The sequence below is a fragment of the Ruditapes philippinarum genome, unplaced genomic scaffold (genome assembly GCF_026571515.1).
Source record: "Ruditapes philippinarum isolate M1 unplaced genomic scaffold, ASM2657151v2 ctg2314_1_1_1_1, whole genome shotgun sequence".
Classification (NCBI taxonomy): Eukaryota; Metazoa; Mollusca; class Bivalvia; order Venerida; family Veneridae; genus Ruditapes; species Ruditapes philippinarum.
This window is the reverse complement of record NW_026858538.1, coordinates 1-53,631: the sequence shown is the minus strand read 5'-3', so window position 1 is coordinate 53,631 and position 53,631 is coordinate 1. Positions and strand designations below refer to the sequence as shown.

The 53,631-nt window shown below is 32.0% G+C and overlaps 3 protein-coding genes across 3 annotated transcripts; 1 reads left to right on the top strand and 2 right to left on the bottom strand.

Moving 5' to 3' along the window:
* Positions 1-1,050: 1,050 nt before the first annotated feature.
* Positions 1,051-1,527, bottom strand: LOC132753538 (uncharacterized). Its single transcript, XM_060744015.1, has one exon. The coding sequence runs from the start codon at positions 1,525-1,527 to the stop codon at positions 1,051-1,053; it is 477 nt and encodes a 158-aa protein (XP_060599998.1).
* A 14,251-nt stretch (positions 1,528-15,778) lies between these two features.
* Positions 15,779-42,987, top strand: LOC132753525 (pre-mRNA-processing factor 17-like). The gene is made up of 14 exons (XM_060744006.1): positions 15,779-16,018; positions 22,205-22,291; positions 23,545-23,674; positions 24,410-24,496; positions 26,685-26,827; positions 29,907-30,003; positions 31,080-31,294; positions 37,861-38,008; positions 38,761-38,876; positions 39,676-39,809; positions 40,567-40,643; positions 41,471-41,571; positions 41,975-42,018; positions 42,451-42,987. The coding sequence occupies exons 1-14, from the start codon at positions 15,854-15,856 to the stop codon at positions 42,626-42,628; spliced, it is 1,722 nt and encodes a 573-aa protein (XP_060599989.1). The 5' UTR covers positions 15,779-15,853; the 3' UTR covers positions 42,629-42,987.
* Positions 42,988-43,728: 741 nt separating this feature from the next.
* Positions 43,729-49,574, bottom strand: LOC132753526 (sodium/potassium-transporting ATPase subunit beta-1-like). The gene is made up of 2 exons (XM_060744007.1): positions 49,461-49,574; positions 43,729-48,077 (listed from the first exon to the last, which is right to left on the bottom strand). The coding sequence occupies exons 1-2, from the start codon at positions 49,566-49,568 to the stop codon at positions 47,814-47,816; spliced, it is 372 nt and encodes a 123-aa protein (XP_060599990.1). The 5' UTR covers positions 49,569-49,574; the 3' UTR covers positions 43,729-47,813.
* Between the last annotated feature and the right edge of the window lie 4,057 nt (positions 49,575-53,631).

Genomic DNA, 53,631 nt, shown 5'->3' with positions numbered 1-53,631 from the left:
TTAAAATTTCGTCATCAGATATTGGCAAGTCCAACAACTCATTATTACATTGTCGATTTAAATCGGTATCAAAGTCCTTCAAATTCCGTGCAAATTCTTGATCATCACACAGAACATCCCCCCAAAAGATTTCTAAAGTAGTCATTAAACTCTTGATTAGATATATTTTCCTCACATTTACTGGTTTCATTTTGTTTAAACATTTTTCAGAATTCCCTGGGAGATGTTCTTCGTATTTGGTTCATTTTTCGGCCGCGTTCATAATTAAAAGAATTTTTGGATTTTCGGCATTGGTATATATAATCCATTTTTGCGTTATACATTGAAACCCTATCCGCACCAGACAACGTTAGGTTAAATTGCGTAACTGCTTTTTTATATGTGTCATATTTACTCCGACATACATGATCAAACCATTCTTCATTCTTTTTACGTACTTGATAACAGATATTTGACGTTTCGTGAGATGATCTTTTAAAATACTTGTCACCGTGCGTACACAGAAAGTTCGTAAACATAGAAGTAAGCGTATCAACATCTCCGTCACCGCTTATTTCTGTATTTAAAATATTTAATAAAGACTGTATGTTATTAGTTAAATCGAGTGTAAACAATTCCCTGTATCTATCATCAAACTTATAGTATGACTTCTCCTTATACCTACAGCGGCGAAGATTCCGGAGCAATATAAGTAAAACATATATAATAATCGTCTTCAATATTGAAAAAAAACTTATCTAACTTTAGCCAGATAATACAGTCTATTGTATTTTGTATTAATGTGACACCGTTTCGGATATTGTTCTTAATGTAAACAATTAAACCACCACTCGATCTTTTTGCTCGCCTATGTTGAATTTTTCGATAAGAATGAATAGGATTTGAGTAACCGTGAATATCAATATTGGAGTTCTTATTTGTCCATGATTCACTTAGACATATTATTTCATACTCACACACAATATTCAAAAATTCTTGTGATGTTGTTTTCTCATAGGTTAGTCCTTCTATGTTCCACGAAAGACACTTAAGTACATTCTCACAAGAGTCCTATGTAGATCCGCGATATAGCTGATTGTTTATATATAGCTTGTCAACTTTAAGGTAAGCCTCTTTGCCATCCTTCCTAGCTTGTAGCATGATAGGTATAAGCTTCCTTCGCTGCTCCACGATCTCCTTAGGGAACTGCTCTGAAATCCCGAAGTTTGATCCTTTCAGTTCTTTCGCTGCTCGTCGGACTTTTTCACGATCGTGAAACTCCGTGAACTTGGCCACTATCGGTCGACTCTTGCCCGCCTTAAAGGGACCTACCCGGTGAGCCCTCTGTAGCCGTATCGTATCAATGGCGTTATCGATCTTCAATTTATCTTGGATGAAATGCTTTATTTTTTCCTCGCAGTTTTCGTCTTTCTCTTCCGGTAGCTTATGAAACAGTAAATTGTCGCGCATACTGCGGGATTTAAGGTCTATTATTTCTGCCTTTAATGCGTTTTCCATTTCTTTATGATCTTTTTCGAACTTTTCCATTTTTTTCATGTAAGTATCCAAACCTTTCTGTTCTTGATCTATCTAAAATCTCTGAAATTGAATTAATGCTTGATAAAGTATTAGAAAAAAGCATAGTTGTACAGAACGACTTAGATGAAATAGTTTCTGACATTTCCACTCTGTTTACTAATTGTTCTAAACAGTCATTTGGAGAGATAACTCAGAAAAATCAAAACAAAAATGTTAATATAAAAAATTATTTCCCATGGTTTGACAATTCATGTAAAAATATGCGTGATAAATATCACAAAACTAGAAAAGCTTACAACAAATATAAAACCCCCTATTTCAAAGAATTATTAAGGTCAATTAGTAAACAGTATAAAAACACTTTACGCCAAGCGAATAATGATTTTAATGAGAGAAAAATTGAAAAATTACGTATGTTAAAACACGCTGATCCAAAACAATACTGGCAAACTATTAATGGAAAAAACACTAAACAAGAAAACATGGCTTCATTAGATAGTTTTTACGAGTATTTTAAAACATTGAATGAAGATGTAAACTCAAATGAAGAGTATCAATATAACGGTATAAGAAACTCTTTTACTGAAAATGAGGACATAAATGGCCCAATTACAGAAAAGGAAATATTAGATAATGTTAAAAATCTAAAAACAAATAAATCACCAGGTGTAGATGAAATTGTTAATGAACAAATAAAAAATTCAATTAACTTAATGTTAAGTATATATAAAAAATTATTCAATATTGTTTTTGACAAAGGAGTAATTCCAGAAAGCTGGACAATAGGAACTATAAAACCCATATACAAAAACAAAGGAAATCCAAAATTACCAGAAAATTATCGTCCCATATCTCTTTTGAGTTGTCTCGGAAAACTTTTTACAAGCATAATAAATAATAGGTTAAATAAATTTGCAAATGACTCAAATCTTATACATGAGACACAAGCTGGTTTTCGTAAGAAACATTCGACAGTTGATAATATATTCATTCTAAAGTCCTTAATCGATATTGTCCAGTCAAGCAGACGAAAACTTTTTTGTTGTTTTGTAGACTTTAAGCAAGCATTTGACTCTGTATGGAGAATAGGACTATGGCAAAAATTAAGACAAGAAAATATTAATGGAAAATGCTTTAACGTTATAAAAAAGTTTGTATGAAAATATTAAGTCTCGAGTAAGCACAAATGAAGGAAGCACCCCCTTTTTCGATTGTTTAATTGGGGTACGACAAGGGGAAAATTTATCGCCATTTTTATTTTCTATATTTTTGAATGACTTGGAATACTTTTTTACAAAGCAACGATATTAACGGAGTTTCAAGAGATACAATTATTGAAGGCGTACATGTCTATCTTAAACTTTTTATTTTGCTTTATGCCGACGATACACGTGATCTTCAGTGAAAATGAAATTGATCTTCAAAAGGCTTTAGATCAGTTTAAATTATATTGTGAAACGTGGAAATAAAATATTAATGTAAATAAAACCAAAGTTATGATATTTAGTAAAGGGCGTCCAAACATAAATAATGTTTTTAAAAATTGGGCAACATGTCTTGGAAATTGTAAATGAATATAAATATTTAGGGATATATTTCAATAAAAGTGGTTCGTTTTATAAATCTAAAATACAAATAGCTGAGCAAGCTAATTAGGCACTATTTACATTACTGAGGGAAATTTAAACTTTGACTTTACCATTTGACCTACAAATTAAATTATTTGAAAAAACTATCAAGCTTATTTTACTGTACGGAAGCGAAATTTGGGGATATGGAAATGTTAATGTTTTAGAGAAAATTCAGCTGAATTTCTCGAATATATATTTAAATTTAAAAAGTCAACCCTGTCTTATATGATATATGGTGAAACAGGTACTCTACCATTCAGTGTGCACATCAAACACAGAGTAATTACATTTTGGGCAAGACTTATTGAAAATATCAATAGTGATGAACCAACAAAATTATCTTCAAAGGTATATATTTTCTTACGTAAATTACATATAGATAATAAAGTTAAATCACTGTGGATAGAAAATGTAAAACAATATTTATGTGAAACTGGTTTTTCTGGGATTTGGTACATAGAAAGTTTTAGCAATAGTAAGTGGTTGATAAAAACAACATTTCAAAAGTTAAAAGATATTTACTCGCAAAATTGGCGTTCTGAACTAAATAACACTTCTGATACAAACGTTTACAAATATATCAAAAAGGATTTTTCTAGAAGCTGTTACATAGATAAACTACCAAGCAATTTAGCTAATAAATTATTACTATTTTTGACAAGAAATCATCGCCTTCCAATTGAAATAGGACGATGGCAGAATATACCTATTCAAGACCGTAAATGTAATACATGTAACGATATTGGCGATGAATTTCATTATCTTTTTGTATGTCCAGAATTTGAAAATTATAGAAAAATATACATAGATAATTTTTACATAAATAGGCCAAGTATGTTTAAATTTGTAAAATATGATAAACAAGATCAACAAGGAAAGGCGGCGTTCAATGAAAGCCTGGTCACATCGGAAAATACAAATAAACTAAAGAATCTTAGTATTTTTTGTATGAAAATAATGCAACATTTTATTAGAACTTGATGTGTTTTACTATACAATTTTAAATCATGTCTTAAATTACTATATGCGAAAGATAACTTATGACCTTTTTTCTTTTTGTGTGTCTTTGATGATTGAATTTTGTAATAATTACTCTTTTCACTTACATATATATACCCAGCTGAATTGTATGGTTTAAATAAATATGAATGTGTTAGGCTCTGTTATTGGAAATCTCAATATCCGTTTTCTACTACATTATGTTATGTGATTCTATGTTTGTATGTATGCATTTATGTATGTCACAATTTGCTTATGTTTCCCGCTATTGTGGGACTTTTGCATATATTGAAAATAAAATCTGAAATCTGAAAATCTGTTGTTTATTTATTTCTGAAAATGTTTGGCTGTCGAATTCTCGACTTCTCTCAATATCGAGAACTTTTCTTTCGAGATCGTTTATTTTTTTATCCATGTTTTGAATGCGTAAATTCAGTGAGTTCACACTTGTTTGTATAGTTTCTAATTTGGCTAATTTACTGTCCATGCTGTCTAATCTTTGCAAGAGAACTGAAACTATATCACTACTTATTGCCCCCAAAGGGCTGGACGGTGTCTGTGGTGTTTGGGTCAGTCCCGGATTTATCAATCCCCAGGTCTGATATGGGCCAGCTGCTATGTTCATGCTTGGTGAATTCATATACCCCACACCTGTATTACCATACTGTGAGGTGTGCGGAGAATTTATCTCACTTTTTGAGCTATCTGAGCATAATTTCTGACCTTTATCGTTATCCATGTTGTCCTTTGTTTGCCTTTGTTTATTTTCGCGCCGTTTGTTAGAAGTATTTAGTTTTTCTTCTCCAGGCGATGTTTTCGACTTTTTGCGTTTTCTTGTCATCAAAGTTAATTTATATGACCCACTTCAACACTAATAGATCCAAAATATCCACTTTAGTCACTTATAAACTTATAAACTTGAAATAAATATCCATTTTTCTTAGCTAGACAAAATTTGACCACCATTTCTTACGCATGCGCATACCTATATAGATATAGAAGGAAAACGCTGACGAAATAAATGTATAGAACGGGAGAATAGAAAACTGTTATGAATAAAAAAAACATCTGGCTTCTACCATGTATATAATTAATTTTTTATCAATTAACTTTCTTTAATTCATAATATTTTTTAGTTCTATTTATATTTTATCCATTAAGTAAATAAAAGAAACTTTCTGATATAAATACCAATCAACTAATTAAAGTATCCACGTGTCACCTGTGTATTTGACTTAATCACGCACCGACACTTGTATATTTCAATTAATCATACATCTCACCGTGGCTACAGAAAATGCGGACAATATAGACATATAGTGAAAAAGCGGACGATATAGATATAGAAGGAAAACGCTGACGAAATAAATGTATAGAACGGGAGAATAGAAAACTGTTATGAATAAAAAAACATCTGACTTCTACCATGTATATAATTAATTTTTTATCAATTAACTTTCTTTAATTCATAATATTTTTATGTTTTATTTATATTTTATCCATTAAGTTAATAAAAGAAACTTTCTGATATATATACCAATCAACTAATTAAAGTATCCACGTGTCACCTGTGTATTTGACTTAATCACGCACCGACACTTGTATATTTCAATTAATCATACATCTCACCCTTGTACAATTAATAAAGTGGCTACAGAAAATGCGGACAATATAGACATATAGTGAAAAAGCGGACGATATAGATATAGAAGGAAAACGCTGACGAAATAAATGTATAGAACGGGAGAATAGAAAACTGTAATGAATAAAAAAATATCTGACTTCTACCATGTATCACGGATTTATATTACATGCATGGTAATCAATATACTCGGAAGTAATTGATAAAATTAATAAGCATTAGACATTTTACTTTAAGATAAACTACAATAAAAACAAATTATCATGATATCAGACTCACAAACTGCAACCTATTACCGAGTCCTTTGGCTGGAAACCAAGACGTAAATATAAAATGAGGAAATGAGAATTTAAAATTACTATTACTTAGACTAAAAGAAATGCATCATTGCATATTGGATAAATAACGTAAATCACTAAATGACTAAATTAACTTGACGAAATCCGCGGTAAATTTACATTTTTTATGTAAAAAGCAGGTATTTGAAATTTATTATTACGGAACCATAATACTTTCAGTTTCAAAATAAAAAAGAAGCCGATGTAAGTTATTCACAGATGATCAAAGATGCAATATTTAAGATTTATTGGGTTATGTAGTCAAATTTATTAACGCACAATTGTTTTACGGGTAATGTATTGCGGCCTTTACACGTGAAGAAAATTAATTCATTTTCTAGTACAAAATATTGCCGAGATTGTCAATATTGCCATATACATAGAATATTTAAATTTCATTCATCATTTATATCATTATTATTTTTTGTAAATCTGTTTTCAAATGTCGGTGCAGTGAAGTAGACAATCATCGTAACAGTAAAGTTCTCTCGTGTGGCTGTCTCGATTCCGGCCTCTTTAATGTCACTCGTATATTTTAATCCGTATATTTTAATTATTCTTTTTATTTGAATGCCTGTAGAAAGATATTTATGATACTTTTTAATGTAACGCTAGAAAAACAATAAAAATCTTTACAGTTTGAGTCAGTATTTTGCGAAATAAAAGTAACTGTTGATTATTTTTTACACATCGCTTAAATTTCTTTCAAGTTTAATTACTTTTGAAGGAGGATATAAGTGATAATTAAAAAAACTTTATTTCCAAACTTTCATTACCAGGTTACATGTGATAATTGCAACACTCAATCTTCAAAAACAATAAGAATTTGAATGTAGATTTTGTATATGCGCGGTCTTTGACTACAGTCCATGGCATATATGTGTTAAGAAAATGATTCTGAAGAGGATATATATAAATACAATGTAAATATATTTTCTTTATTAACATTTATAAATGAAATTGAAAATATACAACTAAATTTGTATAGTCCTTTCTCTGAAAAATAATGAAAATAAACATGTGATAAATAAATCATATGACGTGAATTGTTAAGGATAACCATGAAAAAATTATGTTTCAAAATAAAAAATAATATTATAAAACAGCTGTTCTCTATGCCAATAAAAGTTTCTTCCTTGCCAATCTAATGAATTCATCTATAGAAATGCTTGTCTAGAATGGTCTGAAAATATATTTAATACACTTATTAGTAGAATATTAACTATATTTATACTAATATACAGGTAATCAAATAAAAAATGTACAAATCATTTGGAAATAATTCACAGAAATAAAGACACATTTCAAACATGAATTTCTTTAAAAGTTTTTTAGCAATCAAGAAACATTTTTTTGCAATGCCATCATTAAACCATGTAAAAAATAATTATCTTATTCTGAATCGCGGTAATAATTCGTGCTTGAAGTAAAAGGGCGGCGAAGTGTAGAGAGTATGCCTAAACAATAGGCGAATATTTTTTTTAATTAGGTACTTTTTAACTAAGCGTTGCAGCGTTCTATCAGCATATTTTCATATATTAATACTTTAGCGACACAAAATAATACTGCATCAATACATTCATATGTGTATAATTTTTCACAAAGCTGCAATAACACCACATACTTCGGTGAAAATCTGTCATATTTCGTACTCCGCGCGTTCCGCCATCTCATTCTGTCCACCTTTACCCGATTCCGCGCATGCGCGCGACGGGACTTTAAGCTAAACGAAAGTGTCCGATCCTTGTAATATAAATCCGTGCATGTATATAATTAAGGGATAGTTCTTGTTCCTGAAATGGGAGCGTTTATGGTTCGAGGCAACAAAGATAATAAATATTCAGTGACACTTTTTCCTAAGGAGTCGTGTTCATGTCCAGCAACTTCAAGATGTTATCATATTCTTGCTGCAATGATAGCAATCGGAATGCCTATTCCGGACGATAAAAAAGTGTTTAACTTAACACAATTACGCAAAAAACTGTAGACCAAAACATTCCAAAAAGTGTGGTACAAAAAAAGGAAGATTTGGAGACAATGATGCCGACATTGAAATTAATCCCGCGCCAGACTCTGTTTCTAAAAAAACACTTGTGAAAAAGTAAATGCGACTCCAAAAAGCAAAATTATGACACCAAAAAACAGTGCAATACGAAAAAACTTAAAATTTGATATTTCAACTCCAAAATTAGACAACACACCAACAGGCAAAAAATTAAATAAACGTAAAATAGAGTGTACCGATGAACTGAGCTATAAATTACCAAAGTTGGAAAACGATTTATCTGTAATCAAAGAAGAAAGTGAAATTAACAATTATGAAATAAGAGACAATAGCACCGAATCAAATAGAACAGCATATTGAATACTGGGACAGAGATTGGGCCTCACGGAAAATGACATAATTGACTTAAAAAATAATAAGAAACTTAATTCAAACCATATGGAGGCTGTAAATATAATGTTGCGACAACAAACTATGGGCGAAATAGGTGGGTTGCAGCTAACCGAGAAAGTGCCCGCTTTTAATGAACTAGAAAAAAGATGGTGTTGTAAATTTCCACTCGAACCTGCACAGTCACCGGCCTGCCAAATACACCACAATCATCATGACCACTGGGTAGCATCGTTTAATATAGATAATAAAATTCATTTAATGGACAGTTTAGGCAATGATAGACCAAATGACAGAATAATACCAAACGGCTTGAAAATTCAATTATCCCAGCTTTATGGATCAAATAAATCATCAATAGCAGTTAATGTACCAAATGTTATCAAACAAAATAATAGTGTAGATTGTGGATTGTATGCAATTGCTTTTATTACTTCTTTTTGTTTACGTAAACGTCTTTGCACAGATCTTATATACGATTCCAATAAAATCCGTGAACATTTGTTAAATTGTTTTGAACGAAAAGAAATGACGGAATTTCCATTAACTAAGAAAACTTTAAGTAAAAGGAAACACTATAGTGATACAATTATTATTATTTATAATTATTGTCTATGTAATTTACCTGAATGCCTTGATGATATGGTTTTATGTGATAAATGTAATAAATGGTTCCATAAAAATTGTATTAATGCCCCCATTGATGTGTCGTCCATTGATAATGACTTTGATTGTGGTTTATGTTCTTAAAGGAAAAACGAACTTTTTTATAATATATTTTACATTTAATAAAATTCACTTTAAGATCAATGTTATTTGCAGTCTGAAAAAATACAATTTTTGATTATATAATTTTTAATTAAAAAAAATATTAATTTAATTATAGTTATAATTTTAAAACAATACTTATTATAAATTAAATGTAATATATTTTTGGACAGCATTTTTTCCGCTTTGTATATATATTGCCATCGTTTTTCCTATAAACGTTTAATACATTGTCTATTTAATATTGTTGTCTTAAGTAAGGGATTTTGTTAAAATATGTGATTGTTATATTCTTTATAGCTATATACATATATAGAGTTGTTACATTGATATTATTATTTGTATGTGTAAAATAAATTCATGTACCGAATGTGTTATATTGCTTAAATAAAATTGCAATGATGTTCATTCTTTATCTTCGTTTTTATTACTTCACAATATTACTATACATTATCATTATCTATTTTATTATAATTTTATCTCACACATCATTCTACACTATATCTATAGCGCCCGCTTTTTTCCTCTATATCTATATCGTCCGCTTTTTCTCTATTTATTTATATTGTCCGCAAAAATAGGGCAAAGAGCGAGCATGTTCAATCAGGTAGCATGTTGTTGACACTTAATTGTCGTTAATTTGCAACACGTGTCCGTCACAAGAGTATACGTCTACTCTAAATTTCTATATCGTCCGCTTTTTTCTTCTATATCTATATCGTCAGCGTTTTCCCTATATATCTATATTGTCCGCAAAATGCGTATCATGTTATCTCTAGCTAAGTGCCGACACGATTAATCAGTAGCGTGTTGTTCACACTTATATAATTACCGTTAATTTGCAGCACGCTTCTGCTCATATTGTATCAATAAAAAACAACAGCCCGTCATTACTTATTTATATCAATAATTTATGATTAAAAATTACTCTTACAAACTTTTGATTTTGAAAAATCAAGGCTTTTTTTATTTTGCGAACAAACATTTTGTCCGCCTACTGCACATAAAGGCATACAATCATAAATTACTTTAATATTTCTCCCAATTTGCTAATTTATTATATTTTTTTATATATTAAAGTATAAATCCAATTACACGTCATTTTTAAAAACTTCATCAATGCCCAAAATCATCACCAATTAGTCTACACTATATATCTATTTCCTCTTTGTCTTTATTGTCAGCGTTTTCCCTATATGTTTATATTGTCCGCTTAAGGCGTCCGCGTTTTAGACAGGCCCGGTGTTGGGTACGTTCCGCCAAGTTGCTATTGGCTAGCAATCAAATCGCAACTACTCGGTCCTTTCCGTCAGTCTTCGGATAATTATTGAGCGCATTCGGTATACCTACCCGTGTAATCCGTGGTTGTTTACCCAGTGTAACTCGACTAGTAGTCTTTGGCTGGTTTACTTGGTTACTGGTATAGATGGATAAGCTATTTTCGCGAAAATATGATCGCGGCTACGAAAATAAGATTTTTTTTTTTAAAATATTGCATTAATTTTATCTGGTTGAAAAATTATGTTAATTATATATTTATGCATTCTTTGAATGATTGAACAGCAGATAATATTTTAAAAAGTGAAGTTTGAGCCGAAAATACCATCATACGCAAATATAGCTCAAATTGGTTACTGAAATGAAAGAAATAGGATATTTAGATCCCAAGGGATCAAGTTTTTGGCTTCTCGACAACTAAACAAGACGCTCCGAGAAATAAATTAGCAAATATTTAAATCATCTCCCTTTACAAAATCAGAACTTACACTGAAAAGGTAAAGCAATAAATTGTTTTGTATTTACCTTGGTAAAACTATTTTAATCACGGAAATTTATTGACATCTATGAAATTCTCTCACTGATTATGTCTAAATTTAATGAAAGAATAAAAAAAACTATAGAATAGAGAAAGTATGTATACCTAAAGAAAGGCTGCGGCGATAAAATAGAGAAAATAAAAAACCGCGATCCCTATTATTTTATGTTATGCCTATCAATAAAATACAAAAAGCAAACTCGCAGTTTTAATTGTGACAAATGAAAACATTGTATATAAAAAGTAGCAACGAAAGAAAAAATTGCCCGTAAGTTTAATGCAGTGTTGTGTTTGTGTACAGTACCTGAAAGCCCGTAAGTTCAAAGCAGTGCTGTAACTTATGTAAATAATTTTAAATTTTAAAAAAAAATGTTAAAAATTTCAGCAACCTCTGGCGTGGCGTAACTGCCCGTAAGTTTTATGATAATAAAATATTAAAACCTATAGTGGGGATGTCTGTTTATTTCTTTACTTCTGGTGGAGAAATGAACCACAACCTGATGAGACCTGTGGAGGGGTCGAAATAGGTTTCAATGTTTTTTTCATTAAACAAATACAAGCGTATAATGCATAACATCACATCTTTGTACTTTGGAATAAACACAAATATTTTTTTCTTATATGCATTAAAATATGAAAGTTTAAAGTTATTTAATTACAAAAAAGATTATAAACATGTTCTACATCGACACTACAGCTCGTTCTCAATGTCTTGTCGGTAAATCTTCATTACGCATGATCCCTGGTTTTTTCTTGTCGGTAATCGATTTGTTAAATATATTTTAAAACTAAATGGAATAAACACAAATATTTTTTTCTTATATGCATTAAATATGAAAGTTTAAAGTCTTAAAAGTTATTTAATTACAAAAAAAAGATTATATACATGTTCTACATCTACACTACAGCTCGTTCTCAATTTCTTGTCGGTAAATCTTCATTACGAATGATCCCTGTTTTTTTCTTGTCGGGTAATCGATTTGTTAAATATATTTTAAAACTAAAAGGAATAAGCACAGATATTTTTTTCTTATATGCATTAAAATATGAAAGTTTAAAGTCTTAAAAGTTATTTAATTACAAAAAAAAGACTATATACATGTTCTTTCTACACTACAGCCCGTTCTCAATTTCTTGTCGGTAAATGTTCATTAAGCATGATCCCTGGTTTTTTCTTGTCGGTTGCATATACATTCATGCAATGTCATGAAAAACTATTTTATGACTACAAATAAGGTTGAAACATGTTTATAAGATATTCTGACCACAACTTTTGCAACTGATTATATTATTTATATTATATTGAAAATAACCAATCTTTCTTGTCGGTGTCAACGTAACAGTAACAGTACGCGTTACACTCGAATTTTTCTTGTCGGTACGCATACATTTAATTTTCTATAAAAATACAAGAAAAACCTTATCAAATATGTAAAATATATATGCCCTGCATGTTTAACAATCATAAAAACACAACATCTGTACTTGTTTATTTGTAATATATAGGCTCTTGTCGGTTTCTTGTCGGTTCCTGACGGTTCTTGTCGGTAATTAGGGAGACCCCACATTAAATACACCTCAGATTTTCTGATATAAGCAGTTCAGTTAAGGAAAACTAGCAGACAGGAACAAGCACAAACAGAAAAAATGGCAATATTTGCCTAGATTCACAAATTCATTTCTGTATGGAATTAATGTACATGGACATTTAAAACATGTACGATACAAATATTTAACATATATTATTAGTTATAAAGATCGTTGACAGGTTATATGGCCCTATATAAACGGCTATTTGTAAATATAACCCGAGCCGTTAGGCGAGGGTTATATTGCAAACAGCCGTTTATATACGGTCATATAAGTCAACAATCTTTATAACGAATTTATAATACAGCAAGCATCATTTTTAGAGAAAAAAAAGTAAGATTTCTTCATGAATCGACAGCAGCCGTGTATATAAAACTATATAAACGTCACGATTATCCAATGAAAAATGACGTTACAAACGTGCAGTATTATAAGAGAATAAATAAGCCATGACATGCACACCAACACCAAGGACAGCACAAACCAGGAGTATCTTTAAAATATGCGGCCGAAGTAAAACTGGTTAACTTGCATATGTTAATTCTAAGTTTTACATGCAAAGTCATATAGCAATGTTAGCATAGCCTGCATAACAATGACGTAATAATTTCTTGTAGGGTTATTTATCTTGAAAAATGGAACACCTTAAGATGTATGTGTTTCTAAACAAACCTAGCTGTTGTGTTTCGATAAGTGAACTAACAATTACTAACACCAATTATTGAGAATACAAACTATTCACTAGAAAATGTAATGACATCTAAATGCAAGAAGTCTTGTGAAACAGAACGTGAATATCTGAACAATTCAGCTAGAAAGTTAAAGAACTGTTCTGTACATTTTAGTTTAGAACTATCAACTATTCTTTACATCTCATTTTAATGGTTTACATTTCTGTTAAGAACTATTTTAGAATGACAAGAAGTATCCTTTACATTTTATTTTAGAATGGCCAATGAGATTACAAGATTTCATTTCGTAATTTTAAAATGATCTATGAAAACTCCTCTTATATTCAGTTCTTCCCTGTAAATTTTACAGAAAGTCAAACTGAAAACAGACCGGTCTTTGGCCAGAAAAAAGAAAGATTATTATTTCCATTGTGGTCCCCTGTGTTGGTGGCATGACGAAAAGAGAGCTTTTTCCAGTGCAAATATATACTGTCATTCAAATATTATTGCAGTTAGATTTCAATTATTTTAAAAGTTTGAATACAATTATAGCATGGGAATCAATATACTCGGAAGTAATTGATAAAATTAATAAGCATTAGACATTTTACTTTAAGATAAACTACAATAAAAACAAATTATCATGATATCAGACACACAAACTGCAACCTATTACCGAATCCTTTGGCTGGAAACCAAGACGTAAATATAAAATGAGGAAATGAGAATTTAAAATTACTATTACTTAGACTAAAAGAAATGCATCATTGCATATTGGATAAATAACGTAAATCACTAAATGACAGATGTTATAAGTTAAACCATTCCTAGACCGAAACAACCTGATGTAAGTTTAAGAACTCATATAAAAATGTATTTTTCTTAAATGTTCATGTGGTACTTCTTAACAGATATCTTGAAAGAAGGTAAGCTAACTTTTTTCACAACGAACAACCCTCAAAGCAGAATAAAGAGCTTGGAACCAAAACCTTTGACCTTTGGGATTGCTAATAAACCATTGTTACTAAAAGCTTCGTCTTGAAAGAATGAACAGTGACCTATGGTATGAAATATTCTTCCATGTAATCTAGAGTTAGAACTTTTTTTTACTTTAAAGAAACTCAGCTAAGGTCAAAAGCCTATAAGCATGAAATTTCAATTTCTTACATAAATCAGCTGCGGCACTTGAACAGATGAAAAAGCTAATTTAGAAATGTAAAAGAAATAAATTGAAAATCGTATTTTTATTTTATTCTTAGCCCGATATGAGTGAAAAGCGTGGCAACGCTTTTTAATTTTGGATCATTTTTCACAATTAGAATAATTATTTAGGAAAACAGAATGATCTGAAATTTCGCACACATGTCATTGGTATAAGCATGCATGAGTCTCTGTGTCGTATATGAAATATATTTAATATGATGATTATGAAATTATGAATAACAAATATACAACTTAATATGATTCCGCTTATATTTCAATATCTCTATTATTTCAATTAAACCAGAGACATAGATAATATAGAGATAGGCAACTTCCTAGCCAGTTAAAATATCACACACGCTTGCTAAACTTAAAACTTGTAGCAAGTAAAACTTATTAACCAGATATCAAAATCAGTAAAATAATACATTTTCTGAAAGCTTATACATTTGTCTATGGCTGCAGGTAAAAACATTTACAGTTCCCATTTAAATAAATGACATATCAATGTTGAAAGAGAACTACTCATTAAATTTTGTTGTAACAAAACAATTCATATGATGAAAAAACTGGCTCAGTGGGTATGTTCTGCTATGTTTTTCTAAGTGAATTTGCTAGGGGGGTTACCAATATTTTAACACACAGCAATAGATAAAAGATTTAACTTTCAAATGGTGTATAATATAAAAGGATCAAATGTACATCCATTAAGTTTTATTTGCTACAAAATGCCTAATTTTTCACTCTTTTGATGGGCATGAGTGATATTTCAGTGTGTGTGTGTGTGGGGGGGGGGGGGGTATATAGGAGCTGCTTTAAGTATCTCTTGTTATCTACATCTCTGATTAAACTTGAAAAAACTGTCACTGTTTTTCTAACGTCCTCATGTACATGATAGAATAAGGGGTCCGAATGCCTGGTCAATTTAATGGGTGTCTAAGAGAGACGATTTATCCACGAAACTAGTTGACCTGACATCGTCATACAGATGTAATTGCCAATATAATAGTAAATTTATTTAAATTATATCTATGGCTTTCTGCATTCAACCTCAATGAAAAAGTCATAAAATGTCAGCTTAATTCTATATTCACCGTATAGACTAGCTGTATCACAAAAGTGTTTCAAAACACAATCGCAACTTTTCGGTATTTTCAACGATGAATCAATCTTTTCGTTTTTTGTCAACCTATCGGGACATAAATTTTAATTTTGAAAGCCTTTAGTGACATTGATTGGATAGAAAACGAATTTAAAACATTTTTTTCTTATTTTAAAGATAATGGAAGGTATTCTTTCATATGACAGTGACAGTAGTGATAAAAGTGAAACACCAGAAGGTGAAAATGCTGCTGCAGAGCTATTTTCACATCTCAAACCAATAGACAAATCTAACTCCGTTTCCAATACGATAGCGTTGAACTCAACTCCTGTAGTTGTCCCAACGGTATGCCTTTTTATATATAGGTCTACATCATACTGCTTTAAAATCGATTACGATCACTCTAAGCAGGTATACATTGTAAACATTTTTAAGAGACAGATATGAGATACTAGAGAATCAGGGAACCAGTCCCTAGCTCTAGACCCCTTGGTTCTTTTAAAATTATGCCCAGTGTATAGCACTGATACATGCAAGGATTACCCAGATTTCTTACCAGTACACCTCTAGGTAGGTGGGAAACACTGAAAGTGTCTCTGAAAAATCCCAAAGTTTATAATAACCCAGGATCAAACCCGGGACCTCAGAGATTCAGAGTCAACTCGTCCCCTAGTCAACTCGTCCTCTGGTCAACTCGTCACCTTTTTGGTCAACTCGTCCCTTGGACAACTCGTCCCCTGGTCAACTCGTCCCCTACTCGTCCCCTATATTAATTATTATTTGTTTTTCATATATTTCATAAATTACTATAGACTTTTAAAATAACATATTATAAAATTACTGAATTGGACATATTTTGACGCTTTTTGTATGCGAATATTTGGAGTAGATATATTATCTAATAATAAGTACTATATATATGCATAATTCTGATTAAATTACATACAGAAAAGAAACAACACGAAGACGATCAACAGCAATAACATTTAATGTATAAAACATGTTTCATATGCAATGATAAAATATCATAATATTATAGTATGTTTTTTTTGTCAATATTATGTCATATATATTCACTTTCATTGTTTTTTTTTCATGCACATATTTCATTGTCTTTTTTGTTCTTTTTGACATCTTACGACTCTTGAGGCTTATATAAGTTCCTGAATTCTCTAAGAAATCCTGTTGATGACAACTCCCCATTCCTGTCCCACAGCTGGTGCGTCTGGCCCTGGAGAAAGGTGTATTTTTTCCGTTGGTAGCGGCGAAGTCTTCCTTCACTAACCAATTCAGAGTTCCTTACCGCTACCTAATAATAACAAATAAAAATTCTTTGAGTGAGGATCGAACCTACAGTGGTGAGGGACCTGTGATCTCAAGTCAGCGACTTAAACCACTCGGCCACGGAGGCCCCTGAATAATTCTTATATTTATCAGGGCAGCTTTTATATTGACAATTTCACAACAAACAATTATCATGTTTTTAATTGACACGATCCTTCTATAATGAGATCAATACGCACCGACATAAAGTCTTAAGCACTTCTAATTTCTGTTAATTTGTCGTCAGTCTTTAATCCATTCAGGGAGGCGGTAAAAATTTAAAGAGTTGGACCTAATTTTAGTTTTAATTATCATTAAAACTCCGATTAATTAAACATTAATTGAATGTTTGCAAACGTACCTGTCTTTGTAGTTTTACATCAAATCTATGCACGTGCGCTTAGATGAAGATCATTAAAATTTAACGTAAAAAAGACGTTATTTTATTAATATTTCGATATCAATCAAATTCATTGTTTATTTTACATAAAAGAACTATTTAAAGACATTGATTTACAACACAATAGTGAGAAATAGGTCGAAAGTAGGGGACGAGTTGACCGTATTAGGGACGAGTTGACTCTTTGAGGACGAGTTGACCAAAAGTAGGGGACGAGTTGACCAAAAAGGTGACGAGTTGACCAGAGGACGAGTTGACCAGGGGACGAGTTGACCGGATTGCACCTCAGAAGTGATAATCAGCGGGCAACCAACTGAGCTATCACACCACCACATAGAAGTAGAACTATTTCATGCATTGCTTCTGTTTTCACTTGGCCACCCAAAAAGTTGCAATTATCTGTTATCGGAGTACCTCGCTAACATTAAAACTGGCTGTGACCAACTAGAACTGACACTGGAAATTTCATTTTAATGTATAGAATTCTATATATATTTAGGAAGTGGCTAGCCGTACGGGCCCGTATGACTAGCCAAAAGTTCTAGCCTTACATGAGTCACGTACGACTAGCCAGGACTCACTGTATTGTCTAGCCGTACGGCACTTTTCAAAATTATATGGAAGTCGAACATGCATATGTTATTTTGTGCCTCATGATTATGATTTGTTGTTTTATTTGTATGAAAGATGAATTTTTGTTAATTAAGCACATGGATCGAATAAATAATGATCGGAGTGGGATAAATAAAAAGAACATTGAAAAAAATGGTGAAAAGTTAAACTAATTGTATAATTTTCAAATACAGTAGGTAAATATCGAACATAAAAGCACAATCAATTATTTAGCCTTAATTAAAGCCTACCAAGAGACTGACACTAGAATTTTAAAATGCGTTTCACGGAACATGCAAACTTTCCTTAATGATGGACACACTTTTTCGTTTTTTGTTTCATTTTAAAGGTGTCGAAAATTAAACTTAATGAAACAAAAAAGGACTATTATCAAAATTTTGTAAACTATTTCAATTGGTGTTATTTAACTGCGACCAAACTGCTATTTTTTCTCGACGTCTTGAGATGACAAAGATCGATATTCATACTTTTTTTACTGTAGCCAACAATTAAGGCGATTAATCTCTTAAAAGTAAACATACGAAGACAATTGCTGTTTCTTGGTTAAAATCCTCGCTTAGTCATAAAATAACATGCATTTTCGACCTCCATATAATTTTGAAAATGCCGTACGGCTAGCCAATACAGTGAGTCCTTGCTAGTCGTACGTGACTCACGTACGGCTAGAACTTTTTGCTAGCCGTACGGCTAGCCACTTCCATATATTTAATTGCATACACATGTTTATATGTGATTTTGCTTCAAATATACACATGTAGTCTTGAGCTGGGCAAGCCAAAGCCTGGGCCCGCTTTGCAGCCTCGGCCTTTAATTTCCCCCATATTAATAATTTTATACTGGGCAAAGCCAATGATTATGAATAGGCACAGTGGCGGATTCAGGCCCGGGCTTCAGGGCTGCAGCCCCCCAGCTTGGCCCAAAGATACGTTTACCAGCTGGGCTGGAAAATATTTTTGTCAGTTTCAAACTTTATTGGCTGAAGTGTACCCCCTTAGCAAAACATTAATTGCTGTCATCCAGCTGTTAGATGGCTCCTGCCTATGGGAGGCTTGGCAGAGATCTAGTTTTATCTATTAAAGACATGGCTGTTCAAAATGACATTCGAGTATGGGTTAAAATAGCTAATATATTGGATATTGGTTTAGTTATATACATGCTTCGACTCAAGGTACATAATGTAATAATATGAATAGTCACAGGTAGTGGCAAATACACTGTAGATGTGTTACCTTGTACACCATATTTTACTATCTTTGTTTTTCAATTTTCTTTTTGAAAGCCCTAGCTATTATTAAACAATTGAAAATTATTATTTGTAAATTAAAAACATGACAAGTTTTATGAAGATTATACTAAATGAATTGCGTTTTAAATCATAATAATAACAACCATTTATACTAAGATTTTTATTCAGATTAACTGATTGGTCATTTGCTTTTAATAACTTTTTTATTGCAGTTATATTTTTTAAATAAAATTTAAATTGTACTGACCCCTCTTAGTATCTAAAATGGATTCATAAATGGAAAATTTTTTTATTGAATATATGTGTTTGAAATCATTTTTTTTTACAATTGAAAGGCAGTACTTTAATATCACTTTACTTTGGAAAATCGTCTATTATTCAGAGGAGTACATTGATCAAGTGTTTAAAAATTATTTTTATCAAAAGTCGCGCAAACATTGGTTAGTGTACTGTTATTTTGTAAATGTTTAATACTAAATACCAGGGGAATTCTATTTGAAATACCCTGCAAACACAAACCTGTAAAACCATCCAAAAGGTATCATAAACAGCACTAGAAAGTCAAGGAAATAACATCATTTCAAAATTTTCTCAGTCTATGGGTGGGGGCACCCCTCCCAGGCCGCCCCAATTACATATATTTTTCTTAATTCCATATCATCTAAATATTTGCGGAAATATTAGTTTACACATTTATAAGCGAAAGTACATTGCTACTCATAAGATGAGCTATAAAACACATAAATTACAATTTTTGTCACATGAACAAAATATTGGCCCTATCTTCAAACATGCACAATTTTCGCCTGTTGCATTATTTTTGTCGAAATCTTCCACCCAAATGTCAGCCCACCCAGGAAACCATGTTCTGTATCCGCCCCTGAGGCATGTCATATCAAAAAAATTCTTTTTTATTATTTCCTTGACAGTCCAGGGCTGTAGCAACTGGGTGATTTGGGCGACTAAGTCGCCTAAAGTTTTTTAACTTCGCCGAGTTTGAACATCAAAGCTAAATTTACTTCACCATGCTTTTTCACTTTAAAGTCAGAGGCAATGTTCTTTGAATAGCAGTTGCAAAGAAAAACAGATTGACAGTTAGTAAATTCATTAAAACTGAATCATATAAACAATTGTAAATGCAACAAAAAAATGTAGTAAGGATCTGTAATTTTTTGTTGTTTTTTTTGTACTTTACTCACAACATTAATATAAACAGAGGTGCGGAATTACTATGCCCGACTAGGGACTTTTTGCCAGGGGACAAGTAGATTTTCACGTAGCAGTAGTCTGCAGACAAGTGAATTTCTGAGTCAGAAAAAAAGCAAAATGCCAAAATACTAACTGCACTTGATTGTGAACTAATAACTGTATTTGATCCTGAATGTTAACTTTTTACTGATGTCGTTTAATCTGTATTTACAATGTGTTACTTTTATCTGTACACCATCTCCAATGGCACAAATAAATGAATACTATATGATGCTATTTCATACTGTATGAGGCCTCTCGCTTCCATTGGAAAACAAGCTTTGCCAAGTTTGTCCTACAAGTAGTCAAAATTGATTACATCTTCAGTCATCAATGGCCTTGACCTTGAAGGTCAAATTTATGAATTTTGCTTGGTCTTTTGAGTAAATTACAATATTTATGAACAGATTTTCTTCATGCTTGAGCACAATGTCTTAAAGTTGATTAAACTCAGTTTGACTTTTGACTCATCAATTATCTTGACATTGAATGGTTGAAGGTAAAATATTTGTAATTTTACAGTTTTAAGCTATAGTTGGCTAAAACTTGTAATTAATGGGTGGATTGTCTTCGTACTTGTGGGAAGACATTAAAGAAGATTTAAATGACCTTAAGTTCCTTAACCTTAATTTGACCATGACAATAAAGGTCAAATTAGTGAATTTTGCAATAATTAGCCATGCAATATATATATGGATTTGATTTAACTCGGACAAAAGAAGCTTTATTACAAAACTGACAGGTTTAGTTTTTGAAAGTGGAATTCAAAGTGGAAACCACTTGCATCAAAACTTTTACACATACAGACTTTGGCTTATGAATCACTTTCAATTAAATGACAAAATTTCAAGCAGCTGAGCTACAAAATAACATGCCAACTTCCATTTTTCACAATAACAAAAGGTCATAACTTTGTCAAGTTATAGAACTTTGTTTACAATTTTTTAACAATTTAGAGCCCATAACTGAGTGAATTCGATAATTTGTCAAGGACAAGAATCTTGGCCAGGAACATTTATGTTTAAGAATTTACAGGGATTTTTTTTGGCTTATTTTAAAACTGGTATTGGGTCATAGTCCCTACTGAAAATAGTATATTATTTTCCCAGTCCGCAGGAAAAAATTCCCAATTGAAAGTTACAAAATAAAAATATTGAATAAAAATTCTAAAATCCTTGCAAATAAGGGCTTCTTCACTGTAATACTGCTTAAATGTTTGAAGATGCCATCCTAGAAGTAATTGTTTACATCCATTTAATCATTGCAAAATTTCAGTCGTGCATTTTTTCCCAATTTTTAACAAAACACCGCTGAAATTCCCAATTCCATGGGTATCGGTCATGTCAAAAATCCTGGAAAAAATCCCTGCCAAAATATGTTCATGTTTAATAAAGCTTACATGTATTCTTCAATAAAGTAAAGCCAGTATGATATTTCATCAGGGAATAACCAACATGTATTATCATTAGTTGGAATCTGGTTTTGTGACAATTTCCTGTCGCTTGTTAAGGAAATATCATAAGTTATGTTGATTCATATAAAATTGATGATTTAAGCAAAAGAATATGTTTTTATGTCTTTAAAAGGGGTTATACTCTTTGCCTACTTTCCTTTAAACCAAACAAATCTGTCAGTTATTAAATGTTTTGCATGGATTAATTTTCCTGTAATTTAATTTCAGGAGGATACAAGTGGTTTGCGACATTTAGATCCGAAGATAAAAGAAGTGAAATACAACCCAAAATATGATGAATTATATGCACCACAGGTATGCTAACAATTAAATGTTAATAATCGTCATACCTAATTTCTACCTGTATATATTTTGCCACTTATTTTTCTTATACTTTTATAGTAAATACAATGTACACCAATAAGTCACAATAGATTGAAAACTGTACTAAATTATAGGTGTGATATGGTGGAAATAATTTCATCATTTTAACAGATGAATATGGTGTTGAAATAGAAGAAAAGACAATTATTTATTATTTCATCTGTCATATACATGTATTTTGACAAAATTATGTCTTTTTTTCGACTTAGAGTTTAAAAGGCAGGTAACGTTTTTAGCTCGACTATTCGATAAGAATAAGTAGAGCTATTGCAGTCACCCGAGCGTCGGCGTCCGCGTCGGCGTCCGCGTAACCACTTATGTTAAAGTTTTTGTAATAGTTCAAATATTTTCAAAGTCCATTGACATATGGCTTTGAAACTTTGCACACTTGTTCACCATCATGACCCCAACCTGTAGACAGGAGGAGGTAACTCTATCAAGCATTTTGACAGAATTATGCCCCTTTTTCGACTTAGAATTTATGTTAAAGTTTTTGTAATAGTTCAAATATTTTCAAAGTCCATTGACATATGGCTTTGAAACTTTGCACACTTGTTCAACATCATGACCCCAACCTGTAAACAGGAGGAGGTAACTCTATCAAGCATTTTGACAGAATTATGCCCCTTTTTCGACTTAGAATTTATGTTAAAGTTTTTGTAATAGTTCAAATATTTTCAAAGTCCATTGACATATGGCTTTGAAACTTTGCACACTTGTTCACCATCATGACCCCAGCCTGTAAACAGAAGGAGGTAATTGTATCAAGCATTTTTTTTACTATCCAGCACTAAGAATAGTCGAGCGTTGCTGTCCTACTGACAGCTCTTGTTTGTACAAGTACCCCACTTATTTCCTTAACCCTTTGAGTATTGCTTTAATACTTGTTAGTGACCATCATTTCTATTTCCAGGCAAGAGGAAATAATTCTATCATGGATTTTGACAAATTTTTATTCCATTTTCGACTTAGAATTTCGGTTATGTTTTTTGTACCACCCCACTTATTTCCTGTACACTTAAAGGTATTCCTTTAAAATTTTAATATTTAGTTTTCATATTTGAATACTTGTTAGTGACCATCACCCCCTTTTTTCAGGCAAGTACTCGGTACTTATAATAGTTTAGCGCACTGTCTTACGGACAGCTCTTGTTCATGTACTATATTATATTTTTGATACATAGATTGGACCAACTAATCCGTATAAAACACAGCAATTTTCTGCTACAAGAAACAGTCTGGCAGGGTATGTAGAAGATGCACATGTTAACAACTTCACATTTGAAAATCAGAGAAAAACATTTCACAGTTATGGTAGGTGTTGACATTACATTACAGTACAATGGTTACTTTCATGAAAATAACCTTGATAAAATATATACATGTAGAATTTGAATTAAATTAGTACTTACTAGGATTCTCACTATTATTTCATTTATTATTTATTTTATTATTTATTGATACATCATTACGTGTAGACATGTCTTTAAGCAATTTATAAATTTTCATGCATATTAATATTTGTTATACTAAATTTTGCTTTAAAGACCAAAAGCCTGTTTAAATTATTATACTGTCACTTCTATTTCTGCACACTTTTGTTTTTTTGTTGACTCTCATGCCATGGACTTTTATTCAAAAGAATGATTAATAGTGCAATTTTGTAGAAAAATGAAATATTAAAGTTCAAAAGCTCATTAATTTAATCACAAAGGCAAGTAGGTCTGTGAATGATAAACCATGCATTTGTATTACAATGAAAGGAAAAATGTTTTCTTTTTCTTCTTACATGCTAAAAGGAAGAGAAACAGTTTAAGTGTGTTGATCTCCATTGACTGGAGAAGTAATTATTATGACTTCTTGGTTTATTGACATCACATTAAACAATAATAAGTGTAAATATTACATCCCCTTTTATTTACATGATCTTGCATTGCCAGTCTTAAATTGAAATAAGGAAAGCCTTTAAGAATTGAGCCTTTGGGGGTATATGACTGAATTTTCATAATCCTGTGACTAACAACAATTTGTGAACATTATTATATTTAGGTTATGCAATAGATCCTACAGTAGATTCCGAAGTTCCAACAGAAGATAAAATGCTTGGTGACAAAGAGGCATTTGAGGAGAATAAAGGTTTGTATGACATATTAACTCTATTAAGATATTACACTAGTACTGCATTAGCATGAAGAACTTGGAATTTGGATTGTCTAATGATAGATTAGAGTATTGGCAGAAATTATATTTAGTTGGATTTACAATAGAATTATAAGCTTGACTCATTCCACCCATCCTGTGCAAGACAATTTGTCAGAAAACACTGGATGAAATCAGTAAAATAAGGTGGTAAAATGCTACATTTAAATAAAGAACAGTTGATAGAAATGTTATATGGTCGAATGTTGTTGAAAACTTTCAACAAATGATGAAAACAAAAGTAAGCGGTTACAAAATTTATACCGGTTCAGAAGTACTATAAACATTGAACTTGATTTGTAAAAGTCAAAATAATTCATTTTAATCAGTCAAGATTCACGGAGATGGACTCACAAATGCATTTTTCTAAAAATTGTTTCAGCACTAAAGTTTGTGATATTTCGACAATGCTAGAATTTAAAGTTATATATAACACCCTTCAATAAGTTAAGGATCGCTCTAGTCTCAAAATCTTTACAGGCCCATCATGGTTATATTCAATTTCCTTTAAAACCTTTTTGTCAATAAAATTGGCATAAAAGGTGGTCAAATGGCACAAACATATTCTAAGAGATAAAAAGGAAATAAAGGAGACCATCGCTCCTTCATAGCAAAATTTAAAAATATTATATAAAGTGGAACAAACAATCAGCACATAGAACCTTCTCCATCTATCCCCGGCACTTGCCCCGGCTGGGGGGGGGGGTGTAACAATTGACTGTTGCACATATTATTAAGAACAAAAGAGCTTGTTGAAAAAGCTTGCAGATAAGCTTGGTCATTGCACAGTGGGTTTTTTTCTTCACAATAAATTAAATTTAATTAACATTCAAATCAGACCTGGGGTAATCATTGACTGTAATCATTGATTTTGTAATTGATTACATGATTACACTGTAATCATCATGTAATTGATTACCTTGCCCAAAACTGATTACATTAATTGTAATTAATCAATTACAGCTTAAATTCAGTCAGTAATTATGATTACATTTTGATTGACATTGATTACTTTCAGAATTAATAGGAAACTTTTTTTAAGTTCAAAGGATGTCTTTATTTTATATATACAGTTTAACTTTTGTTTTTCAGTAATACAGTAAAAATCTTCAATTAGACTGAAAAAAGTAAATATTCTTATCATTGCTTACATACTTTAAGACCATGGTCTACTTTAGTCATTTTGTATGAATAAACAATATGTTTATTTATATGTACCTACAAATACATTATAAATAAAAGTTATCAAAGAATGCTTTGATATTTAATCTGATAAAAGGAAAACATATTTCTGGAGAAATTTAACGTTAATTTTACAGTATCACTTATTATATGATGTACATAAATCAAATGAAAATTTAAATTTTCAAAAAATAAATGTGCTGAAAGCAACAATGTACCACTCTAAAATTGACCTTCTCACCTAATTTCATACAATAACCCAATAACAGTTTTTCACACCTTGTGAAATCAAGTGTCTTGCTAAAGAGCATTCAAGCAGATCATAACAACAAATTTAAGATCTAGATAGGTGTTGACTTCAATATCAGAGGTCTCAATAGTCACATTAAAATTAAAACAAAAAATTGGACTGGCTAATAATGGTGGTCTTAAAAGTGAATAAGCAGGGGGTTAAATCTGGATCACGAAACCATTGACTTAAAGAATATTTTTAAAAATGGTCTTAATAGCAGGGTGGTCTTAATTCTGGGGTGGTTTAATGTACATTCAATGTAATCAATTATCAATCAATTACTCTCTTAAAAGTAATTGTAATTCAATTGATTACAGAGGCAAATGTGAGTAATCAATCTTAATCAATTACAATAAAATCTGAAAGTAATTGTAATTTAATCAATTACTGATCAATGTAATCACCCCCAGGTCTGATTCAAATTATGAAATAATAACTTTAATTGCAGTATTGTTGCAACTTAGTGTATGCATACATGTACTTCAATATTGAATGTGTATTTTGACACTATCAGGTTTTGTGTATGTTGAAATGGTCACTTAATGGTAAAACATATAAAAATGGGTAATTGTTGGTTCGTATGTTTTAAATCTGATGGGATATATTATTTTGTCTCATTCTATCGAAACAGTGATATGATATTTGTTTCAGGACTGACAGCTTTTGAGAAGGGCAAGAAACGAGAAGAAGATCGAAGGAAAAGACTTCGGAATGATAACCCGTCAGATATAGAGGGATTTATAGGACCATGGGGGAAATTTGTTGATGAACAGACTGTCATGAAACCAAATGAGGTTTGCTTTTATGTTACAGTTTGACAAAGATTGTTAAAGCATATATTGGTCTGTTGATCTGAGTGTACTTTATGTACAGTCAAATCTCCATTAAAAAATTTCCTTGTAGTAAAACAACATTATGCATTTGATAGTTTACTCTAGAATTCACACTCTAAAATTAACACTCTGTGCCTGTTAATAAGTTTTTTGGTTTTTAGCTCGACTTTTCTATGAAAAGGGGAGCTATCCTACTCGCCCCGGCGTCGGCGTCGGCGTTAGCGTTGGCGTCACACCTTGGTTAAGTTTTTCGTACCACCCCACTTTATTTCAGAAGTATTACAAGTATGGCTTTGAAACTTACCATACTTGTTCACCATCATAACCTCCATCTACAGACAAGAGTACATAACTCTGTCAAGGTTTTTGACAGAATTATGGCCCTTTTTTGACTTAGAAAGTGTATTGAGCTTGGTTAAGTTTTTTGTACCACCTCACTTTATTTCAAAACCATTGGAGGTATTGCTTTGAAACTGACCATACTTGTTTACCATCACGACCTTCATCAACAGACAAGAGGACATAACTCTGTCAAGGTTTTTGACAGAATTATGCCCCTTTTTGACTTAGAAAATACATTGAATATGGGTAAAATCCACTTATTGCCTTAACCCTTTGAGATATTGCTTTGAAACTTTTAATGCTATTTCACATCATTACCCCCATCTGTACGCAAGAGAAGGTAACTCTGTCAAGGATTTGTTTTAAAAATTAAGGCCTTTTATCGACTTAGAATCTTGGTTAAGTTTTTTGTACCACCTCACTTTATTTCAAAACCATTGGAGGTATTGCTTTGAAACTGACCATACTTGTTTACCATCACGACCTTCATCAACAGACAAGAGGACATAACTCTGTCAAGGTTTTTGACAGAATTATGCCCCTTTTTGACTTAGAAAAATACATTGAATATGGGTAAAATCCACTTATTGCCTTAACCCTTTGAGATATTGCTTTGAAACTTTTAATGCTATTTCACATCATTACCCCCATCTGTACGCAAGAGAAGGTAACTCTGTCAAGGATTTGTTTTAAAAATTAAGGCCTTTTATCGACTTAGAATCTTGGTTAAGTTTTTAGTACCAGTCCACTTTTTGACTGAACTGTTTGAGATATTAATTTGAAAGTTGGAATACTTGTTTACAATCATGATTCCCAAACATGTCCAGGAGAAGGTAATTCTGTCAAAGATTTTATTTGAATTATGGCCCTTAACTGTCAATGTTTTGTATTATAGGCAAGCACTAAAAAAGTCGAGCGCGCTGTCTTACGGACAGCTCTTGTTTTTAAAGCTGTACTACATTAAGAACCTATTGTCAATTAATATTTTTCTGAAGATTTATGTAAGATTTTACAACTTATAGAATATTAAAGGTAAGATCCACAGAGGAGTGACATTCACAAAACACAGTTTTGTAAGATAAGATTGTTCTGTCAGTAGAGGTGTCATCGATAAGGATTTTTGTATCGATAAATCGGTAATGAATTATCGGCGATACAGCGATATATCGATTGCCAGGCTAAATTTAAGCTTTCAAGTGTTTTTAAATGTTTCCTAAGGACTCTGAGAAAGCAGTTATATTTAGACAAATGCAAAAATGATTAACAATGAAAACTGAACAAATTGTTTCTTTTTTTATCATATAGCTATAAATAAAAAATAATGACTAGTAACTATAAAGTTTAAAGCCTTTTCCATTTTACTTTAGTTGTTGTTGTTGCTATTACGTAGTTACTGATAATGCTAAATCCCGTCCTTAACGTTCCAATTAAGCCAGGTTTAATTGGCAAATTATAGTGTTTAGAACCTGAATAATTATTAAAGTTTAACATTTTGTAGTCATAATTTTTACCAAGAAACACTGACAAATTTTTCTTGGCATTTTCCCTTTTGAAATCTGAATTGAGGGTCTTCACATTCACTTAGCACGCGTGCGAGATTACAACGAAATTAGGCAGCATTCGTTAGAGACACTGGGAGGTAACTTTGGCATTGATTTCCGTTTTCATTAAAAAAAAAATTGTTTCTGGCTTCCATAACTTTATATGTCGCTTTTATTTTGACGTTTTGCAACAGTAAACAGGTCTATCAGTTCTATAAAAACTGTTCGCTGAAGTCTCTTTAGCTAGAAATATATGTGCATTTAATATCCGATATTTAAAAAATGGAATCGATATCGAATCGGATAACAATGATCGTTGATACACTGATATCGATTGAATCGATGACACCCCTATCTGTCAGATTATTTGCGAAACATGTGAATGAAATATCAAATTCGTTATCATATTATAATATACAAAATTTAGAGACTTTCATGATGTGATTTATGATCACAGTCTTCATGGATTAATATACATGTACTTCATATACCTATATTTTTAAGACTTAAGTAAATTAATTGACAACAAACACAACATGAACAGCAACAAAGCTGTTGCAGCCTTAAGTTTGACATTGCCACTAAGTGAACAATGCTGCCATTGGTTTTTGCCTCTGAATAAAAAGGTATAAAGATGAGTGTAAAAATGCAGGTCTGAGGTATGAAACTGGTGATCAAGACACTTGCACTGCTCATATTTTGTTTTTGCCAGTCATCTGTTTATTGTCTTGAGTCAACATAGTAAATATCTGTAGTTACACAGAGCAGTATTTCAGATTTATGTATTGTATGTCAGTAAATTATATTTCTCTACTTGTATGATAATTGTATGTCAGTAAATTATATTTCTCTACCTGTATGATAATTGTATGTCAGTTAATTATATTTCTCTACCTGTATGATAATTATATGTCAGTTAATTATATTTCTCTACCTGTATGATAATTGTATGTCAGTTAATGATATTTCTCTACCTGTATGATAATTGTATGTCAGTTAATTATATTTCTCTACTTGTATGATAATTGTATGTCAGTTAATGATATTTCTCTACCTGTATGATAATTGTATGTCAGTAAATTATATTTCTCTACCTGTATGATAATTGTATGTCAGTAAATTATATTTCTCTACCTGTATGATAATTATATGTACAGGAGGAAAAGGCAGAGCTTGATGAGATTCTTGCGAAACGAGCAAAAACTGGGAAACAAGTGGAGGAGAAGTCAGCGGAGGAGAAAACAACATTACACAGTTAGTATTTATACACTTGTTACTATATATAGTAACAAATTGCCTAGGAGTTTAACTGATTATGTTTGTCACATGACTAATAATGAGTTTTTTGCCACGGGCCGAGAACTCATAATCGTTATCAGCCTGCTGAACATGAACACATACAAAAGCTGATGTCACATTTTATGTCATCAAAACAGCTAACTGTATAGTGAAAGTAGATTTTAAACATGGATTGTTAGAAATTCATGGTTAGAATGTATGCATAATTTGAACAAACACAGTTTTTGGCATTTAAAGAAAAAAAGTATGCTAATTTTATTCCAAGAAAATAAAACTTGCTTCTTGATTGTAGTGGACTTTGTATACACATAAGGGGAGCCACTTTACTTACATTTCAGTACAGAGACAAGAATATCAATATGACAGAAATAAATTGAGCCGCGTCATGACAAAACCAACATAATGGGTTTGCGACCAGCATGGATCCAGACCAGCCTGGGCATCCACACAGTCTGATCAGGATCCATGCTGTTTGCTATCAGTTTCTCTACTTGTTATAGGGTTTGTAAGTGAACAGCATGGATCCTGATCAGACTGTGCGGATGCGCAGGCTGGTCTGGATCCATGCTGGTCGCTAACCCATTATGTTGGTTTTGTCATGACGCGGCTCAATTGTGTATTTAAGACATTAATACATGTCATAGATGTACCAGAAAGTGATAATCAACCCTGAAATGAATAATGCTCTTAGGCTAAAGCTCTTGGTGTCCATTTTGCACTGATTATTACTTTCCAGCCACACTCTGCTGTGTATTAAACTCTTAATTTTCTAAATGTATATGTTCATCATAGCAACAATGTCTTAAATTGTTACTTTAATTTATAGTGTTTTGTTAAAGCCTTTATTAATTTTGTACTGAAGTAATTCTCCTTAGATTAAAGTCTACCAATATCATTAAATGTGGACATGAGCCATAGGGCATAAACATTTATAATTATTGGTAACTGTTAAATCAGAAGAAAAAGAAAAAAAATGAAATTATTTGTTTGATTTAAAACTTTTAGTATAGACATATTTCTTTTTTTTTTAGTCAAAGATGCATATGATTACCAAGGACGTTCATTTTTACACATACCTCAAGATGTTGGCGTTAATCTCAAGTCTGAGTACCCACCAGAAAAATGTTTTATACCAAAGAAACTTATACATACCTGGGCTGGACATACAAAAGGTGTCGCACAGATTAGATGGTTTCCTAAGTCAGCACATTTATTATTATCAGCCAGTATGGACAGCAAAATAAAGGTAATTTCTTGCTGTATGACCTTTGTGAATGATGTAGAATTAACCTTAGTCCTGCTGGAACGGTAGTGATCAGTATTTGCCACCAGTATAGAGCTAGGCCAGCCGATATGTCAATGTAGTCTGACCAGGTCCTACACTGTTGGCTTAGTTTACATCTTGATTTCAAAAATATAGTGGACAGTTAAAAAAAACTGACTAAGTTTTCATGTTGATATCAAATAATTCCAAAAATGGAAGCTAAACAATTTAAGAAATTTAGCAGGTTAAAGGCTATCTTTTGACATGCCAGCTGCTACAGAAGAACCTTAACAGAGCAATATTCTTTGAGAGAAAAAGATTCTGATTCTTGTTGAGAGGTGTTGCTCAAGACCAGTTAGATTTATTGTGTAGTCTTACTTACTTATAGTGCTGCAAATCAGCCCATTTTACTAGCCTATTTAGAGGGGTAAGTGGTCTATGTCAGCCAACAGCAAGTTTCATATACCAAAATGTTCCTCTGGATCTGTAGTTTCTGGAATAGATATTCATTTTGCCCAACCCCGATGCGAAGCTAAGATATCCAAGATGGCGTCAAAGATGGCCACCAAATCCCTTAATATTCTAGTATATTTATGTTGGCTTATTTCCTTTTTCAGTTTTGTAAATTAATTGAAATTTTGCATAAAATTTCTTATTTTCAACTTACTAAATGCTTTAAGTTTTGACTTTATTGATTTTTTCTAGTTTTCATTGCCTAATTTTAACGAAAGAAGAAAAAATATGTTGCAAACTAGGTGTCCTTTTCTGAATATGTGTAACTTACTAGTTTTATTCTTGTTTAAACTGAATAACATTCATGATTTCGTTTAATACAGCTTTAAAACTATATCTACACATATTTAGAATAAGTTAGAATAAGCGAACTATGCCATAAATGTGTTTTATTGATCTAAATTCATATACAAAGTGGGTGGGGTATTGCGAACTGGGAGTCGACTTTAAATTAAATACTTTTTTGTTTTATATTATAATAGTGATATTAAAAAGATTGACAATTTTATTTAATTGGTTAGTGATGAGACATCTTACCTTTCATAGAAAATGCCCTGCATGTGTGTCTAAATGTTGGAATATCTCTTTTATTTGTTTTATGCACACACTAAAGAACGAATTTACTCACCTGCAATTCAGTATTTGCGTTGACCTTGTGCTAGCCTTTTGTTAAGGATTTGTTTGCAAGGTTGTTTCTCCTTAGCCATAAACATTCACTGTTAGTCTTCAAAAGTGATTTTAATTATTATTGTAGGTCACTGTTCAAGACCCATAAGCTAAGCATTTATTAGGAAATAATAATATCTATTTATTAACTTATAGAATTTCTCGGACAAGATATATCTCCACAACCATTAAGGTAATGCACTTGAAGCTAAACAAATCTTTGAGATCATTATTGTAGGTTACTTCCCTCTAACATTTTTTTTATTTCAAAGAGTTATACTACTTTATGAATAAGAGAATTTCTTTATTATGCAGGCTGTTGATTTTAAATATTTGAGCGTACTGTCTGACATGCAGAATTTGTTTAAAGGCATTTTGCTTAATCTACAATTGAACCATATTTGGGGTTTTGTCATTAGCGATGACGGATATAATATATACATTAAAATGTTAAATGTAATTTGCTAGAACATTTAAAATGGGTAGGTTATTCAGTTTACAGTAAGAGACTTTTCTGCTAGACTGTATCTGAATTATAAATAAAATATTATATGAATATAAATATATATATTGTGTGAATTGAAAATATATATTATGAGGGCAGTTTCTTTTTAGCTCAACTATTCGACGATTAAGGACAACTATCCTAGTCGCCAGACCGTCGGCGTACCATCTCAAAGTCCATTGACATATGGCTTTGAAACTGGCACACTTGTTTAACATGATCATGCCCTCCACTTGAACACTGGAGGAGGTCTATCAAGCATTTTGACAGAATTATGCTTCTTTTTTCAACTTTTAATTTACTTTACCAAAATTTCAAAATTCCTTCGCTATATCGCTTTGAGACCTTGCACACTTGTTCACCATCATAATCTCAACCTGTGCACAGAGGAGGTCACTGTATCAAGCATTTTTACAATATTATGTCCCATTTTTTACTATCAAGCACTGAGGATAGATGAGCACGCTGTCCGACTGACAGCTCATGTCTATGATTTTGAGCATTTTGTTTCAAGTTTGTTGTTAACTTCATGGAAGGAATTAAGAAAGCCTTTCAATTGGACGAAAAAAGCTAATCTTTTCCCTTGCGGGTACTTGATAGTAATACTATGTGCTAGGGGGCGTAGAGTAACATGAACTTTCCAGTACCGTCCATGAACAGGCTCAGTCAAACCGAGTCTGCAACAGCAGGTTAACAGTGTTACATTAATAGGTCCTTCGGGATGGTGGTGTCGGTAGTTTTCAATCCGGATCACGGCAGTAACCATATTGAGTTTACCAGGGCACAGTTCAACCACCGAATCGTTCCTGGACAGGTTGTCAAACAGTTTACCAGTACTAGTTGCCCTAACTTTCGCAAGGAACTAAAATTTTTGCACATAGCAGAGCAGTGGTACAGTGCGAATAACCATAGAAACTATTTCATGATCAGTCATAACGAAAGTGACCTGCCGCGTCCGGGAATCAAACACGGGTTGCCCGATTCACAGTCCAACGCTCTATCTATTGAGCTACCCGGACGACATGGTCCTCCGGGATCATTGATTGCAAAACTTTTATAGTTGAGGATCGGATACTACTTAGTTGGTACTAAGAGACGTGAGATATGGTCTCTCATGAACACACCCCATCAAACTGAGTTTGAATTATCAACTTTGCCGTGTTTAACTGCTATCAAAGGATGTTCTCTTTTCCTGATTTTTAAAATTATAATGTTAGTTGCTAGAGGGATTTTATGTAAGTCGCTCTACTATTTCACAACCGGAAGCTATACGTTGCATTGAATAGCACTTGCCGCTACCTAGATGATATCCTTAACATGAATAATCAAATTTGATCAAGTGAAATCTTAATATATCCAAGTGAACGTTTTAATGAATAAAACAAACTCTTAATATTTTCAAATTTTAACATTTCTATCATTAACAATAACATAGTAACTAAAATCTAAGATAATAGTTTTTTTTAAATAATGTTGTTAACTGTTCACATGTACTTCATGCAACATCCTATAGGGTATATTTATATATTTCTAAGTTTGAAAGTACAATGTGTGCAAAACAACCTCTGTTCATTTATTTATATGTCACACACCTTTTTGTCAAATGAAATGTAATATACTTTTTTAAAGTTTCTTACTTATTACTGACAAACTTCTTTAACAAGGCTATAGCTATTATAAATTACGTAAATATTTTACAAAGTCCTGTCGTCGTAATTCAGATAAATTAAAATTTCTATTGTACTTTAAAACTCGTTTACGTCTAGGTATAAGCAGGCCTGATTTATGTGGAGATGACAGCTTATCTGTGGCATGCAGGCTTCAAAACCTCTGATCCCCTTTCAAAATTCCATTTTATTTAGTTCTGCTCGCTCATTGTTTTCTTGTTGAGGGCACACATATTCTTGTACTTGAGGACCATACGCCGCTTTTTATGGAATGACACTAACGTGTCTGTCAAATTGAAGGTTCCATGATAACCACATTATAAGCACGTCTGCGGTTGTTTCTAAATCCAAAAGTTCACCATAACCATGATTAATTGTTGAATTCTGCTTAATTCGGTGCTAGGGGGCGTGAACTGTAGTTTGCACTTTACAGTGCCGTCCATGAACAGGCTCACTCAAACCGAGCCTGCAACATTTTCATGTTTGACGTTTTGTGCGTTCTTACTTGTTTTAATTTCGTCTTCTGTCTTGGTAAGTTATGTTCTTGTTGCTCTGCCTTCCTTTAAGGCATCGAGTACTTTGGTATGGTAATTAGGCTGTACCTTAACTGTACAAATTTACACGATCATGTATGTATTTTATTTATTTCTTCTAATGTAACCATAACAATTGTTAGAATTTTACTTGGCGTGGATTTAATTTATTAACATTGTGTCGTCATATTGGAACATACCGGTAGTGGTAATTGCAAGTTACCATCCATACCCCCTAGCACCGGCTTAAGCAGAATTCTCAATTTTACATAAACTGGTACACTTAAAGGAAGTGAAGACACGTCCATAGATGTATTCATACGAAAGTGATCATGGTATCTTCAATGTAAAATGTTCGTGCAATTTCATGACATACAACATATTGTCCTCAAGAAATAGAGAACAATTGGCTAAACTAAATAAAATGGATTTATACAACTGGATCAAAGGTCAAAATATAATCTTCAAAAGCAGGTAACATATCCAAAGGGTTATTATACACTATTTATCAAAAGGGTTATTATACACTATTTATAAAGAAAAACTAGAACCTCATAATTTAACTCGAAACAGGTCAACTAGAAGAAATTTAAATAACACAAACACAATTATAATGCAAAGCTGAACGATTTTCATATAAACATTATGTTTTATCCGACTACTATGCATGTTTCATGAAACCGAAGGTCAACAGAGTAATGATCTATGTAGATAAAATATCAAACTTTTGAAATGACTGTGTTGTCAATTTAAGAAACTTTAAAAAAGTAAATTACATTTCATTTGACATAAAAAGGTGTGTGACATATAAATAAATGAACAGAGGTTGTTTTGCACACATTGTACTTTCAAATCCTTAGGTGAACTTACAACAAAATCTTGCTTTAGTTAGTTAATTGGTAACACATTTTTGAACAGAATTTTAGATATGACAGGATACCTGTAATAGTATCACACTTTGAAAATTACCTTATGTTTATTAACTTACGTAAATATTCTCATTCCATATAATCAGTATAATCGAGGGGTCAGAGTTTCTCTAGATTTTTATTCATAGTGGGTGGGGTACGATTTGTACAAAAATTCATTAAAAAACCAGAAGCAAATTATCATATTCCTGGTTTATTATGTTAATCAGTTACATAGACTGCACTAAAGAAGCTATAATTTGACAGAAACACAAAATTTGATGAAATAATTGATAGAACAAATAAGTACCAGTTACAACTTTACATTTAAAAACTATTTTATGTACCGCCTCTCATTTTACATGTCTCACTGCATAATTACAAAGAAAGATTTCTTAAGATATGATATGAATGCATTAAAACATTACTCTCATGAGTACATTACAATAGTGGAATAACAAAATAAGTAATAGATATTTCTCTGTTTAAGCAAAGACAAGAGTATCATAGCAAACTCTATAAGTTTAGCATTATTTTGCTTATTTACGTATAAAAAAGGCAAAAATCGATCTGTTTCTCCAATATAATTAATCTCTTCGTATATAACACTTAAAATAATATATATCGTGCAAAAAATTCACTTGAAATACAAAAGCGGAAAACAAATATAAGAAAATATTATTATTCTAGAATATTTAGGGATTTGGCGGCCATCTTTGACGCCATCTTGGATTTTTAAGCTACGCATCGGAACTTGAAACCAAATGAATATCCATTCCGGAAACTACAGACCAAGACGAACAATTTGGTATATAAAACTTGCTGTTGGCTGACATAGACCACTTCGATGTCATTTTACCCTATGAATTTGCAGCACTATTAGGGAAGAATTGATACTATTTTTGTGAAGAAAATATATTGTATATATTCCAGCTGTTGCACATATACAACAACAGTGTAATGTATTGTTACCAGTCTGTAGAAATTTGTGTCACCTTATCAACTAATATGTATTTCAAATAAGAAATTTACTTTTCAGTGTCTGAAATAAATATTTTGGTGGTGGGGCGTCCGTGGCCGAGTGGTTAAGGTCGTTGACTTCAAATCACTTGCCCCTCACCGCTGTGGGTTCGAATCCCGACAGGGACTTTGGATTCTTTCATGTGAGAAAGCTATCCAGCTAGCTTATGGAACGTCGGTGGTTCTACTCAGGTGCCCGTTCGTGCCTGAAATAATGCACGGAAGGGCACCTGAGGTCTTCCTCCACCAGTAAAGCTGGAATGTCGCGATATGACCTATACTGTGTCGATGTGACGTAAAACCCAAAAACAATTTTGGTGGTAAAATTGGGGTACAGATTCATCATTGTCATATATGATAAAGGTCAAATCTATATGAGTTCATAACATAGACTGAATAATTATATGTTCTTGTTTCAAGAACTTTACAGAATATGCTCTCATACTTGGAGGCTTTTAACCTTTTGTCTGCTGGGACCAAAAGTGACTTGTCTTTGCCTCCTTGCAGTCTGACTAGGCTCTTTACTGTCAGTAGATTAATTTTAGTATTTTGACATTAAAATCCCTAAATTTAATGGACTGTTCCATAATATTAAAAAGCTGGACAAATCCTTTACACAAATTTAACAGGTTACGGGATGATATAATTATTCAATCGGTTACTTTGAGCATCTGTTTTATCACTTAAATGATAAGGATGAAATTATGGGTTTTATGTATTTGATTATATTTTTTAGATCTGGGAGGTGTATAATGATAGACGGTGTGTGAGAACTTACCTGGGTCACAAACAGGCTGTGAGAGATATTAATTTCAACAACAGTGGTACAGAGTTTCTCAGCTGTGGTTATGACAGATATTGTAAATTGTGGGACACTGAAACAGGTAGTTGACTGAAATGATTTTAAATTCAATGTAGCAATATTTCAGAATTTTGTATCAAATTTGGTAAAATATATGTTGTGTTATCTTGTTGTCAATTCATGCAACATCAATGAAGGGTCAAATTGTCTTGGGCATATTTTTTTTATCTGAAGTCCAATTCTGTTATTGAAACAAGATACTTAGAATATTGTGGGTTAAACAGCCTGTCCAATAAACTGCTCAGGGACACATTTCATAGAATTTCCTAAGTTTAAAATCAGTCAAAAAAACAAATCAGACGCAATTTTGTGTTTCAAAGAAAATGTCCTTACTTATGATTCGTATCTTATGACTTCATCAAATGCTGAATAGCAATGTTGATGAACATAAACATATTGCAGGTTGAAACATGTGCTATTGTATTTCTTAGAAGTAATAATTTAATGAAAATCTAATGTCTCTATTGAAACAGTCCTAAGATAGTCAGTCCTTAAGATGGTTTTATGTCCTAGGACTTAGGATATACATAGGACTTTCTATGAAACACAGTCCAGGTGCCCACTGTAAGCTTGCAATACTGCATAAAGGTTCATATTTGGTCTTCTTCTATTAATACAGCTGGAAAGTTGCCATATGACGTAACAGTGTTGATGTCACTTAAAATCAATTAATTGATTTAAGCGGTAAATAATAATATAAAAGTACCATAATTTGTTTAACTTGATAATGTTAATTAGAATGATTATTGACTTTATGTTATTTTAACTTTCTAGGAGAGTGTAAAGGAAGATTTACGAGTAGAAAAGTTGCATATTGTGTTAAATTTCATCCTGAAGAAGACAAACAACACTTGTTTGTGGCTGGTACCTCGGACAAGAAAATTATTTGTGTAAGTACCATTAATTGTAATTAGATCTGTATATGTACTAGTAGCACAGTAAGAGGTCATTAAAACTACTTCAGATTAATTATGTTGACTGCATGACCTAGCACATTTTTTCATTTCAATTTGGTTGATTATATTCATACTTTTAAGGTTGATGATACTGATTAAAGCTACTATTTCACAGATACAATATAAAATTACATTGGTTTTAAGACATAGTTTTACAGACATGCCAAATCTTTAATTAGCTGATTTTTTTTCGGAAGCAAGAAACGTGTTAACATCTGGTTTCATGTCAATATTTAAATCTGTAGGGTAAGCCATGTTGTGTTTTTATGTCCAAAACCATGTAGATTTAACACAATCCTATTCTGTGACTGGTACTTGGTCTAAGTATAATATGAGGAAACATGGTAGTGACTAAGAGTAAGGCTAAAACCCACACCTCACATCACAAAAATCATTCATTTAGTTAATGCATTGATATAAATCGAATAATTTACAAAATATATGTATTTGTTTAATATCTGGTATATTTTATAACTATTTTGGGATTTGGTAAGGCAATATGTAATTTTTATGGTCCAGCATTGAGGGGTCCATATATGTTTGCTCTTGTCTAGATTTACAAAAGGAATCTGGGGGTATCTGTGACCAACATGTTTCTGGTTTTATTAATACTTCTATTAATGAGTGGAATGGAAACTGTACACCAATTATCTACCTATTATTGAGCATTTTTCTTACAATAAAAATTGTCTTTTTAATTATATTAAAAAAACTTATTTATATTTATTTTCAGTGGGATATCCGGTCAGGGGAAACAGTTCAAGAATATGACAGACATCTTGGTGCAGTAAACTCTATAACATTTGTTGATCAAAACAGAAGATTTGTCTCAACTTCTGATGATAAAAGTTTAAGAGTTTGGGAATGGTAAACATTAAATCTCATTAAATCTGTTATATTCGAAGTATTTCAAATGATGTGCTGGTGATTGTAAAAGATTGAAAAGATTTACTCATATTTAATTTATCCTCAACATTATGGAGCATTTTTTACCTCTTTCAAGCACTTCAGTAATAATGAGTTCACTTTGTAACCAGTATAGAAACAGACCATTCTATCATTTATTATTGTCCAATACCTCAAACATATAATAAACAATTCCTTATTAAAGAACAATTCCATTAGATATACATGTATACAAAAGGGAAAATTAAATTTCCCTGTATCAGACTGAATGTAAATAATATTTAGTGTGTCAATACCTTCATTATTAAAGGAACTCCACTGAAGTCCAAACTCCTAAATACATAAAATTTGAATACCTTGTATAGATAAGTTGGGGCACCTAAACAGAAATATGTTTTAAGAGATAGTTTAGAAACATACACAGAAATAAATTGAAAATCATATTTTTTGCACTTCTTAGCAAGATTTGAATGAAAAGCGTTGCAGCATTTTTCAATTTCGGGTAATTTTTCACAATTAGAATAATTATTTTAGGGATACAAAGTGAATAGATGATCTGAAATTTTGTACACAAGTTATTGGTCTAGACCTACATCAAAGTGGGCATTTATATTAAAAATTATTTCCAGTCTTGTAATGTCAAAAAACCTCAGTGGTGTCCCTTTAATTTCTTAGAAAGGATTATCAAGTTTATTGAAATGATTGTTATTATTTTCAGGGATGTTCCAGTAGATTTTAAATATATTGCTGATCCTTCTATGCATTCTATGCCATCTACGACTTTATCACCAAATGGTTAGTACTCTAAGTTATACACAATTTATTTCAGTTTAGTTAAATTGGAAGTTGTAAGCTTATAGACACACTATTTACATAGAAAATATTAACTTGTGATAACTATTGCAAAAATTCATTCAGTTATTCATAGTATATTTCTTTTAAATTTTAAACAGTAAAAACAGGTACAAGTAGTTCTCTTTTTCTTCTTCTAATACACTCTTGAAGAAGAAGATTTATAGTGTTTTTGCACATGTCATTTGGTCCATCCATAAACCAGACCTTGTCCTATTATTTGAGAAGCTTTCGGTTTAAAGTACTTATTAGGGTGGTTGTTAATGATTAGTTGATTTTGAGGACAAAGTCATGGTGACCCTCACCATAAAAGCTTGCTTACTGATTTCAAATGTAGTGGAATGATTTGTTACATGACTGATTGTCATTAGATACCATTAGAGGGGCAAACTGCTTACAAATATTTCTGGTAATTAAGGTGAGCGAATGAAAAGAAAAAGTAAAATTTTACGTTTTACATATTTTTACGTTTTACGTAGCTACATGAACTTGGATTATTAATGTTTGAGCCGCGTCATGACAAAACCAACATGATGGGTTTGCGACCAGCATGGATCCAGACCAGCCTGCACATCAGCGCAGTCTAATCAGGATCAATGCTGTTTGCTTACAAACCCTATTACAAGTAGAGAAACTGATAATGAACAGCATGGATCCTGATCAGACTGCGCGGATGCGCAGGCTGGTCTGGATCTATGCTGGTCACAAACCCATTATGTTGGTTTTGTCGTGATGCGGCTCGCTGATTTATTTACATGTTGTTGTTTCAGGTAAATGGTTAGCTTGTCAATCAATGGACAATAAGATCTGTGTGTTCAACGTTTTAAACAGATTTAAATACATGAGGAAGAAAACATTTACTGGTCATATGGTGAGTGGTTTTATGGCACAAATATTTCAGCCAGATAATCTTTAAACAAAATGTGATCTTTTTTTTATATTTTGTATAATTAAAATGTGTTTCTCCTTTAAATAATGCAAGACCCTTACAGTAGCCAAGGGGAAGTCTGTTGTTTTCCCAAAATATTTTCATGTCTGTAAAGCATTTTGATCATCAGGATAATTTCTCCCTTTCAAAGAGCCAGAAAGTTATCATATAGCTGAGTCAATTTTAATTCAGAGACAACAAAAAGAAGAAAACCACAACAAAGTTTATGTATTACATGTTTTGACATGGGTAGCTTTTTCCACCTTATTCGATGTGCAACCTATATGTTTAGCAATTAACTGAAGTAAGTGTTAAGTTATTAACAACTCTGTGTGTAATATTTCAGGTTGCTGGTTATGCTTGTGGTGTTGATTTCTCACCTGAAATGACGTAAGTGGAACAAACTTGCTGATGTTGTTTTGGTTTTTAAACAATTTTCATTAAACAATCATCATTTGATTTTTTATTTTTATACCTTTTGTTTTAAATGTAGATTTTGCTATTTTAAATGAGTTTTTGCCCATTATGTACCTTTGAATATAAAATAAGTTTTATTCTTTTTTCTTTACAACCCCCAAGATGGAATTGAATTAAGTTTTGCTGGATAGATAAGTAGAAAATGTTGTTAAGTACACAAGTATATATTTTAAATATTGTAAAATTGTAATATCTTGTACTGATGATGGTTCATGGTTTTACCTCAGTAGAAAATTGCATGAGAAATGCGTTAGACAGTTGTAAATTTTCAGGACGATTTCTGGTATCAAATAATCACATATTTAGCTAAGGAAACATGTATTATACATTTAATTTTATTTTCAGATACTTGATATCAGGGGATGCTGATGGAAAATTATATATCTGGGACTGGAAAAGTACAAAATTGTATTCCAAGTTTAAAGCCCATGACGATGTATGTATTCAGGCAATATGGCATCCACACGAGACATCTAAAGTAGCTACAGCTGGATGGGATGGTGTTATAAAATACTGGGACTGAGATATTGACCTAGATAATGTACAATACACTACACCATTGTCAATGATGTTTTAACGGGCAGCATGAAGAATATGAGCAAAGTTTACAATGTTATACCATCACACTTGTTTAATGAAAGTGCAGAAAAGTGAGAAAATTTGTATAGACATCGGGTTATACTTGCACAAGTTAATAGAGAGCTGAACAATAACAAAATCTATGATGTTTTCTTTAAAGCTTCTTCTATTATACATGATATGTTAAAGCTAACCCATGATAGATTACCGGTTCCATACATTTGTATATATGCACCTGACATCATGTTTAATGAAGTTTATAAACAAACTTTGTTACAATTAAATAAATGTTCACGTACTTAATTGGGTTGAGTGTATGGTTAATATCGTTTTGCTGTAATTGATACGATACAAGCAATATACACACCTACATGTATATTGTAATACATTCACAAACACTTTGTAGTATGATGCAAATTCAGAAAATATTTCTATGGTTTTAATAATAATATGTTTAAAACAACACCCAAGTAAGTACATAAATAATGTAAACGTTATTTCTTTATAAAAGTTTTGCTATCGAATGTGTCAAAAATTCAATAAAAGTTGTTTGTTTTTCAAACAAAACTGAGATTTAAGATTGAAAATTTTATTTTTTAAATTAAAGAAAATAAAATGAAACTACCGAAAGCAATAACATATTCATCTTATTATTAACTACCTTCCCCATGTAATTGAAAATACTGAACAATTACTTTATTGAGAATTAACCCTCATTAGCCTTTAAGTAGGGTGCTCATTGTTTGCAAGTTTAATATTGTTCACCTGCTACAGGACACAAGAGATATTGCACATTACATTACAACAGACACTGTTATTGCCAACTACATGTAACGGTTTTGTTTTCATTACTTTTAAGGGATCCTCGTCAGTGTTCCATGACCCTGACCTCAAGTGTTGTCATTAGGGGACACAGGTGTACCAAACATATTTTCTTGCTTGGAAGGTTTATTTGTACAGGAAAAAAATATTTTCTTCTAAAAAATGGGTGTCTAAATTATCAAATAAAAGCATTAGTTAGGCTTAAAAAAATAACAACAAAAGTACAGTGAAAAATATATTGATAGGCACAATACAAAATATAAAAGCATGATATGATTTAAAACCAGAATGATGATATGGCACATTTATTATATATTAGTGATGGCTTACAGTTTCATATTCAAAGAGGTATATACACAAACTACAGTAACAATAGCAATAATGTTGTTAAAATTTTGGTCCCTACAGTAAACTGATGTTGGAATGTGATAGAAAATTATATCTGACGGAAATTATGTATGAATCATTGCAGATTGCTGAGAAGATCAGCTGAAAATTCTAATTGATATCCCCTTTGAAATGAAATAGAAATTTCATTAAATTAAGTGAAAGATAGACTTATCAAATAAATCATGTGACATGATAAAGAACAGCTACATTAAGTATCTCAATAGTTGTAACATAATGCTTTAGTTGAATGTAAATTTCTGTATGTGTATAAACTGAAGGTAATATATCGTAACTGACTACGAGTCTCTACCACTTCTTACAGCCTTACTGCCGAGTTTACCTTTCCTAGACATGGTTGAGTGTCCACCTAGAAATCCAGAAGTCTAGAGTTCAATCCACAGTCAGTGCTTGAGGATTTTAAGGTTTACTTTTTATCATAAAATAGATAATAAAATTTCATATGCAGTATTTATTCATGTTTAAACAACTTGCTTTTTAAAAACAATGTGATTATATGCCTAAAGAATTTCAAGAATTAACAAAAATAATCAACAGAATGGGGCCTTATACTTCACATAATTGAAATAAGAAGAGAAATGCTCAGTACAACATTGTTGTAACTATGACTAAACCTGATTCAGCATTACATGTCTGAATGAAATTGGCCAATACTGCATTTCCAGCTGGATTTAGGGACATTTGGTATAAAGAACCCATATTACCCTCTATATGACAAGCTTTTTTTATATTTAAATCGTGATCAATATTATTTTACAAAACAAAAACAAACAAAAAAAGAACATTCTCATATAGCCTATATGTTATATGTTTATAAGTCAATCTAGAACAGTCACATTTCATCATTTTCAGTTTGCATATATTTAGAACAACAGTGGAATGTCTTTTCATACATTCAATAAATCAAAACCTAGACGGAAACAGTGCATGTATTGGCACTTTTCAGCCACAGTGTCAAGATACAAAAGCATTCCACTAAACTTGAACTTAACTATCTAACAACAGATGTACAACAGTTCTAAAAATGTTCATTTTTTTAAAATATATATTATTCATTTCTTAATAATGGTAAATATTACAAGATCAACTTTATATGTAAAATATAACAAAAAGAACTAAGTTCAAAGGTAGTGCTATGTCACTAATAAAACATTTCAACCAATAACCTGGGTAAAAAACATATAATGCTGTTGACAAGGTATCACTTATTTAGTGATTGTCATTATTAACAAACAATTGTTACAACATAACCACAAGTGCCTGTCAAAAAGCGAGTTATTTTATAAAAAATATTATTTACAAACCAATATAACAGAACAAATATAATATAAGCAATGAGCGATATAGTGATGTAGCATCTTGTAATATTTAATGATGCAAGATTTATATTGTTCCAGTCTAATGTCATGAGTATGTCACAGGAGAAATGCCTAGTAATGTGATATAAAGGACCTGTATAAAATGAGTATGTCACAGGAGAAATACCTAGTAATGTGATATATAGCACCTGTATAAAATGACCTGTATAAATCTCTTAGGGCGTTATCAAAAGTAACAAATAAAGACATTAATAGAAACATACATGTATATGTAAATAAGTTTACAACTTCAGAAAAAACAACAGTTCACGACTTAATAAATACAACAGTTTACAACTGAATAAAAACAACAGTTTACAACTTAATAAAAACAACAGTTTACAACTTAATAAAAATAAAAGTTTACAACTAAAAAGAAAACAATAGTTATTACTTTATAAAAAAACACTCCAGTTTACTACTTAAAGTTACATTAAATAAATATGTTAAAATATTTTTGCCGTCGGCCTAAAAACCAAGCATTCTACAGTTTCATTAACCTTTTTAACAGTAATGTTGTAAATCTCATCAAATATTGTTCATAAAATAGGATTTTAAATGGAAAACCCCAAGGTAACACTTAAGTTCGTATACAAATTTTAACATGCAAATGAAGACTATAATCAGCTCGTGTATGCGCTACGTCATGGAGTTATAGTTGCTATCCGGAACACAGCAAATATAAGATTTTCTTGTGCAAACACACTTTTACCGTTTAAGCTTCACGGTGCACTAGGCCTGTGGTTCAGAAAAAATAATCATCTCATAAAAAAGATTAAATTTGTATGAAAATATCCATTACAATGCGGAAATATACCGTTAAATTAGGACTGCTACTTATAGTCATGTTTGTTGATTTAATATTGATGTACGGATGATCTGAAGGCGGAGTTTCTCATGCAAACAGAAATTGTACTTCCGAATTCGCCACAATAAGGTTGCACATTAATTTTGTATGCTCATTAAACTCATTTTGGTTGCCTGGACACCAAAATAAGATCTGGAGTCGATATGAAACCCAATTTATTAATGAAATGTCGCTATTTCTTTTTTTATGAAATTTATTTAATGTTACTTTAATAAAAACTACAGTTTACAGGTTGTTTTGAAAATTTTAAAAAAAACACTGCATGAAGATAATTCCACTATGCATGAATCAAAAATAAGATAAATTTATACTGTTTTGAAAACAACTGAGATTCTATAACATTATTTGAGCCGCGTCATGACAAAACCAACATAGTGCGTTTGCGACCAGCATGGATCCAGACCAACCTGCGCATCCATGCAGTCTGATCAGGATCCATGCTGTTCGCTATTAGTTTCTCTACTTGTAGTTGGGTAAGTAAGCGAACAGCATGGATTCTGATCAGACTGCGCAGATACGCAGGCTGGTCTGGATCCATGCTGGTCGCAAACGCACTATGTTGGTTTTGTCGTGACGCGGCACATTTGATCTTCAGTATGATGTAATAATTAACATTTAAGAGGAGGATTTCAATAAAAATATAAATGTCATGATTATGAGTCTTGTAGTTTTGTAATTTGATAAAGGACCATCTATCAATCAAAATCCATGTAACAACTGTTATGGGCTTTGTATAGGGACTCCCATAATGATCTTAAATACATGTATTAATTCAGTTTCATATGAATATCTTTAGTAGTTTTGAACAGTTTAAGAATTTTCAAATTTCATAAATTTAGCTAATATGCATGTCAGAGCTATATCAGCCTTGGAAAATGGTTGCCAGATATGGTCACAAAGACATAATTAAAGATTCAAATTAATTTCTTTACTTTAATCAAGAATTTTCAAGTTCACAAAAGGCCATAATTCAGTCAAAATCACATGTATGTCAAAGTAAAGCGCCTTTTGAAAGTGACATCATGTTACAGTCATAAAAACATGCATAAAAAAAGTTTTAAGTGAATGCCATCAGTAGTTTTGAAGATTGATGTTGCACAAGTTTTAATAATTCAGTCAAAAACCATGTCAGACTTATGGAACTTTGATAGTGACCTATTATAATGATCTCAAATAAGTGAAAAGCAAAAATGGTTGATGAGATAATATGCTGTACAATAAGTGGCATATAAAACTTAGACCAAAGTGTTACATTTAAAGCATGTGTTTGTAGGATAGCTCTGACTTTTCTCCAAATAATCAAGCTAAAAATTCACAACAAATAATGTAACAGATATGTATTTTTCTTTTTAAATCATTATAATTTCAACAACCTTTTCTTCATGAAAGTAACAAACTTTTGAAATTTTTTCAGAATATGAACAAAAATTCATAAAATGTATAGAATGTAAAAATATAAATGGATTGTTGACGAACATTAGAATCAATTTTCACATACCTATGTACAAATCTAACAAGTATTAAGTATCTGGGATATATAAAATGAGGAAATCCTATTGAGCAGCAATTACATCACAGCCAGAGAGGCTTATCAGCATTTTTAAAAATACCCATTTATTGGTCTTCTTGCCTGAAAGGAGTCAATATATCATAGTGGGTTGTGTATTGCATTATTATTTCAAGAGGATAGCAAACTCTGTGGAGTATTTCTGACCGTTCTGAGGCTGACCGTTGTTGAAATTTTTTGCCCACGCTGTACAAACAATGTTAACCTGAGTGTTTGGTGGGACTGTGTTGAACTGAACCATCACAGCCGGGTACAAGTAGCCATCTGCCTCTCTCTCCAGGAAGTAAAACAAGGGAAATCCTTTTGGAGGATTATAATCAACCATAGCTGTGTAATTATCTCTCATCATTAGAGCTTGATCTTTGGCTGTCTGTAGAAATAGGAGAAAACAAACACAACTTTGATACGAAACATTCTTTGTAAAAACTCTTTGATCATTCTATATCTTAAAGGATATTTTCGGTAATTTTCATATAGACCATGTAGACATATAGTCAGGATTAAAACTGTTCAATAGAATTCCTTTAAACTTGGCATGTTGTAAAAATATGATAACAGAATAATAGGCCATTTTTAAGGGGAACAAAGACAAAGGTTTGGAGAAGAAGGAAGAAAAAGCCAATACACATATTTATCTGTTGTTGAAAGTTTTCACATTGACTCTAACAGAAGTAAGCTACATGAAAATAAGAACAAATCTAGAGCTATCATTAAAGGTGATTAATACTCCTACCAGCAACTTTGACTTTGAAAAATAAGTGGTCTAAAGAAAAATTTAAACTCAACCTATAAAAAATTAAGTATCCCCTATATACAAAGAATTATTTCAATTAATTTCAATCCCAACCAGGATCTTCATATGAACTTGCTTATCAACCAATTTTGATTACAATGTCTCATTCCTAACTCTAGTTAGCTTGACAATGACCCCAGGGGGTCCAAATGCAATACCAACCAGGGTTTCCACATAGCAAGTTTGATTATAAAACCTTATTCCTAACTCTAGTTATTGTCTGGAAACTTTTTTTTTGACCCTAGGGAGTCCAAATGCAATACCAACCAGGGTTCCCACATAAGGTTGCTATAATTATAGCAAGTTTGATTACAAAACCTCATTCCTAACTCTAAGTTATTGTCCGGAAAACATTTTTCTATTTTTAGTAACAGTGACCTTGACCCCTGGGGGTCCAAATGCAATACCAACCGGGGTCTTCATATAAGCTTGCTATACACCATGTTTGATTACAATATCTCATTTCTAACTCTAGTTATTGTCCGGAAAACATTTTTCTATTTTTAGTAACAGTGATCTATACCCCAGGGGGTTCAAATGCAATACCAACCCGGGTTTCCACATAAGGTAAATGCAATATACCATGTTTCACTACAATACCTCAATCTAAACACTAGTTTTTGTCCGAGACCATGATGTGGACTGACTGACAGACAAACCCGAGACCATGATGTGGACTGACTGACAGACAAACCCGAGACCATGATGTGGACTGACTGACAGACAAACCCGAGACCATGATGTGGACTGACTGACAGACAAATTGACTCCAAGATACCCCTTAAACTTCATTTGTGGGGGTATAATTAGTCACTTTTCCGCTTAAACTGGTTTACATGTTATGTTTATTCTTCTTTGTAACTGATAAATAGATTTCTTGTTATACACATACATAATGTCTATAAGTAAGGTTTCTTTTTTCTATTAAGCAGATTGACATTGATTGATATTTTAACTAACCTTCCCCTCACAACTCAAAGCTACACTCTTATTTGAGAACCTATTCCCAATCTTCTTCTTTATGTCAACATTCTTACCATCACTGAAGTCAAATGGCTGTGGTGTCATGTTATCATCCTGTAAATTATGTTGAAAAACTTTCTTAATATAGAAATTTTCTTTATAAATTCCCCTTTTTTCCCCTTTCCTTTAAAATTTTCTTTTAAAACCTTTTGGTTTGATTTTTTAAATTTTCATCCTGTAAATTATGTTGAAAAACTTTTCTTAATATAGAAATAAAATTTTCTTTATAAATTCTATATTTTTAAATTGCATTTTTTTTTAAAAAGGAAAAACTTTATTATTTTTTGGTTGTTTAATAACATTCTTTATAACATATGAAAATGGTAGTTTGTTTTTTTAATTTTTGGGCTTTTAAAATCTCCCCCTTTATTTGGGTTAAAATTATGTAAAAAAACTTTTTAATTTTGATCAAAAATTTGGGCGAATTGATGGGGGCCCCTTAAAGGCATTCATTGCTTCAATATATTCCCCTGATTACAAATATAAGGGCAATACAGGGATAGGGGCCCCTTTCGACAACGAAAAAGGAAAACCGATAGGATTTTTAAAAAGCCCGCAGGGTGACGGTACGCACTAAGCATTTGGGGGCGGGGTAAGCTTGGAGGAAATTTTTTTGGGGTGCCCATTTTTAAAGGGACAGAAAGGGTGTCCTTTGGCCCCGGAAACATCCGTTTTTTTCCCGGGTTTAACCCCGATTTTTTGGCACGTGTATTTAAACAAATTTTACGTCCACTTTAATATAGGGGCGTATACAGAACAGTGTTAGTTGGGGACTGACATGTTAAATTTACTGAAAAACAAGAGAACACGATGCGACAGACGAAAAGTGCGTGTTTTTTGAAGATTCCGCCAGCAATGCGGATAAAAAGTTATATATGTCTCTAATAACTCATCCTACAAGTGGCAACTCACCTCTTATACAATTGTTTACACTTCTTTTTGAGCGTGTGTGATAAGTGAAATTGAATTTTATCAAACTTAAAGATGGCACAAAGGTGACATGTGTGTGTTTTTATTTTATCTCGTGCGCACGAGTTTTCTGTGTCGTGGCCACGGGTTACTAAGTCGTGGCCACGAGATAGTTAAGTCGTGGGAACGAGATAATATGTTGTGGCCACGAGTTACTAAGTCGTGGCACGAGATAATTAAGTCGTGGGAACGAGATAACTAAGTCGTTCCCACGACTTAATTATCTCGTAGCCACGAGATAAATAAGTCGTTGGAACAAGTTACTATGTCGTGGCCACGAGAAAGTTTAGTCGTGGCCACGAGAAAGTTAATTCGTGCGAACGAGATAAATAAGCAATCAAATTACACTATTTATATGAATTTTTCCCTAACAAGGATGCCCCTACTTCAACTTGCCCGTAAAAGTGCCATTTATACAAGTTATTGATTGGTCAAAGATTTAGCGTCATTATGACCCTGATTTCTGGACCAAAATTGCCTAAAAATTATTAGGTGTCATCTACTGATCTTTTTAGGTTATATAAACTACGGCTTATTCTTTCTAAAATCATTCATCAGACGCAAGGATTTTACATGAAGTGTCATTGTTTATCTGACCTGTGACCTCAAACATCCTTATATGATATCTACTGTCCATGGGAAATGTCCCTTCCCAATAAAATAAACCAGGACTAAGTCCCTCTCAAGTTATGGTATGAACAATGTTAACAGGCCTTTGTACGTACAAAATGACCAATTCTTTCAAAGAATTGTCCCAACAAAGGGCTATAACTTAGTCAAAATTAATGTCTGATTTATGGGCCTTATGATCCTAAAGACATGTATTAAGCTCAAAGTGAACACTTCAGTATTTTCAAGGATTAATGTAGAAATTTTCTAAGTTAAAAAATCATGGTGTAATCTGATTGGTGAATTATCTCGTCTGCACGACTTAGTTATCTCGTTCCCACGACTTAAACGACTTAGTAACTCGTGGCCGTGACATAGTATCTCGTGGCTACGATATAGTATCTCGTTCCCACGACTTAACTATCTCGTGGCCACGACACAGTATCTCGTGCGCACGAGATAAATAAAATCACACACATGTCACTTAGTAACTCGTGGCCACGACTTAGTACAGTACAAACTTGATTTTTTTTTTGTAAAATAAAATAAATATAATTTGGCTTCACACAAACATTGTGCTTTAAATCCTTTACACTGTAAGTGGGCAGTATGAATATTCACAAAAATATACATGTATATGGAAGTTTCTTTTAAAGACAGGCACAACTTTACTTGACCCGTAATAAGGAAAAAGCCAGATTCCTATACATTATGTGTATGTGTTTTTCTTTAAATAAAACATATTTAGTAAGAATTTTTATAGACTTCAATAAATTTCTGTGATATAAAAAATATATTACTGAAAGATGTGCATAGTATATCTTTAAGCACAAATGTATGTGAAATGTGGTGGTGTGTGTCGGGATGTCTGATCTATAATCAGAAACACACATATGCCAAACATTTATTAATTGACTATGCACATGTCACAAAAATAAACAACTTCCTTCTTTCCTTATTATACATGTATATTTTAATGTGTTACATACCTATCCGCAACTATTAGTGACTCTGAGACATTTATTAATTAAAAGGCCAATTAAAAGTATTTTTAAGTCAAGTCATTAGATGAACCTTAGGCAGGTGCAATTGGACAATTGATAACTGTTTTGAGATATATGGGAGTACACTAATGACCTGGGACGTATTGGTCATGATTTACGTAAAATTCCCCACCCCAGCTCATAAAGATCTTTGGGGGTAGGTGCCCCCCTTTTTAACCCAAGGCCTAAAACCCGGCCACTTACGTATAAACTCCCCCATTGAAAACTGTTTACGGAGCATTTTTTTTTCTTTGGACTGTATACATATACATGTTTTTAAAAATTATTTTGGATAATCCTTACTTTTGGGTATTTATATTTTTTCCCAAAGGGGAAATTTTATTTATTAAGCGTTTTTGGTACTAATTTAATAGCATTGCCCCCCCTCTGTTTTTTTAACCGTTATAACCAGGGAGGGCCCTAACGGTTTTCCGAATAATACTTTGTCAAAATTTCCGATGATGGGGCCCGAATCAGGGAAAAACCCGGGTTGATATGGGTAACAGGGGTTCTCCCCCCTTTAAAAAGGGGTTCACAAAAATTTCGCTGGGACATTTTTTTAAAATTTGTTTTTTCCTATGGGTTTAAGTTTGGATCAAACATAATTCCCAAAGCCTCGGGACACGAGCTTTATTAAGCAAAACATTTTGAAAATTTTGGATATAAGCGAAGTTATGGGGAATCCCCCAAATTGCGAGCTGTAAATCAAATAAGTCACTTTTTAAAAAAATTTTCCCGGGGAAAACAAAAAAAAGTAATTTTTAATGATTTTACATAAAAGTAAACAGAAAAAACCCTAAACCGAAAAATGTTTTGAAAGGGAGCATGAAGAAACGGAGATACAAAAGGGGTATAGGGAGGGGGTTTAACATTTTAATTTTCCCAAAGGGCTCGTTCCATTTTTAATAGTTACATCAATAAAAGGGGTTTGCCAAATTCGAAATTTAATGAAAAAATGAAAAAGGGGGAAAACCCCCCGGGGGGAAATTAAATTTGCAAGGGTTTAAAATTATCAATTAAAAGAAGGAGGGGGGTTTCAATTAAAATTTTCCAAGGGTTTAATAAGGAGCGATTGGAATTAAGCAAAAAATGAAATTTTCCAATTTTCAAGCAAGAGGGAAATTAAAAGCATAATCAAGTTCAAATTTGTCACCCAAGCAAAAGGAATTAAAGCATAATGCAATTTCTAATGTCATCAAGCAAATAAAATTTAAATGCCATTAATTCTTTCCCATAAAGAAAACGAGACTTTTTTGGTTTTTAATTTTCTAAATGTTCTTTAAAAAAATGTTTTTAATCCATTCAAAAGGGCCCCCATTTGTATAAAATAAATCAAAAGGGTGACATAAAAAAAATGAAAAATGCAATTAATCAGTTTTTAACATGGCCAAATAGCAAATTTAAATTTCGCAAAAATATTTGGGCTTAAAAACTAATGTACGGGGTTAAAAATTTATTTTGAAAAACCCAAAGATGGAAAAGGAAAA

Excerpts from the sequence above, each read along its gene's own strand:
- LOC132753538 (XM_060744015.1), bottom strand. The coding sequence starts at position 1,527 with ATGGAAAAGTTCGAAAAAGATCATAAAGAAATGGAAAACGCATTAAAG.
- LOC132753525 (XM_060744006.1), top strand. The coding sequence starts at position 15,854 with ATGGAAGGTATTCTTTCATATGACAGTGACAGTAGTGATAAAAGTGAA. Across the intron at positions 24,497-26,684 it reads GGCATTTGAGGAGAATAAAG|GACTGACAGCTTTTGAGAAG; the intron begins GTTTGTATGACA and ends TATTTGTTTCAG. Across the intron at positions 38,009-38,760 it reads ATTGTGGGACACTGAAACAG|GAGAGTGTAAAGGAAGATTT; the intron begins GTAGTTGACTGA and ends TTAACTTTCTAG.
- LOC132753526 (XM_060744007.1), bottom strand. The coding sequence starts at position 49,568 with ATGACACCACAGCCATTTGACTTCAGTGATGGTAAGAATGTTGACATA. Across the intron at positions 48,078-49,460 it reads CTTTGAGTTGTGAGGGGAAG|ACAGCCAAAGATCAAGCTCT; the intron begins GTTAGTTAAAAT and ends CTATTTCTACAG.